Below are 72089 nucleotides of genomic sequence, written 5' to 3' on the forward strand. Positions count from 1 at the left end.
ATCTATTAGTTAAGGTTAGATTTAGGAAGATTAGGAAAAGATTTGTCAAAAATGAAATTTTTTTAATCGGGTCCGATGGGGCTCGATGCCCGTCCGATGGTTGGGTCCGATGGGGGCATGGCTGGAGGTTGAAGATGACAACTCGATGAGCCGATGGGCCCGATGGGCTAATATAGGGGGTCTGATGGCCCGGTCCGATGGGCCCGATGGGTCTGATGTCTTGGGCCCGATGGGTCTGATTTACGTTTAAGGGAAAAGATGGAAAGAGAGGAGTTGATGTAATTGGGGAGGATATTTTGGGAAAAACAATAAAATTGTCATATATTAAAAATATTGGTAAGTATAATCTTAGAAAAAAAAAATTTAAGGTAATGTAAGCTTTAAAAATTCAAATTTTCCTTTTTAAAACTAGTACATGAATTAATTTTTTTTATCAAAATAAAAATTAATAAATGAATAAATGAGCACATTCTTGAGCTACCATTTTGAAAACACAAGGTACAAAACATTTCATTTATTATTATTGTTATTAGGTAAATAGCGGCATAAATATTCAAAATTTTAAGTTTGTAAACGTCATAAATTTAATATTTATTTTTAGCGGTATAAGTACTCAATGTTTGTAAAAATGTAATTTTCCTCTAGTTTTATCAGTAAAAATTTCATTTTGAATTTATTAAATGAACATTTAGAAATAAAAGACCCAATGATCAAGAATTTAGACCTTATATGTAGTCTGTTTAAGATAATAACAAAATTTGTATTGACGAAATTAAAAAAAAATTACAATTTTTGGATACTTATGTCGCTAAAAATAAACATTCAATTTATGTCGCTTAAAAACTTAAACCGCTATTTATCCTTATTATTATTATTTAAAATGAAATTAATTAATGTTTCAAAACATGCAAACACACCAGTCCTTCCTCCAATACTTATTTTTTATATGGTGATCAATTCATACTGATATAAAAATGGGTAAACACAGCTCCCTTCATTCACTATAAATGATGATACGATAATCATAATATAAATAGGTACACAGGAAATTATCACAATAATAATAATAAAAAAAAATTAATTGTAACAAATTTATAAACATCAAAATATCAAGTCAGCACTTTACATGACGAAAACCGAAGCCAAAACGACAACGGCCATAGATCCAACCACAGTGAACGAAGCTGAAACGGCGCCGTTTTGAGCTGGAGAAGGAGCATCGGCAGGAGAATCAGAGATCGATGATGGAGATGTAGCATCGGTGGAAGGAGTGAGAGCAGTGGCCGGTGTTGTGGCGGTCACCGCCGGAGCAGGAGAAATCTTTCTCGGAGCTTGTAGGGACGGTGAAGGTGCCGGTGACTGTGCAAAGGTGGAGACAACTAGCATTGCGGCTATTGCTGCTACCAAAACAAAGCTTACACGAGCCATTTTTAGAGAGAACAATTAAGAGTCTTTTGGGGACTGATTGGTGTGATAATAGGGAAAGTAGAAAAGAGAAGAATGGGATTGTTTTGATTTATGGGAAAGAAGAATGGGTTTGAGGCTATTTATAGAAGAGAGTGAGGGACTTAAGAGTCAAAATAGAAAAGGTTGAGATGTGACCGTTGGATTTGTTTAGTAACGTTTGCTTTGATGATGTGGCGAAACTCTAACGGTGTAGATGTATTTTTGGTTAGCAGTCAATTACTTGGACCTGACCTATTATTACCATTACGAAGACGAGTAACCGACTCGGTATGGAAAGGCAAGTCACGCGGTTAAGGGCATTAAGCCATTAAGCCGTTTCAAGTTTCAGCAATATAACCTACACCTGGCCGAAGGCAGGTCTGTTTGTACTCGATTAATGTTTAATTTTATATTTATAGAAGGCTAAATAGTATTTTTGGCCTCTCAACTTTGACATATATCATTCCATATCATGTTCTCTAAACTTTTAAGATCGTTAAAAATATCCTTTAACTGTTGAGATTGTTAGATTTAAAGACTTTTTTCCAATTTTAGTAAAAAAGTCTAACATGGATGAAAATTCAGAGAGCATGATTTAGTACATGTCAAAGTTAGATACATATAATTTGGTGGATATCAAAGTCTAGGGAGCATGGTTTAGTAGATAAACAATAACTAAAATAGTAAAATTGAATAAAATTAGACAAAAAGTCTTTAAATCTAACAATCTCAATAGTTCAGGGGCATTTTTAACGACCTTAAAAGTTCAAGGGCATTAGTTAGTATATGTCAAAATTTAGGGAGTAAAAACCCTAATTAGCCTTTATAAAATGATTTTTTTTATTTTTACATTAACAATTTTTTTTTCATTTATATGAAAATATATGGAACAATTGATCTTTGGGCGCCTATTCTTAACAATAGTTTATGTGGTTAGAGTATTTCTAATGGTAGAAGGATGCTAAAAATTTACATATTATTTAAAAATATAATATTTTATTTTATTTCTCTTTTATATTATTTTTAGCACTCTTACTTTTAAAAACATTCTTTAAAAATGCTATAATTTCACACATTATTATTTAATATACATATTTTAATTTTTTAGCTAAGATAACTTTTTAGCTTCAATATTTTATTAAAAAATAATAAATAGCATCAATGTTATGAATTTACTCTTCTCGATATAGCATCTTAATATTTTGCCATATAATATCTCCACTTTATCAAGCATCCTCTAAAATTTTATTATTGGAGATGCTCTTATAGATGTTCCAATAAGTCACCTAATCCTAAGTACCAATAATGAAGAAATTAAGTTTCACATTTATAAATATTCTAATCAAGTCAATACTAAGAACAATATGATTTCCCATCTAATGTAACTAGTCAATCAATGTATTTTCTTGATTCCATCTAAATTCATGAGGCACACAAAATAGTTGCAAAAAATACCATAAAAGGCCACAAAAATAGCTAAGTATATAGCTAAAATAATACTTAACTGTTGACCGAGGTTTTCGGCAACTAATATAATAATATATAAGAAAGCTGTAGAAAGAATAAAGCACGAAATTTTTACGTGGTTGGAGCGTTAATGAGCCTTAGTCCACGAGTCTTTAGCATTTATGAGGATATTTATTACAATGAATGTTCTTGGTAGCTTTTCTCTCTTTGGTTCTTATGAAAACCTAGAAATCTCGACCCCTGCCTTAATGTGTTTGGGGGGTATTTATAGTGTTTTTGTGGGGTGATCCCTAGAACCGAGCTACATGTCTTTTTGTATTTTTCAGTAGAGGCACACATTCTCAACGAGTGTAACATAGGAAATGCATGGTCTATACCCTAGGTTTTTTAGGGGTTAGGTGGATGTAATCCATTATCTATTCTTGACTGATGTGATTCCTCATAAAGTAGTCGTCACTAGGCTTATTAATCATAGCATAATAGCTGCAGCAGGGGGTTACGCCGTCAGATTTTAATACTTATGGCAGTTCTAATACGTCTTCTCCCATGCGACATTAAATGCGAGGTGACTGTTCAGATGGGGTTTGATACCTCCCGGAGGTGCTTTGTTATAGCTTTGCCCTCCGGGAGTGTGTAGATCCCTCGTGCCTTCTCCGGGAGGCATGTTTCTTGTTGATCCTCTTGATAAAAAAGACTTAGTTGAATCATCTCAAAACCCTACTCCTCAAATCCACGTGTCACAGTCGTGTTGGTCCACGTATTTTGGACAAAATTAAGGGCAACATTAACTTTTCGGGTGTTCTAAATAACCTTTTAGGTGGCGTTTGATTACTAAGTGAAAATGGAATAGGAATGTGAATGGAAATAGGTTTAAGAATGAAATGAAATGGAATTTTATTCTTTTGTTTTGTAAAGACTATAGAATCAACAACGGAATAAGAATTATCATATTTGGTATTATATTGAATGGAATAATTTCTTTATTATTTTGACTAAATTACTCTTTACTCTTCAAAAATTATATTTGATTTATTAATTACCGTTATTTTATAAATTGAACAAATAAATAATATTTTTAGCAAAAAAAATATATTTATCATGTGATGGAAATGTACACATTCTTAAACCTAATTAATAAAAAATAAAATAATAAAATTACATATAAATATTAAATAATTAATATCAGTACAAATTCCATTCACTTAATGTAATCATCACACATATATTACATATTTGTATAATTATAATTATATTGTTTTAATATAATTTCATAACTTTAACATTAGTAATATGGTGATAACATCTAAAAGGATGAGAAGTGGAGAAGAATTGATTGGGTAAAATAGACTTTTTTAGTGTAGAATTAGCTTTCAAGTGATTTTATAGTGGAAAAGTAAATTCTTAGTTTAGGTGAATTGTAATTCCTTCCGAATAGACTTTCAAGTTCTAATAAAGAAACCAAACACTTAATTGAGCTCTCTTAAGGAATACCAAGTCTATTGCAATGCCCATTCATGTGAACCAAACGCCACCTAGTGAATAAAGTTGGGGTGTGGTTATAAAAATAATATTTAATTAGGATAAATTTATGGGTAAATACCATTTTGGACCCTCTGTTTTATAAAAGTTACCAATTGGACCCTGTGTTTTGTTAAATGACAAAATGGACCCTGTATTTTCTAAAATAGTACAAATAGGACCCTGAATTGATTTTTTTGTCAAAATAAAGTTTAATTATAATCCGATCTAAAAGTGCTATGACAAAATTGTTTACATTTTTTGTATCTGTTCGTATTAAGTATTGTCTTCAAGTTGGTTGTATTAAAAAAAAAGTTGTCAAAAACTAAACTCAGGGTCCTATTTTTACTATTTAGAAAATACAGGGTCCATTTTATCATTTAATAAAACACAGGGCCCAATCTGTAACTTTTGCAAAACACAGGGTCTAAAATGGTATTTACCCTAAATTTATTATATAATTTGTTTGTTGGGGTGTATATATAATTTCCCAAAAAAATAAGGCGTTTTATGATGATAATTAGAAAAGTGAGGGCGTTAATTGCAAACAAAGCGCCCTTCGTTTCATCCTACGGTTCATATTCGGCCACGTGTAGGTTATATTGTCAAAAAAACTGGAAACGGCTCAATGGCCAATAGCCTTAACCGCGTGACTTGTCTTTCCAGACCGAGTCGGTTACTCGTCTTTGTATAGGTTAATTTAACTGTAAAGCTAAATAAATCTAGACCGTTTATTTTCGCCAGATCATTCGAAAAGGAAACGTATCAAAAATCAAACGGTCGGATCTCAACTTTTAGCTATTTTTACACATAAGTCCCTCACTCTTTTCTATAAATAGCCTCAAACCCATTCTCTAACTCATAACTCAAAACAGCTCAATTCTTCTCTTTTCTACTATCAGAGCGAAGCAAACTGTCCCCAAAAGACTATCAGTTTCTCTCTCTAAACTCTCACTTTTCTCTCTCTAAAAATGGCTCGTGTAAGCTTTGCTTTGGTAGCAGTAATGGCCGCAATGCTAGTGGTCTCAACCTTTGCTCAGTCCCCAGCACCTTCACCTTCCCTACAATCACCGAGGAAGATTTCTCCTGCTCCGGCTCAATCTCCGAAATCCGCCGCCCCTGCTCCGGCAGCAACCTCAACAACTCCAGAGACTGCTCCCACTCCATCATCGATCTCTGATTCTCCATCCGGTTCTCCTTCTGCGATCTCCGATTCTCCTACTGAGGCTCCCTCTCCAGCTCAAAACGGTGCCGTTTCGGCTTCTTTCACTGTCGTTGGATCCATGGCCGTTGTCGTTTTTGCCTCAGTTTTCGTCATGTAGAGAGTTCACTGGATTTATTAGTTGATGTTTATAGATTTATTACCATTGATTTTTTTTATATATATTTATATTATTACTATATTTATATGTATCCATTTATTTGATTCACGATATATATTATCTATATTTATTTTTATTTAATGAAGGAGGCAGTATTTCCATTTTTGTTTATATGGTTTTGTATGTTTTTTTAGTAAATAAACTTTACTAGCACCAATGAAACATAACGAATTTAGGCTTTAAAAAATTCAATCACGCATTTTAAAAAGATATTCAATTGCATGTAAATTTATTATGATAGATTAAACATTTGAAAAAAAAAGTCTTCTTTATGAATTGTGTTTAAAATATATCTTAGAGGTTTAATGTTATTTTATTGTTTTTATGTAAGTTTTTACAAATGTGAAATTTTTTAAGATCTCCTTTTATTCAGTAAAAAATATCAAATAAAATAGCAAATGGTTTTTATTTAGTCATAAATAAAAAGATTACGAATAAATGTCGCATATATATTTGACCTTCCAAATCAAATAGCGAAATATGCTTTTTATTCTTTCCAAAAAAAAAACTTTAATTAAAAAAATCAAGTAATTATTTTTTCTAATAATGAGTTTTATAGCTTTTGTAGGGCCTTTTACCAAGAAATTATATATATATTTTCATTTCAAAATTTCAAATTTAAATATTTCAAAGAATCAGTTACATAAAAAAAGGAGCTCAAATTTAAATTAACGATTCATTTATTTTCAGGAGAATAAATTCATGAGTTACAAGGTTATTAAAAAAAAATCACGAGTTGCATGTTACTCTCCAGTTTTTAGAACCGTCATGCACTATATTTATTTTAAAAAAATAATATATATCAATGATAGCCTTTCTGACAACTAAATCGAAATTTCTTCGTTTCAATTTCAAACTTAGTTAACAACTTTGTGTTTAGCCTAGAAAATTTAATTTCTTAAAAAAGTTAATTATTTTTTTTTCTTAAAAAAAAAAAACTTAATTATTAGTATGTGGCAAATGATTAAAAAACCCACCTTTCAAAAGCAAGTTTATTTATTTATTTATTTATTTTTGAGGTAGTTTTTTTTTATTTATTTATTTTGTTGAAACAAAATCGAATACTAAAAAATATTGAATGTTGACCCTGATTTATTTATTTCATTTTTAAGAAGAAAATTAGCACATTAATTGGGCCCACACATATAAAATAAATATAATAAACAAATTAAAAGACAAAAACAAAAGTAATAACGTGTTCCTTATTCTTCCAAAAAAGTGGTCCCCACCAATACTACCCGTTGTTCCAAAACAAAACCTTCTTTTTCTTTCCCATTATCGACCGTTAGGCATATATTAATTAAATAAATCCAACGCTTCAGATCAACCAAAGCATTCTATGTCTTCAACGTGGACGGCTGAGATGAATTCGACATCTGTACCTTAGTGGAGGAGTACAAATCATACTCTTAAAACAGGAAACGATGATAGATCGTCTCTTTTATCGAACTCCATCATCATTACCGTCATTAAAATCATGCCACGTGTTAATCAAAGATTAATATCAACCGATCGATCAATCTTGAGATTCGTGTCCCGAAGTTATAGGTAATCTTAACAAATTTACGCGTAAATTTAAAAAAGGATAGTAAATTTTTAAACTCGCTGAGTTGACCTCGAGTCAACTCACTCACTCCCTACCACTACTCCCCCTATAAATACTGCTTCCACCTAACTTTTGTTATTTTATTCTTGAAACAGAAACTATCGCCTTCTCAACTCTCTCTCTCTCTCTATCACGAGATTTTCTCACTCTTTCTCTCTCTAAAATGTCTCAGTCAACCGCAATCTTCGCTACTTTCATGGTAGCCACTTTGTTCTTCAGCTTATCGATTGCTCAGTCTCCGGCCATATCTCCAGCAGCATCACCGACCAAATCTCCACCGGCGGCCACTCCTCCACCGGCTCTTGCACCGGCCGCTATTCCTCCATCTCCGGTAGCTAAACCACCGAAATCTTCACCTCCTCCTGCCATCGCACCTTCTCCGTCTGCAATCGTACCTTCACCTGCTGCGATCGCTCCTACTCCTTCCACCGTCGACTCTCCTCCGTCTCCTCCTCCCTCTTCGAGCGATTCACCGGCATCCTCTCCGGCGGAAGGTCCCTCGTCGATCTCTTCTCCTCCAACTGAAGCACCTGCTCCGTCTAAAAATGGCGCTGTTCTCAACAGACTTGCTTTCTCCGGATCGGTTGCAGTCGCTCTCTGCGCCGCCACCGTTTTGTCCATGTAGGCTTGTGGATCTGATTTGATCGGATCTTTCTTTCTATTTTTAGCGCTTGATTATGATATCGTTTTTTTTTTGTTTTTTTCTAGGATGATTATAATGTCGTTTAGTTTTTTTATTTTAGTCGTTTTTATTTTTTGACGATGAAACATTGTGTTTTAGTCAATTTATCATAAATTATTTTAACTCTTGTGTTTCCTATTTTTCTTAATTATTATTATTTAATTTTATATCTGCTTTGTGCCTTATTATGAGAAGTACTTTACCAATTAGATTATTTAAACAAAATGTTTCATATTGACATTCAATTTATTTGTGGGACTTTTTTATTCTTACACTCAAATTATTTTTTTTTTTACAATTTTATTAAATTCTAAAATTACAACAAAAAATCTTATAGAAACCTTTATTGTAAATACTTTATTTTTTAATTAGTGAAATTTGATATTATTCATAATTTCATAAATGATCACCAAAATATTAGGAATAATGGATTTTGAATTTAAAAATAAGTAACCAAATTTAGGATCATATATTCAAACACTAATAAACAGGATAATAATCCGTAATCTGTTGTTGATATTTTTTTTGTGGGTTTTAATTAAATTTATTTTCTTTATAATAAAGTTAGTTGACTCAGTATTGACTTTGGTATTGTAAATATGAAGTAGCCTTTTGTTGGTCCTCGTTTATTTTTTCTAAAGCAAAGGCGAAAGCTTTTTCAAAAGCATAATTAATGGCGTTGCATTCTTTTTTTTTTTTTTTTTTTGGAATCAAAATATTTCGTTAATATTTCTATAAAAAATATTTAGTTAGTATTTGATATTTACTTGTTGACGGGGCATTTTTTTTTTTTAAAAAAAATTCAGATAGATAATTGATTTAATTTACAAAATTAAAATTCGGAAAATAGCCTACAAAAAAGTATAGCCCATGTCATTTTAAGTAATATTAAATGAAAATTCACATTTGTCTTGAAATTATTGCTCAAAACAAGTTTTTGTGGAATGTCTGTCTTTTAAAATGGTTAGATTTTATTAGCAAATGCTAATTGAATCAAGTTATGAGCATGTGATAATGAGCTAAATATTATTAATCAACCAAGGCATATTACCTAAATTTTTTGTTTTAAAAAATCAACGAGCCATAACAAAAAGCAGGCGTGTTCATTGGATCACGTCTAATAGATTTGGACCCATCCGATCTAATCCAATTATTTATTATATATTGGATTTTTCCATCCAATCAAATTGAATTGAGTCATCCGATCTGATCCAATGGATGTATTGGATTGGATCGGTTCCATCCATTGGATGCTTTAATTGGTTTTTTATTGGATTGGATTGGATCCATCCAATGGATCCCATGGATGAATCCAATCTATTTTAGCCACTATTTAAGTTGATTTCATTAAAAAGAAAAAAATATATGAAAAAACATAATTTAAAACCCAATAATCTAAGATAAATAATAAAATAATATATAAAATATTAAATAAAATAATTAAATATATAAAATTATAAATATTAAATATGATTGGATGGACATTGGATAATATTGGATTGGATCGGTTCGGCTATCCATTGGATTGGATGTCTCATCCAACATCCGATCCGATCTAATTGAATTTTTACAATTTGTATCCGATCCGATCCAATTATGATTGGATATCCGATTCTATTGGATCGGTTGGAATTTGATCGGTCGGTTGGAATTAAATTGGATGACTTTTTGCACACCCCTAACAAAAAGTGGCCATTGTAACATGTCCACGATCAAAGGTTCCAACTTTCCCTTTGCTTGGGATGGGAGGATTTTATTAATAACGAAAATTACAAACTAATCTCTAATCTATTTGAAGTAACTTTTCAACTTAATACTTTTATGGCAACTCCACAGGACCATATGTTAGGTTTATTCATTTTCTTCCAAAGGCACCTATGGTCCTAGGAAAATTTACTAAATACTAATAGTATGCAACTAAAAGTAATTAAGACCCGTTTAGCATAATTTTTGAAAAACTTAAAGTAAGCGCAGAACAGTTAAAAAATAGCTTATTGAAAAATTTATGAAAATACTACAACTAAAAACTAAAAGTAGTACAACTTTACTTTTTTTAAAAAAATATTAACCTAAATTTCTTATAAACTACAATTTTTTATTTTGTTTTATAAAATATTTTATATTTATATTTTTATTATTAACAAACAATATCAACTTTCCTATAAACTACAATTTTTTTTTTACAAAATGATAAAAATATAATTTAAAAATATTAAAAATTATACTATAGAAAAAATAATTAAAATATATAGAAAATAAATTTTTTATATAAGATATTTTTTTATATATATATTTTTGATTATAATGAATAAGATTAAAATATGATCATTATTATAATAGAATCTTAATAAATCGCAACACTTTAAAATTTATAATTTATCAAATACTCAACTTGGGTTTTTTTCATAGTTCTGCTACAATTATTTTTTCCTACATCACAGATGTGCCAAACTGGCCCTAAGGGGTTTTAATTACATTTTTTGATTTTCATGGCTACTCATGAGAATTTGGTGTAAATACTATTTTATATTATGTATTTTTCAAAAATTATTAATTGGATCATCTGTTTTATTAAAGGACAAAATGTAGTGTGTATTTTCAAAATGTACCGTGTATCTTAATAGCTCAATTTTTTATATATTTTTTTTTAATATAACCAACTTAAAGATAATTTTCCTAACACAAGCAGATACAGTTTACGTAACCAGTTTTATCATAACACATTTAGATCAAGTTATTATTAAGTTTTATTTTGATATTTAGTACTATTTTGAAAAATACAAAGTTTAATTTATCATTTACCAAAATAAAAATTCTAAGCAGTAACTTTTGCAAAATATAGAGTTCAAAATGATATTTACCCAATATAAAATAAGAATTTATATATAATTATTTATTTTTCTTAGAGAACAAAATGTCCTTATCATGAGAAAATCCGCAAGAGGAAAAAGAGTGCCTGATTTTATCATTAATTAAAATAATTTTATCTATAAAAAAGAAGTAATACAATCAGGATAACCAGACTTTCAAACATAATGATCAATTTCATTAAAGAGTGTACAACACTATTAGAATCATCACATATGTAATTGTTAGTTAATATCCATATATATGTTTTATATTTTAAAATAGATTATAATTACCATATCTGTGTAATAACATAAAATATAATATTTTATACTAATCAATTATTTAAAAATAATAATAATGCTAGCGTTTTATTATCCACTTCTATTTGAGACCTTATTTTGATGTCATGTAGAGTTTATTGACCTGTTTGTGACAATATAAACAACCACAAAATTAATTGTATTCTCACAAATTATATAATTCTTCAACTAATTTGACCTTTATTTTAAAAATCAGTATCACATCATATCACATTAAAATAAAAACAGGAAATGAATTGTAATTTTATAAATTTTGATATTAAGATTTAAAGATTATAATAATTTAAAGAGACATAGAATGAGCTGTGTAAAATATTACTCTATGAAATGCCAAGCAACCATAGCTGTGATGTGGTTGAATAAACTTAATAAATAAAATTGTGTATGGCAACTCAAATGAAGCATATTTTTATTGAAAAGGAATCCAAATAATTATGAAAATATATTATACAACAACTCATCTTATCATCATTTGATTCATATTTTATATTAAGTCCAAGTAATTCCATCCCTTTTGGTTTCTGTCTTCCACGTTTCCATAAATATTTCAATCTGTATTGCCATTGCCAACCTCACAATCTTTCCCAATGGATAAAAAAATGTAATTATTTATAAAAATTGGTCCCTTTTAATTATAAATGTAATCAACATAGAAATTAAAATAGAATATATGACAGTGGGTATTGCTGATTCTTAATGCCTCATTTATTCATATGTCACAACATTTTTATGCCCTTCATCATTATTGTACAGAAGTGCTAGTAGTAGTCCTTATATTTTTTTATTAGAGTTTTTAAAGTTTTAAGCAACCTACTCCTATCCATGTTAAATATTAAATGAAATATATATTATTTAATTTTTATCTTTTTTTTTTGTTTATATGTAATATACAAAATTTAATTATTGTCTATTTATAATTTCATATGCTTATTTACCCAACTAGAAATGTTATGTAAAATTTGTTGGTTATAATATCATTTTGAAAAGTTTTGAGTTCAAATTTCACGCCTCAAATACCTAAAATTAAAAAAGAAAAATAAAAAATGAAAAATATCAAGTAACGCAAAAAGTTTTGAATATGTTATGTAATTACAAACAATTACAAAAGAGACCCTATTTTGTAAATTATAGTGTTAAGATGTTTTTTTTAAGAACTTTGAATTATAGTTTCTATTTCTCCAATTATGAGAAAATCCATTTTTTCTGTTCGTTAAGTTTATTGTTTATAAAATTTTAGTCGATAGTACTTTTTTTACGCATTTATAAAACAAAACGATCATATTTATAACTATTGAAAATGAAGGTGCAAGTGGTCAGTTGGTAACTGATAACTTTTTTTTTTTTTTTTTGAATAAAGTTGGTAACTGATATTAAGAAAAGGTAGGACTGGAAAGATGGTGGTCAACATTGTGTATTTCAATTATATTAGACTAGACTAATCTTTTCAAGTGATTTGAGAAAACTATAATATAATTTGTTTGTTTGTTTTTTTTTTCCAAGCACAGTTAATGAAACAAACGAATTTGACAAAATATGCGCCAATTACTATCCATAAACGAAAATGTGTGAGTCAAGACTCAAGACTGAAAGAGGCAATGGTACAACAGATTACATTACACCAGTCAAAAGCTGTATTAATTTAGAAAGCAAAAACTTTGAAAAGAGATTAATAGAGCACGAAAATCAAAGAAATTAGAAACTGAATCAATAAATATTCACCGCTCAATACGCAATTCTTAAATTCTTTTGACTGATTTTTGGGTCATAAAGCTACATCAAGCTCAATGAATGTGCTGTAAATATGGAATGGTTTTTTTTTTTTTTTGACAGGAGACACACAAGAGCATTATGCTATAACAAAAAAAATATTGCGAATTGGTACCGCACGAACAAAAAAAGATATATAAATTTAAGTACGAGACGATAAGTTCGAAAAACAAAAAAAAATTTTTTTTAGAAACTAAGAGCATGTTTGGTATTGTTTTCTGTTTTTTGTTTTAAAAAATTGTTTTTAGAAATGAGAACAAAAAATAGTTTTTGAAGTTTTTAAAACACAAGTCACGTTTGGTTAGTGATTTTTAAAAACAATATGGACCAAAAGTGAATTGGTTTTTAAAACAGAAAACAACATTTTGTTGTTTTCAAAATTCTTAGTGCATGTTTGTCATCATAACTAAAAAACTGTTTTTTGTTTTTAAAAACAGAAAATTATTTTTAATAACAATTTGGCTTGTTTGGCCTTGTTTTTTAAAAACAGTTTTTAGAAAACAAAGTTACAAAAAACAAGAATTTTGAAAACAACAAAATGTTGTTTTTTGTTTTAAAAACCAATTCACTTTTGGTCAATATTGTTTTTAAAAATCACTAGCCAAACGTGACTTGTGTTTAAAAACTTCAAAAACTATTTTTTGTTCTCATTTCTAAAAACAATTTTTTAAAACAAAAAACAGAAAACAATACCAAACATGCTCTTATTTTTTGTAACTTTGTTTTCTGAAAACTGTTTTTAAAAAGTAAGGCCAAACAAGCCAAATTATTTTTAAAAACAATTTTCTGTTTTTAAAAACAAAAAATAGATTTTTAGTTATGATGCCAAACATGCAATAAGTAATTTTTTTAATAATTTTTAAAAATACCACGTATTTTTAGAACAAAGGATCAATAATATTTTTATTTTTCTAGGATCCAAACACCCTCAGGACCGGCGTAATTAGAGCTATGTTAAAGGAAGACCTGTGCTTGGGGTCCACCAAGTCTAAGGTCCCCAAAAAAAATCTCTTTTCAAAAATATACATATTATTTTTACTAATTTTAAAAATGACATATCCCAATTTTTTTGGCCTGTCCCACTAAAATTCAAGACCGCCCTGACATGACCTTAGTTTTTTATTTTAAAATTTTTTACAACACATACTGAGATTTCTAACTATTTTTCATTTTTATTGTGGGACGGAATTTTTTAAAAAAATATTGTGTACTGTGTTATTCTACGGTTGTCTTTTAGTTGTTCCTAGGGGTGTTCGTAAAATAGCCGATCCAATCTAATCTGCATGATCCAATCCAATCCAATCAAATCTGCAAAGTGCGAATATCCGCACTTGTGTAGATAGGATGTTGATTGACATGTAAAAGTAACCGATCCAATCCAATCCACACTTATTTATAAAAATATTAAAAAATTATAAAATTTTAATGTAAAGAAAAGAGTAATTTAAAACTCTAATACATGTAATACAATTATATTGTAAAACTTAATATATCAAATATATTATTTATTCTTATTTATGTATGTATTTTTCTACGTACAATTTAATATAAAAGTAAATATTTTATATACATATAATTTTTTTTTCTTTGAATTTGTTATTTGTTATTTATTTTAATGTGTTGTTGGAGACATAAAATAACTATAATTTGTTTTATTTTGTTGCTAGTTATATGAAAAAAATATTTTTTCATAAATATTAAATAATTTAATATTAAAAAGTAACCAATCCAAAATAACTGATCCAATCCGCACTTTTGCGGATTGGATTGGATATGAGCTATTGTGCTGATTGGATTGGATCCAAAAAAATGAAATCTGCACTTAGTGCGGATCGGATGCACTATGACAAAATAGTGCGGATTGAATTGGATGAATACCCCTAGTTGTTCCAGTGTTGTTTTTAATTGTTCTGTTTTGTTGTTTTACAGTTATTTTATAAAAAGATTATTTTTATAAAAATTTATGTGTGGCAACAAAATTATAAATTTTTGTCCAAAATTCAATATTTTTGTAAAAATTCCTTTATTTTATCCTAGTTTCTTTAAGACTATGTTTTGGCCTTTCTTTGAAATATAATTTTCTTTTGTATTTTAACTGCGAGTCTCTGTTTATGATCAAAACATATATGCAGATAAATTTAAAGACATTTTACATGTTTGTTTTATTTATTTATTTATTTATTTTTTTTTGCTGAAAAACATGTTTGAATTAAGGTTCAAGCAAATGCTTCCACAAAATTTGGCTGAAAATTTAGTCGTTAAATATGGTACACCTAATGTTAAACAAAACAAGAAAATGATGAGATAAAAGCAAATATAATCTTCCTCGTTCTTCTCATGAAATTGTCTCAATTATAAAACTTGCCTTTAATTCTTCTTCGACGTGTCGTGTAGACCAAACTATATATCAAACATATTCTCCAAAAATCTTCTTTGATTTTTTCTTTTTTGAAAATAGAAATCTTCTTTGATCTTATCAAAAACAGATTTTTAAAATTCTCATTTAGTTACGTACAATAAATCTAGTTTATACACGTATACACATACTTTAATTAATTTATTTCTTTTGATCATATTCCATAAACAATAGCCATGAAATTATGTGAAGAATATTTGTGTATATAGAATTTATGATGATATGTTGGCTGATGACTTCAAATATTTATGCTATGTGAGAATATAATGAGAAAGGAAAACGTCTTAAATTACACCCGCCTTTCACGTTATTTTTTATTTATTTATTTTTTTTATTATTATTGTTATTATTAAGTTTTTTTTTTTATTTATTTATTTATTTTTTTTTTGTAATTGGAGAACTTTGATTAGATCAATAATAACTACACTTTTATTCACATAATTACACGTTTTTCTTCACTTTATAGTTCTAAAATAAAATTCAATACCCCACAAAAGAAAAAATATTAATAATAAAAATATTATAAGTTTTGGTGTTTGTGTTATGTTATTATCACTAAAAGAATACGTGCCAAAAAGTATTAAAATATAATTAAATGTGATTTTTTTATAAGTAATTTTTTGTTGTGACTGGAAGTAATATTTAGTAAATAATAATAATAAAAAATTATATTGTCAGTAAAAAATTGTGAAAGGATAAATTTTTCGGTGCATATAGGGAGTATGTATTTTAATATATTTAAATAGAAAAATGAAAAGAAAAAAGAAAAAAAAATGTGCATATATAATAATTATGTGAGTAGAGAAAAAATGAAGCAAAAAGGACGAAGATCAAACTAAAAAAAGTCACATATTTATTCAGAGTGCAAATACAGTAGAATCTCTATTCAAGAATACTCTATTCAAGAATAACCTCTAATTTGTTATAAAAAAATGAAGTCCCCAGTTATAAATAAGAATAACCTCTATATTGTAATTAGTTATACATTTTTTAAGTCTCGTATTAATAAAATATACCTCTATATAAGAATAATTACATCTGAAAAAAAAATATATACATATGTTTTATAAATTTACTTATGTAGAATTAATAATTTTTTTTCAAATTATAATACATGTATAAATATTATATGTACTCCAAAATAATTTTAATATAATATAGTATAAAGAATTGTTTATTGGTATTTTTGTTACATTGATATTTTTTGATATTTTAATTTTTCTTTCAAGTGTAACTCTATTTAGTTATAACCTCTCAATTAGAATATTATTTTCTTAGTCCCAAGTGTATTCTTAGATAGAGGTTCTATTATATATGAACTGTTTTTAGTATGAGCTACACTTATTGAAATGAATAAACTTACATTTTTTTTCAATGAAGAATGACAAATTATATCAGTAAATTTTTAATTAGTATCACAATTTACATATAAAATAAATTAATATACCAAAATAAAAAAAGAAAAAAAAATAAGAAAGAAAGTGATGAGACTTTGGATTAGTGGCCTTTTGATTCATTCTTAGGTTTGAGAAGAGGATGAGGCTCGATCAGAGTTTCTAACTTTTCCAAGTCCTCCTTCAATTCATCCACCTAACATTATTCAGATAAATAATTAACTAGATTATTATTTCCATAAAAAAAATATAATTATTATTTAAAAACTAGAATTCTATTTAGGAAACTTACAAAAATACTGGAATTTATGTTACTTTTTACAAAAATACTGTCACACGGAAAAGTTTTTAAAAATACTGTATTTTTATAAAACACTAGTAGAACTCAGAACAGAACAATTCAAAACAACAGTAGAACAACTAAAAAATACCAGCAGAACACCAGTGAAAACTTAACACAGTATACTGCAGTATGAAACTTATAAAAATATACAGTAAAAAAGTAAAAATACCGCATGATAGTATTTTTGTAAAAAAATAATAAAAGTTAGTATACCATGTAAATTTTCTTTCTATTTTAACCATCGAGGAGAAAGACTCCAACTTTGGGCACAGACGGACCGGGCCAGTGCCCGTACCACCATACAAATAGGGCCCAAAATGTGGAAAAATACTATATATTTACACAAATTTCCCCAAATGTTTTGAAAATTATCACTTTTCATATATTTTTTTTTTCTTTTATTGTATAGGACTCACTCTCGTAACTTAGGTGATAAGCAGACTCTTCAATAACAATATTTTGGCTGAGGTCTTAACTTATTTAGGGATAAGTTAGAAATTTCTTTTTTTTTTATTTTTTATAAATTAATTAAAAATATCTTCATATTATATTTCATTTAAATGATTCTATACTTTTATCTTTCATTTAAATCAAGCACATAATTTAGTAAAGAATATAATGAGAACAGGTACATCTTAAAGAATATAAATATAAAAATAAAAATAAAAATTATAATAACTAAAATAAAATAGGTATACAATATAATTTCATCACTTCTTTTATTGTATATACAGTAGAAAAATAAAACTTATTATATGTATAAATTGAATAATGCACAGTTTAACAGTTTAACACAAACACTATCATGTATATATGAGTACCTTGTGAATGAATTGTTTGGTGAGATGAGCTTCTTGAGCAGCTTTATGAGATAGTCGTTCTACAAGCATAGCAGTTTTCTTGAGTGTCCCATTTTCTGGAAGCTCATCTCCCACCTCAGATGACATTTTCTCAGCCACCAAAGCCACCTTTTCTACCATCTCTGCCACATTTTCAACCTCTTCCACAACCATCTCTGCCCTTCCTATACATACATACATATAATAATTTCATTTCAATATATATATATATATATATATATTTATATAAACTCTTAATCACAAACTATATATTTTTTATTTACCTTCTAAGGCTCGTAATTTTACCCATTTATCGTATGAGAAAGGAAGAAATGTTACCAAAGACCCCAAAAACCATCTCCCCCTGCATCCAACAAAAACAAAATAATTAATAATGTTTATTAATAATAATAATAATTATATAATTATAGTTTATATATATATATATATGATTATAGTGATATAGAAATTTGGTACCAATAAGGGAAAAATGAATAACTCTGGGAATTAGAAGCTGCTGGGATTGGTGCCTTAATTACTGGATGAACCTTTATCTCCTTATTCCTATTCTTATTAAACCTATCACATAATTAATATCAATTTTAATTAGAATATATACATATACAAAATTTAATTTTATGTCTTTATAATATATTATTAATTAAGAAGTGTATAATACGTACATTGTACCAAACGTTGTCCAATCTCTATTAGTAGAGCTGAACAGCTTCAATCCTTGGTAAGAATAGCCATACCGACCGATCATCCTTTCTGGGGATTTTCTCTGCATCCAAACACTACTACTACTACTACTACCATGAAAAAATTCAAGAATAATTCTTCTTAATTTGTAATAATTCCCAGAACCCATTTTCCAAAAATATATATTTATCACAAATTATATGTGATATTCTAGTATTTCACATTTTTTGTGTTGATTTTAAACATGATATATATATATATATATATGTATGTATATGTGGCCTAATTTTTGATAAGTGTTAGAAATGTTATTAATTATTAACGTATGGGAATGCTTTTGAGGAAAACATTAAGAAAGAAAGAAAGAAAGGAAAAAAAAACGTTAACGTTAGAGATGAAGGAACATATGCATATATGTAATGTTATAATAAGCACGCTAAGCAAATGACGTTGGTGCCTTTTTATTGCTTTTACTCCATCACTTCCACGCTAAGTTCATCTTATATATTCATAACAAATGTGTTTGTTTTTTTTTTTTTTTTTTTTTTTTTTTTTTTAATTTCTATATAAATTATATATGAGTTGTAATTGCTTGCAAGTTTTAGTTAGGTTCTTCATGGATCTTTCTTTTTTTGTTTTGGAGGTTATTGTTGATTACTTATTTAATTTTTGAGGTAGGCTTGATTATTGGATTCATTAATTTTAAGTTTAATTATGTTATTTAAATAATTAATTAAAAGGAAAAGGAAAAATGCTATTTTGGTTTATTATTAAAATACATGGAAGAGCTCTAATAGATTTGAATAGCCTCCTCCCTCTCTCTTGTTTTATCGGCTATCTACCATCTCTCCCATTCAAAAATTCATGCACACACAGTCTAAATTGGAGATTTTTTCGGCAAGCCTGAGATAATGGCATAGACAATAAACTTGAGGACAAGATATTACCGAATGAGAAGACTATTGTATTGATCTTCTTGATTGATGCCAAAGTTTTTCTCATTCCCACATCAACGTCTTCTTCTGTGAGGGGTTCAAGAGCAGTCGTCTGGGAGCGGTTCGGTTCGGCTCAATGACATCCTCCGTTTCAGATTTTTATTTTCATTTATTAATTTACTATTATTAGTTTAATTTCAATTAATGTTTTTATGGGGTTAGAATTATAAAGAGTTCATTCCTTAATTAATTTTAATGTTGTGATCGTATTTATGTGTTGAAACTAATTTAATTTTTCCATCAATCTTGTCTTTTGACATGGTTCTTTAGTTTTGTCTTTTGACATGGTTTTTTAGTCTTTTTTCTTTTAGTTTTTCCTAGTTCGAGTCTTGTCTTTTGGCATGGGTTGTGTAGCCCAGAATCATCATAGTGCTATGGTAGAAGCATTCAAGAAGGGGAAGATTGGATGTGTTCAACCCGAAATTGCTGAGATAATAGGCATTAAAGAAGCATTAAGTTGGATTGCAACTCATTCGTGGGGTAGAGTCATGTTGAAAATAGATAGCTTGGTGTGTGTCCAAGCGATCCAGAGCAGTATTTTATGCCTTCACAATTTGTGTTTTGTAAAACGATCTGTAAATAAGTTGGGTCATTGCTTGGCAAGAGACTCTTGTTCCTCTACAGATCGTGTGCTTCAGTTGGAGGACTATTCCTTTGAAGTGCGTTCTATTATTTTGAACGAATTTATTAATTAATAGATCTTATGATTTTTATTAAAAAAAAAAAAATACATGAACACACTCACTTGTGCTATTTTTGCTAAAAGAAAGAAGGGGATTACTTGTTTGTGTTTTTTTTTTTTTTAAAAAAAAACTAATGGTACTCTTTTTAGGAGTGTTTATCCAATTTAATCCGTACTATTTTGTTTATAGTGCAGTATAAATTTCATATTTTGGATCAAATTTAATCCGAATAATATCTCAAATCCAATTCAATTCAATCTGCAAAAGTACAGATTAAATTGGTTATTTTGTATTGGTTACTTTTTAATATTAAATTATTTAATATGAATAAAAAAATATTTTTTTTTCCAAAAATCAAGCAAATTATTAATATTTTATGTCTCTAATAGTAAATTAAAATAAATAATATAACAAATAACAAATTCAATGTATATATAAAGAAATGTTTAATTTTTTAAAAAATTATATGTAGAAAACAAATGATATATAAGAATGAAATATAGATTTGATCTATAAAATTTTAAAATATAATTGATTGGTAAATGTATTAGAGTTTTAAATTATTATTTTTTTTTACATTAAAATATTAATTGTATTTATAATTTTTTTTTATAAGAATGTGTGGATTAGATTGGATCGTTTACTTTTACATGTCAATCCGCACAAGTATAAATTTTAAATTTTCCAATCCAATTCAATCCGTACAAGTACAATATCTGTACTTTATAGATTAAATTAGATTGAATCGTACGAATTAATTTGGATCGATTATTTTATAAATACTCCTAACCCTTTCTTTTGTTTTAATTTGCTAACAGAATTATAAAGACAAAAACAAGTTTACCAAAATCTTATACGATACATGACTGATATAATTTAAGGTAAATAATATTTTGGACCATGTACTTTGCAAAAGTTACTGATTGGACCCTATGTTTTGTTAAATGACAAAATGAACCATGTATTTTCCAAAATGGTAAAAATAGAACCTTGAGCTTAATTTTTGACATTTTTTTTTAATATAACCAACTTGAAGACAATTTCTAATACGAACAGATACAGAAAATGTAAACAGTTTTTTTTTTTTTTTTTTTTTTTTGTGATGAATCAGAAACTTATTACTCCAAAATGTAAACAGTTTTGTCGTAACACTTTTAGATTGGGTTATAATTAAATTTTATTTTGACAAAAAATAGATTCATGGTCCTATTTGTATCATTTTAAAAAATATAGGGTTTATTTTATCATTTAGCAAAATCGAAGGTCCGATTGGTAACTTTTGCAAAATATATAGTCCAAAATAGTATTTATCCTATAATTTAACTTGTACTTCTCTTTTATTTCTTTGATGACACTACTAAATTTATTTGGCTACAAAAAAGAAGTACTTTTGCTAGCTAATTTTGTGGGAACACATTTTTTCCTAGTGAAAAGAGACATACAGTACTTGATACTGATAAAAAGTTAATTAGTTACTAAAAATATTTTTATATTAAATACTAAATACAACAATATATACAAATTTATTTGTAAATATATTATTGTAATTAAGATGCTAAATACAATGACTAAGCATAACCTCATCAACACCAAACATTATTAACCTCACCTTCCCTTCCCTCACCACCAAGACACCATTCCATTGATTTATTTCATGTTTTTCTTTTTTAAAAAAGGTTGTTAATACTTAATGCTATAAAATCCAATACAAAAATGACTTATAATTTTTTTTACTAAGCATAAATTTATAGATTTTGAGCACTTTTGTGGATGATATTTAATCATACTTTTCCATCTATGCATAATTTCCTATTCTATTATTAAGTTGTTTTTTTATTCCTTGAAAAGTTAAGTTTGTTTGTTGAGTAATAAATATTGTTATATTTAGGGTAAATGGCGGCAAAACCCCCAATACTTTCGTTTTAGTTTCATTAAACCCTCAAAACCCAAATTTCTGCGGGTAAACCCCCAAAACCAGGAAACTGTTAGCAATTTACCATTTCTGTCCAAATTTAGCTGTTAAGTGTCATGTTGGCTTGTCCACATGGACACAATATAGGGGTGTTCACAAAGTATCCGATCCAATCCAATCCGCACGATCCAATCCAATCCAATCCGCAAAATGCGGATATCCGCACTTGTGCGGATTGGATTGGATTGAAAAATCTAAAATCCGCACTTGTGCGGATTGGATGTTGTTTGACCTCAAAAAGTAACTGATTCAATCCAATCTACACTTAATTATATATATTTTTAAAAAATTATAATATATAATATATATTAATTAAAAAAAGACACAAACTTCTAATTTATTAATCTTTTTTAGTAATATATTGAGTTGGTGCATTTTATTTATTTTGTAATAAAAAATACAAGAAAAATAATTCTTATTCACATAGATATATACACATAAAGTTTAAATATATATATATACTAGCTTATTTATTTTAGTAATTAGATACATGAATATTTTAGTGTAAATCTAAAGATAAGTATATATATATTGATATATATATATTGGTTTAATTTATATATAAATAGAGATGGAAATAGTTATTATTGGAGATTAAGAAACAATAGTCTTTTTTTAATTTTTTTTTTCTATTAAATATTAAATAATTTATTATTAAAAAAAAACCGATCCAATCCGCACTATTGCGGATTGGATTGGATTGGATTTAAACTCTTATGCGGATCGGATTGGATCCAAAATATGAAATCCACACTTAGTGCGGATTGGATGTTGTTTGACCAAAAAAGTGCGAATTGGATCGGATGAACACCCCTAACACAATATACACGTAGCACCATTTGATTGGTCCACGTAAAAAATTATTTAAAAAAAATTAAAAAATTAAAATAAAATTAATTTAAAATTAAAAAAATATATATAAATAAAAAAAATAATTTCTTTTTCTTTTTCTTTTTCTTTTTCTTTTTCTTTTTCTTTTTCTTTTCTTTTTCTTTTCCTCTGAAACTTCTCTCGATCTATCTCTCTCGTTCTATCTCTCTCTCTCTCTCTCTCTCTCTCAATCTCCTCTCTCTGTCTCTCTCAAGGTCGTGCAAGTTGGGCGTGGTGTTCGGCTGGTGTTGAAGCTTTGGTGGTGGTGGGTGTTTCGTAGGTGTTGAAGCTTCGGCTGGTGTTGAAGCTTCGTGGTGGTGGTGATGGTTAACAGTGCTCGGATGGGTTCTCGAATGGGGGTGGCGATGGAGTTGTTGGGTTCGTGCTGGTGCGAGTTCGTGGTTGCTGAAGCTTAGTCGAATGGGGGTTACGGCGAAGGTTGGGACTCGACTGGGGCAGTGGTTCCGCGTTGCTCGGACCAGTCGCGTGTTCACCGGCGTCGTCCAAAGGAGAAGAGAATAGAAGAGAAGGTGACGGGTTGTTTCACACCAGAACGAGATCTGAGATCTCGATCTCGCTTCTTGCCCCTTCGATTAGGTTTTTTGTGGATCTAATTTAGGTTTTTTGAATTGATTTTTTTTTTTTTTGGATCTGATTTATTTTTTGTTGCTGGGATTTATTTTTTGTGTTTGAGTTGGGGTGGAGTTGGTGATAGTTGTGGTTGTTTGGATAAAAATAACAGGTTAAGGTGGTGGTGGATGCTGGTGGTGTCGTGGTGGGCATCTGTGGTGGATTATGGTGGTGGTGGTGATGATACTTTTGAAGAGGAGTGATGGTGGTGGTGAGATAGAGAAAGAGATGGAGTTACAGAGAGAAAAACAGAAAAAGAAAGAAAAGAAAAAAAAAAAGAAAAAGAAAGAAAGAACAAAAAGAAAAATTATTATTTTTTATTTATATAGATATTTTTAATTTTAAATTAATTTTTTAATTTCTTTTTAAATAATTTTTTACGTGGACCAATAAAATAGTGTCACGTGTATATTGTGTCCACGTGGACAAGCCAACATGGCACTTAACAACTAAATTTGGACGGAAAGGGTAAATTGCTAACAGTTTCCTAGTTTTGGGGGTTTACCCGCAGAAATTTGGGTTTTAGGGTTTAATGAAACTAAAACGAAAGTATTGAGGATTTTGCCGCCATTTAACCTTATATTTATAAAGAAATTTAGCTGCATCCCACATTTTTTTAAACTAACAGCAGTAGGAGTGGGTCAGGTCTTAGAATCTAAAATGTAAAATTTCTCTTACATTTGGCCCAAGTTCTCTCTTTGTAAATACGGCCCAAGACTAAGATTTGGCCCACGTCTAAGTTTCACTTAACCAAGCGCACGGCCCACTCTCCTTTACCATATGGGCCTCAATCACTTCAGCAAAACAAAATATTTTGAAATATAAACCTAAGGTGTTTTGCCAACAAAAAAAAATAAAAAATAAAGGAGTTAAGTGTATAAAAATTAAAATATAAGAGGGTTTTGCTGCAAATTTCTCTTGTTTATATTTCAAAATATTTTGTTTAATACTGTAATCTGAATTTAGCTCTAATTAATTCATAAGAAATCTAACAGTAGAATCCAAGAGTAGCGAAAGCGTACTGGAGTCCATTAAATTGATTGTAAAAAGAGTATGATATTCTAATTTTGCATCAAAGAACCTTTGAAGTATTATTTTCTTGCTGATGGGAGTTCAGGAGTCTGAAAATACAATTACTATTACCTGTTATATTATCAACTGTTAAAACAATTGGTAATATTTATTAACTATTTCTAATTTGGTCTTCATCAAATCAAAAATTATATAATTGGCATCCACATATTAAAATCATGACAATCATGTCCTTAAGTCATAAATTTTATTCCAAAATAGACCACATAAATTTGACTCATTTATATGATGACCCAACACACATTTTTATATATACAATTGTGACCCAAGTAAATAAATTTCTAACAATCTCATTCTGTGTCACATATGTATAAATATGTTAATTTTATTGAGCTCATAATGTGCAATCTCGTCCATTAACTATATCAACATAAGGTTAAAGTAATTTTCGTTGTATCAATCACAAGTAAACCTATCAATGGTTACAGATATCAACATAGCCAAATGACATAGATCAATCATGATAATGTGATATGAAAATTACATGCATGGTGATCTATTCATGTCAATTTTCAATTGGTCCTACTTTACTTTATAGAGATCAAAACTTTAGCTTAAATGTATAAAGTGAAATAAACAGAATAACATAATTTCTGATCAGAAAATTATTTAAATACACAAGTTTCATGAAACAAACAAAAAAAAAAAAATACAAAGGATAAGAAAGACAAACTCTCACTGAATCTAGATATCCTCATACTCTAAAACACCCATATGAGCAGTGTGCTCATGAAAGACCTTGGGTGGCAAACCCTTAGTAAGGGGGTCTGCAATCATAGAGTTTGAACCTAAGTGTTCTATACAAATCTGTCCATTCCGTACCATTTCTTTTACAATAAGAAACTTAATGTCAATATGTTTTGACTTCGTCGAGCTCCTATTGTTATTGGAAAATAATACAATTGGTTTATTGTCACAATACAACTTAAGTGATCTTTCTATTCTATCCACAATGCGCAACCCGATGACAAAGTTCATCAGCCATATAACATGGTTGAATGCCTCATAATATGCAACAAATTCTATTGCCATAATAACAATTTAAGCCCAAACCCAAAAAAGGGCATTGATAGAGGCAGAAGTAATACACACACATATGAATATATGTGTATATATTTACGCAACTCAATGAAATATATATTCAACATGCAAAATAATAAAATGCTTAACCAAATAAATTTATGACAAAGTTAATTTCAAATCGAAAGTGTATAAAAATCTATTTTTATTGCCTTATGTAAATATTTATATTTTGTTAGTGATATTCATAAAAAAAATAATAAAAAAGAAGAGAGAAAGTTCTTTGAAACTAATTTTGGGGAGTACCACCCCTTTAAAACAATTTAGTGTTTAATTTATTCTGTTCATGTGTTGTGTGGAAAGTAGTAGTGGCAAGAGAAATAGGTCATTATCAATATTAATATTGTTAGTTAATCTTTGGGGGAGTTAATTGAGCTTGTAAGTAATCCTAGATGAATTAAGGTGTTTAGGATATTGTGAGCCAAAGATACTACCTTTTATACTACCCTAACTTAAGCCAACATTACAAGCTATATAAAGTCATATTGATATCAGGTGCAGTGTTAATAGCCCATTTTGGGGAGTACCTTTTATCCTACCCTAACTTAAGCCAACATTACGAGCTATGTCATAGTGTTTCAATTTTAAATGCATTATTTTAGCTAAAGGCTAATTAATAATTTTTCTTCCTGAACTTTAACATGTACTAAATCATGTTCCCTGAACTTTTTTGGCCGTTAAAAATTCCCCTTAAACTATTAAGATTGTTAGATTTAAGGACTTTTATCTAATTTTAGTAAAAAAATTCTAACATGGATAAAAGTTCAGGGGGCATGATTTAGTACATATCAAAGTTTGAAGGGCATGATTTGGTAGATATCAAAGTCTGGGGAGTATAGTTTAGTACATAAACAATCATTGAAATAGTAAAATTGAATGAAATTAGAAAAAAGACCTTAAATCTAACAATCTCAATAGTTCAGGGGGAATTTTTAACGGCAAAAAAAGTTCAGGAGGCATGATTTGGTATGGGAAATTTGATTTTCTATACCTAAAAATTTTTTTTTTTTTTAAACCAATACATTTTAAACTACAAAAAATATGCCACTTTTTTCAAAACCCCAAAAATACCCCCCTCATAACTCGAACACTTTCTCTCTCCTCCCTCAAACTCTCTGCATCTATCTCTCTCACCACCATTCGACCGCCCCCACCCCCTTCGACCACCATCTCCGACCCAGCATTCGACCGCACCACCACCTTCGACCACCATCTCCGACCACCTCCGACCCAAACGCACCACCACGGCTCACCTCCACCACCTCCTCACTTGACCGCCCCCACCCCCTCTCTCTTCCTCTCTCTCACCGTGACCGCCCCACTTGACCGCCCCCACCCCCAAACGTCGGACCCCATCAGACCATGGGTCCGACCATCGGACCATGTGCATTTTTTTTTGTTCGGTCCGAGAGAGAGAGACAAAGTAGATAGAGGGGGGTATTTTTGAGGTTTTGAAAAAAGTGTCATATTTTTTGTAGTGCAAAATGTATTGGTTTAAAAAAAATAACATTTTTAAGTATAGAAAATCAAATTTCCCTTTGGTATATGTCAAAGTTCGGGGGAAAAAATTGCTAATTAGCCTTAACTAAATTGTCATTGTTCATTCAAGTGAGCTTCATATTTATTAATTGTTGTTGCTTGGTCATCACACTACAATAAAAGGCGAAATTCGCGACTGTCCCAAAAACGCTTTTTTTTGGGGCCCGTCGCTAAAAAATTTAAGTGTTAAAAACTGTCGCCTATAATTTATTATAGGCAACAGTTTAACACTCGTATAAAGATGCATCTTAGAATTTGTTTTTCTTGGAACAGAGTTAGTAAAATTGACATCATAGTGATTATAAATAGAAATGAAAATATGTGTTGGCTAAGCTGAAAGATCCATAAAAAAAAAAAAAATACAAAGAGCACTAGAGATTTATAGCCACATATATATTACTAATTAATATATAATTTTTTCTATTTTGTTTTGCAGGGTAAGAGCAATCTGTACTCAAATGACGAGATGAATCTTCCGCGTGATCAGTGGATTAAATACGTCCGAGAACAGGCAGGGCGACAAGGGCTATTATGATAATTAGTGTTTATTTAATGTTTATACTTTACACTATAACCAACTACAATCATATAACTAAAGATTAATTAATATTTATACTTTATGTTTGATATGTTTGAGTACGTAGCTTGTATATATTTTAATTTTTGTTCATTTTCAATTTATGTTTATACTTTATTTTAACTAATTAGTGATAATGTATAAATTAGTAAAAATTAATTAATGCAGGAGAAAAAAGTAGAAATTTTTTATTTTTTTCCCTTTTTTTGCAACTTAATGACGGGCAAAAACCGTCGTTGAAAAATACAAAATTTAAAATTAATCTGAAAATTTTACAATAAACGACGGTTTAAAACCGTGCTTATACCACTATAGGTGACAGTTTAAAACTGTGGCCTATAGTATAGGCCACGACTTTAAACTGTAGTCTATACTATAGGCTACAATTACGGTTTTAAACTGTCGCCAATAGTGTTCACTATAGGCAACGGTTTTAAACTGTAGCCTATACTATTTGCCCGACAGTTTTCGACCGTCGTCTATTCTACCCAGTATCCGCAACGCTCGTATAGGCGACGATTTTATGGACTGTCGGGAATTCTTTGGCCGTCAGTGTAAAATCGACGGGAATTCTAGGTTTTTTAGTAGTGTCAATAACAGTTTATTAAGCTAGATTTGGTATTGAAAAGGCTAGATCTAATAGTTTGTACTTGAATGATAAAAAAATATATATTTCTAGATTGTTCTTAGTGAGTAGAATAGTAATATTTTACTACATTGCATAACTTTGAGAATTGGTGCTTGAATTGTTTTCTTAGATCTGATTTAATGTAAGAATATATTTAATTAGATGACAGAACTTACCATGAATTTCGGAAAAATCTAATGAACATATTGGAAATTCTAGTTAACTTTGTGTGTTTTGCTGAAATGATGTTGGAACAATTTGGACAGTTTTAGACAAATGAGGATTTAACTATTCAAGTCTACTCTTTTATTGATACTTTTTCTTGGAATTAATTTTCTATCAATTGTAACCATATTCTAATCATATTTCCATATCTACCATTTTATTTTAGTTTCATTATTCAAACAAATTAATTTTCTTAAAATTTTAAGTTGTTAAATAGTTGGTTTAACATAAAATTTGATATACAATCTTTGTGGAGACGATCTTACTAATTATCATTATATTACTTGGGTGACTATGTATACTTGCGTATAATAATTTTCACAACAATTTACCTGGAAAGTGCTTCTTCGGGTTATTGTTGATAAAAACCCATGTCACAACATTGTTCCTTGTTAGATTTGAGGAATTGAGATCCAAAGAAGTTCTCGAAAACCTAAACCCTAGCCTTCATATCCCCCAGGTTGACTATATGTCAACTTGGGCGCCTAGTAGGGTCCCGAGGAGCCAGTTTCTTCCAAACTCGTCTCTAAATTGTGAAACTTGGCTGGGACATATCTCTCATGTATCCTAGTACAATGGCTAAGAAAATTCCACGTAGGAAGTTGTTACGTATTGAAACTGATGCGAGTTGCACTCAGGGTGTCAATCTGGGCGTCCAGTATTTGTACTGGGCTCAGGTTGAGCTAGGGGTTTACGTCGGTCGGTTTGGTCGGTTTATGTTACATTTTATTTAATCCAATGTAAAGATCGAGTTACAAAAATCTAAGTGCGACCCGCCCAATTAAGAAAAAAAATATTCAAGCCACCCAATGAATTGGTTTGTTTAGTCGGGTTAACTCGTCCAAAACGAGCACTAATGTTTATTTTTTTTCACATTCAATTGTTATATTTTAATTATTGTGATAATGAGATAAACATAAAAATTAAATTTAAAGTTCAAATCATCTGTCAGAAAAAATATAATAGTTTGAACTTTCTATTTTTATAAATATGTATATAAATTATATAATATATAGATTATATATAATAAAAACACACACATATATATATATACAGTAGAACCTCTATTTAAGAATACTCTATTCAAGAATAACCTCTAATTTGTTATAAAAAAATCAAGTCCCGATTTGGGCTAGTTATAAATAAGAATAACCTCTAAATTGTAATTAGTTATACATTTTCTAAGTCTCATATTCATAAAATATACCTCTATATAAGAATATTTAAATCTTAATAAAATATATACATATATTTTGAGAATTTATTTACGTAGAATTAATAATTTTATTTCAAATTATAATACATGTATAAACATTACATTACTCAAAAATAATTCTATTATAATATAGTATTAATGATTGTTTATTGTTATTATTGTTACATTGATATTTTTTAGTATTTTGATTTTTTTTTCTAGAGTAACTCTGTTTAGTTATAACCTCTTAATTAGAATATAATTTACTTAGTCCTAAGTGTATTCTTGAATAGAGGTTCTATTGTATATAAAAAACTCTCTTAATCGGGTTGGTCGGGTTAGTTCAGGTTGATTAGGCAGGTTGATATTATTGTTAACCCGCTCAATATAAAGATTGGGAGGGTTATATTTTCGTCGAGTTTTTTTATTTGCATTTTTCGTCGGATTATCTTGGTTTGGTTTGGACTGTTAAAATAACGATTACTCATAATCATTAAAGCCAAGATCTAGTATTTATTTAGAGCATCAAATACAATAAAACACATACCTCCCATACCATCCATATGAGCCATTATCCTTCAATGTCTTCCATGAGAATCACCACCAATCCTTGAGCCAAAAACTAGAGAGAGCACTTGTGGAGCTAACCCCTTTTTCTTTTACCATACAAACTCTTATCACCTCTTACCACACATAACACACATATATACACACATGTTATTACCCTTATAACCCTAAGGGGTTATTAACTAATAGGGCTTTTGAGGTCTTTTATGGTATACTATAATTTAATGGGCCAACTATAGTATTAAGGGTGCTCTCATGTGCCTCTAACATATAATTAAGTTGCTAACCATCCCATTATGGTTATGAGTAACATTAGGCACATAGTTAATGATTGTGTATTATGGAATTAAGCCTATGATTGTATTAGTCCATTATAATAATTCTAACATTCTCCCACTTAGACAATACAATCGCGCCACCATAATAATGTCTATCGCACATAAGGTAACCAATTAAGACGTACATAATATCATATCGACAGGATACATGTATTATGCATAAATTAACCTTGAAGACATTTATGCATTAACAATCATTAACAATCAAACTAAACATGCATGAGGTACGACAAAATTAAGATTATGCGCATTCATCTCGTTTTGTACCTGTCACTTCCTTGAACAACAACATATATGTATAAGCATACATATGTAACAACAATAAGAAGTGACTTCAGTATCATAATGCATGTTCTAAAACACAAGCCATAAGCAATCCGTACAAACTACTAGCATGTTCAATACATAAATAACAAACTCCCACTAAGCTTAACAAGCTAGGCTTCCAACAATCCCATTCGAGCAACATGCTCCAAAAATACACATATGGGTAAGCCTTTCGTTAGTGGGTCTGCTAACATGCTAGTGCTAGGCGTGTATTCAATGGAAATAAGAGACTCTGTAACTTTCTCTTTAACAAAATAGTACTTTATGTCAATATGCTTTGAGCGAGAAGTACTTCTAGTGTTCTTAGAGAAAGCCACTGCTGCAGAATTATCACAATATAATTTCAGCGGCCTCGTGATAAAGGCTACAACATCTAGTGCTGAAATGAAATTCTGCAACCATATTGCCTGACAAGTAGCCTCATAACACGCCATATACTATGCCTCTATCGCGGATAAAGCTGTGAGTGTCTGCTTGACACTTTTCCACGATACAGCTCCTCCAGCCATCATATGAATGTAGCCTGAAGTGGACCCTTTTATCGTCCACGCATCCCGCATGATCAGCGTCACTGAACTCAACTATATCCAGAGTGTCAGCTCGCTAATAGGTCAACATATTATCCTTGGTACCCTGAAGATACCGCATGACCTTCTTAGCCGCTTTCCAATGGCTAAGTCCGGGATCACTCAAGTACCTACCCAACACGCTAACAACAACATCAATATCAGGGCGTGTGCATACTTGAACATACATAAGGCTACCTAATAGTGACGCATAAGGAACAACTTTTATTTCATCTCTCTCTTTATCATTTTTGGACATTGGGCCTTTGAGAACTTGTCACCCTTCACTATCGGTGCCTTCCTAGAAGAACATGAATGCATGTTGAATCTTTTCAAGATCCGATCAATGTAAGTTTTCTGAGACAAACGAAGAATACCATTGGCCTTATCTTGAAGAATTTGAATCCAAAGCACATAAGAAGCATTGCCAAGGTCTTTCATGTCAAAATGGTCAAACAGAGTTGTTTTGTCTCAGCCAACAGATCAGAATTATTAGATGCAAGCAGGATGTCATCAATATGTAGTACCAAGATAATGGAACTGCTCTCACTGACCTTCGTGTATATACATTGATCCACCACATTCTCCAACTGAAAATCATATCAATTTTGAGATACCATTGTCTTGATGCTTGTTTAAGCCCATATATCTACTTCTTGAGTTTGCAAACCATGTGTTCATCGCCAGACTTCTTAAAACCTACAGGTTGAGTCATGTACATCCTCAGATAGATCACCATTCAAGAAGGCAGTCATTACATCCATTTGTTTGAGTTCTAGATCAAAATAGGCAATTATAGCCATAATGATTCGCAACGAATCTTTGGTGGAAACAGGCGAAAAAGTTTCTTTGAAATCAATGTCCTCTCTCTGACTATAGCCTTTAGCCACAAGTCGAGCCTTGCACCTCTCTACTTGCCCATTTGAGTCACGTTTGATCTTATACACCCATTTGCACCCGATGGGTCTACAACCTTTGGGTAGTTCAACCAACTCCCAAACTTTATTTTGTGACATAGAACTCAATTCTTCTTTCATTGCATCCACCCACAATGGAGATTTAGGACTATTCACTGCTTCTTGGTAAATGACTGGCTCAGAATCATCTCCCACATTAAACTCATGTTCCTGCATATAGACAAGATAGTCATCAGGAATAGCAGGCCTACAGACTCTTTGTGATCTTCTCACCACAACCTCATCGCCCCCCCCAAATCAAGATTTTCATCTTGTACTGGATCTTAAGGTTCACCATGAGCTTCTATTGGAACTTGTTCAATCACAGGGTCATTAGTACGATTAGAAGCGGAAGCGGAAGTAACAGGTACAAGGACATAGACACACTCTTCCCTGAATACAATTTCCTCACCCTTGATTTGAACCAAATTCATCCTCAAAATAGACAGCTCGGTTTGATTCCATCACCCTGGTTGTGTGAGAGGGACAATAGAACTTAGAACCTCTTGAACCAATAGTGTAGCCTACAAAACTCCCACTGATTGTATTCGGATCCAGCTTTTAGATTTAGGGTTATAAGGCCTTACCTCAGCTTTGCATCCCTAAACGTGAAAAATAACGCAAAATCGATTTCTTGCCAGACCACAACTCGTATGGCGTCTTTGGAACCGACTTGCTAGGCACTTATTCAAGATATAAGCAGCAGTCCTTAATGCCTCACCCCATAAAAACTCTGGTAAGCTAGAATGAATTAACATACAACGTACCATATCAAGAAGTGTGTGATTTCTTCTTTCAGCAATTTCATTTTGTTGGGGTGTACCTGGCATTATATATATCTTGCATCAATGCCACGTTCGTGCAAGTATCTGGCAAACGGCCTGGGGTTCCTTCTAGTTTCATCATAACGCCCATAATACTCTTCACCTCTATCAGAATTGACAACTTTAATCTTCTTTCCCTTTTGAAGCTCAACATTCGTCTTGAAAATCTTAAGGCATTTAAAGATTCAGACTTCTCACGAATGAGCTCAATATGACCATATCGGGAAAAATCATCAATGAAGGTAATGAAGTATTTATAGCCGCCCATAGCAGGTGGGACAAAGGACCCACAAAAGTCAGTATGAATAAGCTCCAATACATCTGTGCACTTATTTGACTTACTCTTTCTAACCTTATCAGTTAACTTTCCCTTTTATACAATCAACACAGGCAGTGAATTCAGAGAAATCGAGATCTTGAAGTACACCATCTTTCACCAATCTCTCCATTCTATCTCTAAAAACATGGCCCAAACGTTTATGCTAAAGCATGGATGATTTCAATTCTAATCTTGCACGTTTGGAACCAACAACAACATTAAGAGAAGAAGAAGAAGGACAAGAGGGAGAAGTAACAGGAACAACATCAAGCAAATCAAGCTTATATAAGTTTCCACACAAAGTTCCATTTCCAATCAACATAGAGTCACGATACAAAGTCAGTTTTCCAGTTCCAAAATGAAGACTATAACCTAGTATATCCAAAATAGATACAGAGATCAAATTCCTCCTAATAGAGGGTAAATAAGCAACATCTTGCAACTCCAAAAAATACCCAGTATTCAGCTGCAGATTAACAGTCCCAAAAATTCAACTCTGACTTTAGTATCGTCTCCCATGTACACATACTCCTCCAACCTACTCGGCCTTCTTCGACTTGTCACTGCCTTTCTTCTCTAAGTGAGCTTTGAGCTTTCGGCAATTAGCTTTTTTATGCCCTAAGCATTGATAAAAGTTGCACTTCCCTTTGAAAAAACTTATTTTTATGACCAGTTGAAGAAGAGCTTGCTTGTCCATTTCCCTTAGGATTGGTGGCTTTCTTCTTATGAAACCTTTGGTCACTAGAGTTGTTGGAAGTGGACTCTCTCTTCTGAGAATTTCTTGGGTTCGTTACCATGGACATGCTTCTTGCTTTTCCCTTATCAAGTCCTCATCTTCCTTAGCAAGAATGGCAGTCATCTCCTCAACGGTCCATTGCTCCTTTTGAGCATTATAGCTTGATCTGATCGAATCAAATTGAGAGGGAATGGTTTCCATCACAAACCACACCATGTAATCCTCACCAAGATCCAATCCCATGTCCTTGAGCTTTTGGTAACAACCCATCAGTTTGTCAATGTGACATCTAATGTCAACTGAATCAGCATAATTAGTCTGATGGAACAAAGTCATACATTCATTTTTCTCACTCTTTGAGAATTTTTTGTACTTCTCCTTGATCGCATTGAGAAAATCTTTTGCAATCTCAGTTTGGGGAATACTACCATGAATGGACTCATCCATGTGATATCTCATAAGCATCAGACAACAACGATTGGAATGCTCCCAATCCTCATAGGACTTTCTATCCTTTTCAGTGGTATCATTATTAGGTTTCGGAGGTGCATAAGTTCTCAAGGCCAAATCCACTCTCATAAGAGTCAAATTCATCACGAGAGATTTTACCCACTACTTGTGGTTAGTTCCGTTCAGCGTCAACATGGCAGAGGTTCTTGGATTGCTTAAAGCTAATGAGGAACAAGAGCAATAACCATTAAATGCATGTTATAACATAATCATGCCATTTGTGCTCTCTTCTCATAAATAAATGATCGCAAAATAACACATGATCATTATGCATGCTAGAGTTCTCACACAACTTAACAAGATGGAACTCATAAACAGGTAAGAAAAATCTATTAAATATTACAATCAAATGCATCAATTTACTATCGAAAGGATAGATAAATTGTGATTCATAATATTTAATAATTTTCTTCACCATATTACGCATCTTTAATAAGCAACCATCATCGATAGGATAATTAATTACTCATAAAGATCTCAATGTTATTTAGAGGAAAATACAATACTTAAATAAATTAATATTTAAGTGTTCCTCATCACCAATCAATTTCCCATGCTTAATCTTACGATAGGCAAGAAAATAAGCATTAATTGTTGAAATAAATCACAAAATTTATGCCACAATACTAAAATTATCAACCAAATATGAATAAAATTCATGCAATTAGTATTGTACATGCCAAGAAATAATAGAGAATTAAAAAATATGAGAAATTGTGGAAAATGGCCCAAAATGGGCCACGCACGCGCCCTGAGATTTTTTTTTTTTTTAATAAACACGTGTCCGTACGACATGTCGTTTGACGGAAACGACGTGTCGTTTGGACAAACGACGTGCGCACGGGGTAGACGGCAAACGACCGTCGTTCGCGAGGCTGGCCCAGGTCAGAGAAACGACATGTCGTTTGTGCGAGATCAGATCCCCCATCATGCGACATGTCGTTTTTTAGCGTTCCCAATGGCTGACAAACGACGCGTCGTTTTTCTCCGTCCCTGTCGCCCAGAAAACGCCCGTGGGTCTGAAGCTTGGGTCGCGTGACCCGGTTCGTGACCCATCCGAAATCTGACCATATCTTCCACCACCGGCCACCAAATTCGACGCCGTTTGAGGCGTTTTGTCACATTTTTAATTCTCTATCATTTTCTAATACCCATTTAATTCAAAAAACACAAAATAATAGATAAAATATTTTGAATCCGAGATGGGTTTTCCTCCATTAATGAACTTTATAAAAACTTGATATTTTACTATAAAATCATATAGCAACAGTCCAAATATTAAGAAAAAAACCCATTCTTCAACATTTAATCTCATATTATCTCTCCCAATACATTAATCCGAAAAAAAAAAAAATTCAGATTTGAAAATGGGTTTATGGGAAAAAGTTTGAGCCCTAAAATCAATAACTTTGGCTCTTGATACCAATTGTTAAAATAACGATTACTCATAATCATTAAAGCCAAGATCTAGTATTTATTTAGAGCATCAAATACAATAAAACACATACCTCCCATACCATCCATATGAGCCATTATCCTTCAATGTCTTCCATGAGAATCACCACCAATCCTTGAGCCAAAAACTAGAGAGAGCACTTGTGGAGCTAACCCCTTTTTCTTTTACCATACAAACTCTTATCACCTCTTACCACACATAACACACATATATACACACATGTTATTACCCTTATAACCCTAAGGGGTTATTAACTAATAGGGCTTTTGAGGTCTTTTATGGTATACTATAATTTAATGGGCCAACTATAGTATTAAGGGTGCTCTCATGTGCCTCTAACATATAATTAAGTTGCTAACCATCCCATTATGGTTATGAGTAACATTAGGCACATAGTTAATGATTGTGTATTATGGAATTAAGCCTATGGTTGATTAGGCGGGTTGATATTATTTTTAACCCGCTCAATATAAAGATTGGGAGGGTTATATTTTCGTCGAGTTTTTCGATTTGCATTTTTCGTCGGATTATCTTGGTTTGGTTTGGACGGGTTGTTCGGGTTGGGCGGTTTACAAAAATTTATATACAGCCCTAGGTTGATACATGTGATGTCCAAGTGACATTCTTAGCTTCACGGTTCATCGTTTTAGGGTCATTGCGACCTGTTTGTTGAAGGATAGAACTCAGAAATGACTTTGTCGGATCTTGGTGCTTACCTGAGTTCCCCAGTGTGCAAGTAATAACATTGCCATATCCTGGGATGCTAGGTCCCGAGCTTATTTTCTTCATACCACGTGTCAAAAATCAAGCCAACTTTTTGGGTAAACACTATGCCTTCCTTTGCCAGTGTGACGCTTTAATGAGAAAAAAATGATCTTGAAAGTTTGTTAGTGTTGTGATGGAAACACCAAATTATTGATGATAAAGGAGTTCTTGGATGGGCTTTGGATTTCCAACTTCGATATCGTGAAGCTAATATAGAATCTGTTCGTGAGGTTCGTTTGATAGGAGGCTTGAGTTCGGGGTTTAAGGTGTTTCCTTGGGTTGCTCTGGCCCTTAGTCATGTGAAGTTGAAGTACTGTGATGTGGGAATTTGTGAGATAGTTTCCAAGATTGGGTGTGGAGTGGTTGTGTGTGATGTGCACAGGGACGGACCTATAGCCCCCATTAACAAAAATATTATCTTTTAAAAAATTAAATGTAATTTTTTAAATTTGATAATTATAGATCAAAATCGTAGAAAAAACCTCCATAAAATTAAATAAATGTAGTAAGAATGATTATAATATAGATATAAATATTTTTGAATGATAAATAAGCTCCCACAAAGTAAAATTCTGAGTCCGTCAGTGGATGTGAATGGTAATTGTCTTGCTTCTAATGTTGTTCGGATTCATTCTTTGGTTGCGCACCCTATGGCCGAGGTTATAGAAATTCTCCAAGGGCTGTTAATGTGTTCAAGATTGGGTTATCACCATGTAGAAGTTGAGTTGGATTTTAGTCTTGTCATCTTGGCTCTCTCTAACAAAACCTTGTTATTTTTTATTATCTTTCTTTATGTTCTAGAATTAGTTATCAGTTTATCTCAATGTAATATCGAGCTGCCAATTCTATTGTCCATAATTTGACTAAAGTGGCTCTTACTATGTAGAGGCAGAGCCAAGAGTGGATGTTAGTGGGAGACCAAATTATATTAAAATTTAATTAATAAATATATTTATAAATATAGATAAGAATATTGCTATGAAACAGTTATAAACACTTGGCGTTTGGTTGAGAGGAATGAAAATATAGGAATAGGAATGGAAATGGGAATAAGAATAGGAATGGAATGGAATAAAATTTAAAATGCATAAAAAAAATTGATAAAAAAATAATTAATTTTTTTTTCTTGTTACATTAGAATGGTCATTCCTTCCTTTTTAAAATGGAATAGCCATTCCACCAAAATGGTGGAAAGAGCATTCCATTGGAATGCTATTCCAATACTTTAAAATGCAACCAAACAAAGGAATGGAATGAAAATTATTTCCTTTCCATTCCATTCCATTTCATTACCTCCAACCAAACGCCACCTATAGTATTTAGTATTAGGATGAAGTATTGTCTTATAATTGGTTAACGACTTTTTATAAAATTTATTAAAGTAAAACAAGTGAGACTCGATATTGAGTTGTACTTATAGTTATATTATGCCTTACAAGGATTCTAAACACTATAGATACCCTTTAATATTTTTCTATAAATAAAATAGATATCAATATAATCAATTTATTTACTAAAATGATGGTTAGTTTGGTTTGAACAAAAGAAGTTACCTAATAATTTATTGGTTAGGTGTTTACATATTATTTTTTAAAGGAATTTAAAAAAAAAAATTAGTTTGTATTTTTTCAGAAAACAATTCTACTGTATATTATTTTATTTTTTTCTAAGATAATTACTTATATTATTACTTGGTATAAATGAAAAGTAATCAATCACACTTACCAACTAAAAAGGAAATTAATTTTTAAAAAAATGTAATGCATCAACTATATTACACATAATATTTATTGAAAAATTATTTTATATACTATTTTTAACTTTTTATTTTAAAAATTTACGGTTTTGGTTACTCTCGTAGTTTTTTCGTGGTTTTTATATGGGTTAATATGTAGATTTTGATTACGATTTAAATTAATCTAGTAATTACTATAAGAATTTTTATGTAAATTTACGTAAAAAAAATATATATATAAAAATATTATTTTAAAATATAAAAATAAAAAAGACAAGGGGGCCACTAAGTACTCGTTGTACATACAAATATAACTACTTATATATATTAAGCAAAAAAGACACTATATATGTGTTTTGGGGGTGGGGGCCTAGGGCCACCCTAGGCTTGTATATGCCTCCCCTCTCTGGTTCTATAGTTTGGTGGCCTAGAATTCCTTGTTGCTTTTAAACTCTTGCTCCTTATGAGAATTCAATCACTTAAAAAAATAGTAATTTTTTTTTAAAAAAAAAATAGTAATTAAAAAAAAATTATGAAAATATGGTTACTTTAGAGCAAACAAAATCAAATCTTTCTCCCTTAGATACTAGCCAGTATGAGCATAAAATATTATTACTCTAATTAGTGTTGAAAAAAAAGACATGAAATTATTGGGATGTATATAGAGTGAGTCAATTCATTAGCTGTTTCTTTATATATATTTGACTCAACCACTAATAAATTTTTTTAAAAAAATCTTAGTCCATTTCTAACACGTCATATTAAAATGACACGTTACTTACCAACGTATAATTTTACAAAACATTAATTATTAATAAATGAATGATATATTATATTTTTGGAAAGTTAAGATAAGATGACATCATTTTATTTAATTATACATTAGCACATCAATTTTATATTTAAAATCTCTTAATAATTTACTTTAATCACCCAAATGTAAATAGTTGCATTTTGAAAATATAAATATATGAATTTTGTGTTTTAAAAATTACAATTACAAATGATAATAGAAAAATTACAATTGATATAGAAAAACAACTCAAACTCAAACTCTACCAGTATTATATTATTATTATTAGAAAAGCTTAAGAATGACCCAACAAGTAGATCTACCGATAATTTTTTTTTTAATATTTTAGCTTAATTCTAATATTTTCCAATCATATTTATTTTATTTTATACATATGTAAAATAAATTATTCAAATTTTAAATCCTCTAATATAACTTTTAAAAATTTATATAATATGTTGAATAATTATAATATGAGATTTTACTTTTAAATTAATTGGTAATGAGTGAAGTAGTACGCTAAAAATATGATTCTGATAATATGTGAAAAAATATAAAATTTCATTTTAAAACTAATTAGTAATAAATAAAGTAGTTTATATTTTTATATATAGTTTAATATTTTTACATTTAATTTAATTCGTCTTAGAGAATCTTTTCAATATTTTTAAAATTTGACAAGTAGAAATGACTTTTATTATTAAGGGTATTACTTCATATACTATTTTTTATTTTTTTAAAAAAAAAATCAAATTTAAAGTTTGATTTCCAAATTGGTTTCTCCAATTGGTTTTTATGTGGGTTGTCATACGATTTTTAATTACAATTTAAGTTAGTTACCATAGGAATTTGAGTAATTTGCAGTATAAATACCTAAGTTTAACTCCTAATTGCAAATAAATACCTAAATTTAATTTTCGGCAGTAATAATTTTTAAGTTATAATTTTAGAACTTCTGTAGGAACCTGGTTAAATAAATTGTCATGTGGCAATTCCTAATTAGTCAAAGTCATTAAATTTTTATTATTTAAAAAAATTAATTCAAATATACCAATAAGAAAATGACACGTGGATATAATGGTTTAACATTGAACGGTTATGTATCTACAGAGTTCCAAAAATATAACTTAGTATTATTACTGCTAAAAATTAAACTTAAGTATTTATTTGCAACTATGGTATTTATGCCGCAAATTACTCTAAAAATTTTTATATAGAATTTCGTAAAAATATATATAAAAAAAACTGTTTAGAAGTGTAAAAAAAAACCTAATTACTATTATATTGCCACAAAAAAATATTGGGAAATTCTACAATGCACCCCTTAAAATAGATACATTGATGCACCCTTATCTGTTTTAACACACGAAATAATTTTTTAGTCAAAATTTTTCTCATGGTCATGTACGTTATAGTTATTTAAGACATCTTGCAAAATTTTAAGAAATTTGAAAAAGTCTAACACGCCGAAAACTACGTTCAAACAGTGTATTGTATGCGTGACTATTATATTAAGCGTGTAAAATAGGTTGTTTGAACATTGTTTTCTATATTGTAAATTATTCGGAATTTCTTAAAATTTTGTAGATTATCTTAAATAGTTATAATGTACATGAATATGAAAAAAAATTAGACTAAAAAATCTTTTTAGATACCGAAACAAATCAAGAGTATATGAGTACATCCTTATTAAGAAGGTGCAGGGTAGAATCACCCAAAAAAATATTATTATTATTATATGAAAATAATAAATAAGTAGGAGAGAGGGCAGTCATGAGCCGCCAAGAGCTAACAAGAATAGACAAGTCAACAACCAACGGTGAAAAAGTCAAAAGAAAGGCTTAACATACTCCATTTCTGCTCAGCATTCAAAGATCACCTCTTGAAGAAATCCCCTTCATCCAATCTCAACCCATTTCCCTTTATTGGGTTTCACGTCCTTTTCTTGCTCAACAACCAGGTAATACCTCTTTCATATCTTTCTCTCTCTTGGGGTTTCCATGGTTTCTGTTTCTGTAAATTGATATTGAATTAGGTTATACTGCAAAACATGGCTTCCCTTAATAGAAAATTGCATGCTGCTGGTGCTGGTGATGAGCCACCACTTAATCTGACCCAATTATGTAAACCCTCTTGTGATAGAAAAGAACCAGAATTTTGCTTTCCTGGGTGTTCGATTATATGTCCCAAAGAGTGTAAGCTTCTGTATATACCTCCACCAAGTGATCCAGTCTCCTCACACCATTCACACAAAGCTTTAATCTTTTTGTCTGTTACAATAGCTCTTGTTGCAGCCAGTTTTCTAGTTGTTTGTGGCTATGTCTTTTACATGAGGTTTAATCGTAGAAGGAATGAGTCTGAGCAACAACAGGATGAAACCCATCTTGAGTTTTTTGATGAAGATCATGGACCTGTAGTTGACCATCCCATCTGGTACATCAGGACTGTTGGTTTACTTCCTTCCATCATCGGTTCCATCACGGTTTTGAAGTATAAAAAAGAAGAAGGCCTTGTTGAAGGTAGTGATTGTTCGGTTTGTTTGAGTGAGTTTCAAGAAGATGAAACTCTTAGACTTTTACCCAAGTGTAGTCATGCTTTTCATGTCCCTTGTATTGATACTTGGCTTAGATCACACACGAATTGCCCTTTGTGTCGTGCTCCGATTGTAACAAGTTCGGCTGCCAGGACGCCTTCCCCAGAGCCGAGTGATGTTGATTCTAGTCCTGTGGAAGAAACCCGAATCGATATTTCTGTCGATAATGAAGAATTCAGTGGTGAAAATGAGGATGAGATTGGTGAGTTGAGGACAGGAACAGGGGAGGAAAGAAAGAGAGATGAGTATTCTGATGATGAAGTGGATAGAGTACAACCAAGTAGAAGATCTGTTTCTTTGGATTCTTTTTCAGCTTCCAAGATTAATCTCTCTCTTTTGAAAGTCCTTGTTGAGGAAACAGATGAGAATTCTGATAAACAATTTGAAGTGGTTAACAATAGATTGGATTCAGTAGATAGTGAAAAGAGAGCTGGTGAGAATCAGAAGTTGCAGAGACTTAAAAGTAGTAGTTCTTCAAATGGAAGATCACTTCAAAGTGGAGCTATGTCAATGAAGAGATCAGTTTCATGCAGTGGAAAGTTTGTACTGTGCAGGCAAGTGTGAAGCAGTGATGCAATTCTTCATTTGAGAAGCATTTGATACATTTTTCTTCAATTTTGCCTGAAATCAAAATTAAGAAAATTCTCAATAACCAACCTGAGAGCTGAAAGTTTTCAGAATTTAGATACCAAAATCTGCAATAATGTTGTGTTTGTTTAGTGAAAGGGTCATTAGTTAGTAAACTCAGGCTATCCCAAAAATGGGATTTCAGATGATAGTGATACCGGATTTACCATATTGTTCTATGAAGAAAGTAAAGCAATTGTAAGTGAAATTTTTTCTTCTGCTGAACTGAACTAAAATTTATTGGTATAAGTCTGTTGTATCTGACCCAAAATGGTTCAAATGTTTGTGAACAATATGTGTGCTTGCAAGTGTATATATATAAAAGCTTTTTGTCATATACTTTTCCCCATATTACAATCTTTTATCTGTTCTATCAAATCACATTTTTATTTCCATTCAACTTCGTATTGTTGCAGAATGAACACCCTGCAAAATTATGAACATAAATGGAGGGGTATTAGAAAGCTTTTGTTAAACCTAGATATGTTGCTTATAATAATGAGGATAGCTACTGTGGAATATTAGATTTTAAACTCTGTTAAACATAATTGGAGTTTTTATAGGATGCATTGAAATTAAATGATGTTTTAGGAGGCTGCAAAAGGGGAAGAACTAATTAATTCAATTTCTCACATATTCTATCTAACTTGTTAATTTAAATTGTGGGCTATAGACACTGTTGAAATTGTGGTAAAAAGATAATCATTAAGGGCTCGTTTAGTACGTTGTATTAGGTCGAATTGTATTGTACTGTATATTGATTTGAATTATATATCATATTTTTATATAATACTATGTTAAATTTTAATTTATACTAAAATATTATATATTTACGTGTCCATAAAAATCAATACTATGTATAGTTTTACATAAAAATATTGCATAAAATATAATTCAATATAATATTATACAATACAATACAATGTAATACGGTCTACCAAATGAACCCTAGAAGGCATGACTATACAAGCTACTTCTTTTTAGAAATAATCAGTAGCTTTCTAGGCTTCTAAAGTTGGTGAGACAAAGCCATGGGAAATGAGCACCATACAAAGTATGTCATTGCCTTGGTTTTCATGTATTTTTATTTTCCAAATTAGAAAGAAAAAGCAAAAAATCCTACAGGATGATATATTATAATATATACATAGATATTATTGAGAATATTTCCTATTATGTCTACAAATTGTAGTATATTAATTATAATTTCAAAATCAATATAAATACAAACTTTTTTTTTAACAGATACAACTTGGATTATGGACACAATAATTTACTTTTTCACCTTCTTTCATAATAATAATAATATTAATCTACACAACATTTTGCAGCTGATTTTCCCCTTTTTGTGTTTCAATTGACAACCTTAAACATTTAAATATCTATAGTTACTAATCTCTGTGTATTTTGCTAGTCCCTGTGTACATTCCCATGGTTGTCCCAAAAGTCTTGGGGATTTTCTTTATATTACAAAAACAAATTCCAACCAAAATCGAAGCCAACGGGGCTTTGATTTTGGCGGCAAAATAACTAAAAATGACTGCAATTATTTATTAACATTATTTAGCTTAACAAGAAATGTCAGTGCTAGTGGAAAGAAGACTTACATAGCAACAGTAAAGTAACTTTTCTGCTAGAGCCATGGTAAAAACCATTTTTGAGAGATGCTTCTCGGCAACCTGCATTTATTGAAAAAAGAAAAGAAAAATGAAAAAGATCACTAACAACCAACATGATTCAACTATGTTTAATTTTAGGGAGAATGAAACGTTGCTTGGTTGTTCTTCATAGTAGAAAACATATCACAAGATTTGTACATCACTTTTCGGAAATTAAAAAAAGGCCTAGTGCTGAAACCTGGAAAATTTTAAAAGGCACTGACAAACCTGAATATTCAGACAAACAAGCTTTGGAGTGTCCATGAAAAACACACACGTTCGATAATCTTCTGTTTTGGATCTATAGCTACTTTGTCACCCAAGTAACTTTCAACCATGTTCTTCTCATCCTCATATGAATCCCAAAGAGCTGTCAATTATCTTAACCTCCATTGTGGTTAGTTGTTTCCACAGCAACCTACAAAGAATAGATATAGCTCTTATACTTGTCTTACTAAAAAAGAACAGTTCTAGTTCTAGTATGTCATATAAACAGCTAACACTTACATCATTTGAATAAGGTGAGAACGGCTTGGCTTCCAAGGTGGAAATTAGAGGGCTTGATTGCATTATGTGGCGCCACCACTCCACAACCAAGTGCCAACATAATTTCATTAAAATCTGCATGCAGATTTTTTCGCGAAAAACACCAAATAATGCAGAGGCACAAAAAGGCAGAGTCACCTTTTATCGAAAGGCAGTGAGAAGGGTTTTATATGACCAAAGGAATCTCGTATGTTGCCTTGAACGAGCAAATTTTAAGGTACTCGCCGTTAACTGAATAATACCTGAATAAGCCAAAGATAGTATTAAATCTTGTATTTCTGTTAGAAAATAAAATATAGACACACAACAGAGTTAAGATGGCCTACTCTACAGAGCCCAATTTCAGGACTACACACTACTACGACAGTGGGGTTCCGGTGCAAACCCCCACCAATGTCATCAAAAATGTTAGGATAAGTTATGTAATGTGAAAAAATCCAATGTTCTTATGATTTTTCATGAAAAATCATCTACAGTAGACATGCTTTATCGCAAATCAAACAAATGATTTCGCAAGATCTTTATGTCAAATGTCAATATGGAGACAAATAGTCACATCACATCAAATCATCACAGTTGAATCAAACATCACCAATTGCATGAAATACAGAAAGAGAACACAAAAAATGGGGAAATTCTTTATGTACCTTCAATTCATGAACTTTAGGCTTATCAGTTGTCTCAGCTTGTAACAAATATCCTCTCTGTTTCATTGTTCCATGCTCGCCCTCTTTCAAGCATAGAATCAAACACAAAGCGAGCCTCCTGCAGCTTGTTATTTTTGTATAATATACAGAGCAACCAGTGACGGTTAAATGAGTGAGGGATATAATGAAAGGCAATCATCTCTTGATATATCTTGAAGGCACTATCATCTAAATTACTAGCACAGAAACAGTTCAGCAAACATTCGTAAGAAAGCTTGCTCGGGAAAACACCCCTCTTGCGCATTGCATAGGAAAGTGTCAAGGCATCGACTGGTCTCCCAGCTTTACACAGTCCTCTCAACAAAGTGTTGTATGCAATTTTATCCGGGTCACAACCATCTGCTTTCATCTTGTTGAAAACTCCAACTGCACAATCGATATCGTTTGATTGAACATGTCCACTCATGAGAATAGTGTAAGTAACTTGGTTGGGACATAAACCCTCTGTTTGCATTAATTCAAATTTATCATATGCCTCTTGCATCTTCTGCCCCCAACAAAACCCAGAAATTATACCGTTATATAGGTACAAATTTGGCATGAACCTTGTACTTTCTATTGTCTCAATCAGCTTGATAGCAAAGCTTTTGATTTCTTTCGGAGTTCTGACAGGAACTTGTAGATAGTTTTCATTTGGAAGCAGATTACTCTGATGGAGCAAACGAAACAACATTTGCCAAGCTTGTAGGGACTGTCTACTTAGAATGTGCTGCTTATTCTGAATAACAGGAATATTTCTACAAACACCACTGACCAGTGCAATATAGGTGACAAGATCAAACTCTATCCGACTGTAATTCATCAAGTCAACTAATCTAAAGGCGAATTCGAATTTACCCTTCTTCAAGGAATGAGTTATTAGAGAGGTGTATAACACAACATTTGGCAAAACACCATCTCTCAGCATTCTAGCAAGGTAAATGCATCCTTTATCAGTCATGTTTCTCTTCACTAATCCACTTATAAGGGCAGTGTAAGAAAGCATACTTGGCTGTATCGAATTCTCCATCATTTTCTCAAACAACTGTCGGGCTTCAATAACTCTTTCATTGTTCAGGTATGCCATAATCATTGTTGTATAAACGACCTCATCAGGATCCACACCAGCCTCTAGCATCCTCTTAAACATATTTTCTGCTTCTACAACACATTTCTCTCTACCTAGACAAGCTATAATTGAGTCATATATAGCAACACCAGGTCTCATCCCCATATCCTCCATGTGATCCAGAACACCAAGGGCTGATTCTACATCACCTTGTTTACAAAGTTCATTTATCATAATCAAATATGTTGTTAGGTCTGCCATAATGCCCTGCTCTTCCATAATGGCCATTAAGGATTCAACATTCTCAAAAAGTCCCTCACTGCAAAGAGACTTGATCAAGGAGTTGAAAGTAAAAAGCAAAGGTCTGCAGCCAAGATTTGCCATTCTATCCAAGCAATTCAATGCAGCATCTGTTTTACTATCCATACACAAGGCACATATATACACACTAAATGCCACAGAAGCTACATTTAAGTCTCGTTTTACAATTTCCCCAAGCAAGACTTCAATTTCTTGCTCTAGGTCACCAGGAGGAAACATATCATTGGAAGCTGAGAGCGTAGAAAGGTCAATCCCGCAACCATTCTTTCCAATTGCCTGCAAAATCATAAGAGCAAGTCGAAGCTCATGTCCCTTGGGATAGTTTTTCAAAAGGGTAAAATAAAGCACATGATCAGGAACAATGCCATTTTTAAGCATGTTCTTGTACAATTCATCTATTTCCGTAAATCGTTTCTCCCTGTTAAGTGCATTGATCAACACTGTGTAGCAGTGCACGCTTGGAATTAAACTGCAACTGATCATGGTGTCCAAAAGCATCAATGCAGAGTCACATTTACCTTCTTTACAGTATTCACTAATCATAATGCCATAACTAATCACATCAGGCTGCATTCCCCAATCTACCATCTGTTTGCTTATGACCCATCCTTTGTCAAACAAACCCAACTTCACAAATCCATGAATCAACGTATTACACGTGCGATTATCAGGAACACAACCGGTCTTCAGCATTCGCAGAAAAACCCGCATTGCCATCTTCATTTTTTTACTCTGGCAATATTCATGAATTAAAGAAGTATACATTGTCTTATCTATGTACACGTCGTGAGACTCCATTTCACCAAATAACAACTCAGCCTCAACGACCCGCCCTCTCTTACAAAAACCATAAAACAATGACTTGTACATGTGAACTGTAGGTAAATATCCAATTCTCTCACGCATTATATCAAACACTTGAAGAGCTTCATCCATATAGCCTCTAATGCATAATCTATCAATCAACCGACTACACCAAAAACCCAGGAATACTTTAGCATTACTAATCCAAACGAAAAAATCAAAAGCATCTAAAATCATTTCACGTTCATACAATTCCTTAAGAAGGCTGTTACAAGTAGCTTTACAAGGAACAGAATTCTTCACAAGAAGTTTATCCAAATGGAAGCTTGCCTCTTCTAATTTCCCCAATTTACAAAAGCAAATAATCATATGAGTCAAAATCAACGAGTCAGGATCAATACCTCTAACACACACATTGTCACGATAAAGAGCCTCAGCCAGTTGATGCTGACCCGAATCAACCAATTTCTTAATCAATGCACCATAGGTACCCAAATCAAGGTCCAACCCACGTTCAATACCGAAATTGACAACCGAAATCGCATCCGAAACCGAAGAAGAATGATTGACAAGTCTCTGCATCACTTGCTGAGCTGAGCACAACAAGCCCCGGCGAATGAGCTGTTCAGCCAAGGTGAGACAGAGAGATTTATGATCATTGGCAATAGTTGAGAATGAAGTATCTGAGGTTTCCATTGGGAGAGCCCAAGAAGTTAGAGGCCGTCTGCTTTTGCAGAAGAGGTACAAAGAATTGAGAGCTTTCTTCTTCATGTTCAGACCAACACTACAGAGTAAATATCACGAAAAGACATAGCCAAGCGAACCCAGTTGAAAAAGCTGGGAAATTTGGCTGACCCAGAAGAGAGAAAACGAAAAGATTACAAACCCAGAAAACAATTCTCATTGCTGACAAAACAATCTCCATTAACAGCTGGGAACTAAAGAATAAGCCATTTGAAACGAAACCAAACCCCCGTATTAAAACAGCCCAGAAAACCAGAGAAGAAAATGGATAAGGGAAAAGTGTGTTGCGATTGAAAAATCCAATACTTGAATTGAGTCGCATACCAAATGGGCAAGTGCAACAGGGGGTCGTAGGAAGAGCCGCAGGGTTTTAGTTTGATAGAGTAACAAAGAAAGAACTTCTTAAACCCTGTCTTAGGTTACTTGGCCAAAAACCAAAAAAAAAAAAAAAAAAAAAAAAAAAAAAACAAGAAAAAAACAAAAACCTTTTTTTTCTTAGGTTAAAAGTGATTTTTATTTATTTTTTTTCTTTTCTAAAATGGATTTTCTTTTATTTTTATTTCTAAAACCGGATTGTTATTTGTTTAATTTTGACCCTACAGAACCAATAATAGAAGAAGAAGTGTCTTCAGCGACATAAATCCACTAAACATCAATTTAGTGGAAAGCCCAACACATTCATGCTTGATGATCTTCCCCCAAATCAATGGAGATCTCACTTTCAACAATTCAGAGCATGGACCCTTCTAGAAGCACAGAAACCAAGGGCAGATACGAGATATTTTGCTACAATTAGTATCAAGATTCACTGGGATCTTACAAGATTGGTGGCAAAGCCTTGGAGAATATACGACAAGGTTACTATCTATATTTTAGTTAAATTTGAGTTAAAATAGCTAAAATATTAAAATAAAGAACTATTTTTATTAGGCTATTTAAGATTTTTGCCCCCAAATTATGATATATACATTATTATGTCTCTAAACTTTTCAGCATGTTACAAATGATTCATAAGCTATTCACAGTATTGTAAGTTGATCTTTCTATTAAATTTTGTCACACGTGGCAAACAACAGGGTCGTCTTAAACATTTTGGAGGTTGTGTTCTAATTTTAAAATTTGGGCCCCTACAAAAGAAATGCAATTTATTACCATTAGGGTCAGCCCTTACAAACAAAATGATGACATGACTACTTAGCAAATTCCACATCAGAGCCACATGTATAATTTAACATTAAAAAAATTAAAAATTAGGTATTTTCAAAAAATTATTAAACTAAAAATCAATTAATGGTTAAAAAAATTACGTAAAACTAAATTAAAAAATTTTAAATTATTTTTTTCTTATTAATTGCACATATGACGTTAACATGGCACTGATGTGGTAATTGACTAAACAGTCATGTCATCATTAATACTTAAACCACTTAAAAATCTCCATCTCTTTTTCATTTATTTGATTTATTTTCTTAATTCTTACTTTAATATATTAAGTGTCTAAAAATTTCGATAAACAGCAACAAAATATATAATTCAGATAGTTTTTTCGCTAATATACTTTTATTAAATTATGTTTAGTTTTAACTTTTATATATCTAAATAATTGTTAATATATATTTTATTAAAAATTTTAAAATGACTGTAAAAGGTTTAAATTGATTTTTAAATAAATATAAAAATTAAATGATCTAGACCAATCACAAAGTGACACGTGGACAATGACCTGACACTTAACGACTAGGTACTCACGAAAGTTCTAAAATTTTAACAGAAGATATTTTTACTGCAAATTTTGTTTACTTAGGTATCAATCTATAACTGAAAGTTAAACTTAAGTATTTTCACCGTAAATTATTTTTTAATATATATAGATAGATATATTTGTTTTATAGTGTACAATAGAAAAAAATGTGGGTAGTTTTAGTAAAGAATAATTAGCAATTTTATCTTTTGAACTTTTTATACTACCAAGTTGTGTTCTCTAAGTTATACGGTTTGTTAATAATACCTATCGAAATAGGGTAAATAGCGGCATAAGTACCCAAAGTTTTATGTTTGTAAGCTGCATAAACCTAATGTTTATTTTTAGCGGCATAAGTACTCAATGTTTGTAAAACTGTAATTTTCTTCCAGTTTCGTCAGTACAGACTCTGTTTTGAATTTATTAAAAGAATATTTGGAAGTAACCAATACTGCATATTTCTATCTAGATCCAATGATCAAGAATTAGGCCTTTTATGTGCCCTATTTAAGACAATAATAGAGTGTGCAGTGATAAAATTAGAAAAAAATTACAATTTTACAAACATTGGGTACTTATACCGCTTACAAACATAAAACTTTAAGTACTTATGCTGCTATATACCCATTGAAATATAACTTTTACATTAACATGGTCATTTCATCACACACACTATATTTTTTTTTTTTTTGTAAAATGAGTGATACAAAGGGTAGTATTTGACAAATAAATGCAAATTATATAATTTTTACTCTTTTTACATCAATGAATAATAGAACAAAAGATTTTTTTTTTATAAGAATTAATATTTTTAGTTTTATTATTTAATCACTAAGGTATAAAAGGTGAAAAGTATATAATTTTACATCTATTTGTCAACTATTATTTATTGTGTCACTCATTTCACAAAAAAAATTAAATAGAATGTGATGGATAAATCATGTTAATGTAAAAATTATATTTTGAGGGACATTACTAACAAGTCGTATAACTTAGAGGACACAACTTAGTAGTGTAAAAAATTGGGCAAAAATACTAATTATTCTTGAATTATTTACACCACATACTGAAAATTTTAACTTTTTTTTATTTTTTTTTACTGTGGGGTAGAATTTTTTTTCAAAAATACAGTGTAAGTTTTATACTGTATACTGTGTTAAGTTTTTACTATTGTTATACGGTTATTTTTTAGTTGTTCCCCTATTGTTTTTATTTATTCCGTTTAGTGTTTCACTGTTGTTTTATAAAAACACAATATTTTTGAAAAAAATTCCGTGTAATAGTATTTTTGTAAAGTTAACCAAAATTCTAATATTTTTGTAGTTTCCCTTATTCTTAATAAAAGTGAATATTACATAAGACACTATTTTTGAAAAAAAAAATTACATTTTTACGTTTAAAGATTTTTTTTTTTTTTTTAAAATTTTTATATTTTTACAGTTTTCCATAGAAATAACACGAAAACAACAAGAAAACTACATATAAGTAACTTGAAAATAACATCAAAACAACAACAAAAAATAACATACAAATAACAAAAAATTAATAACAAATTAACAAGAGTACAACATAAAAATACTGTATTTTCTGTAAATAAAATAAAAAAAATCGTAAAAATACTTAAAATTCTATAAAACAATATTTTTGTAATTTTCTTGTTGTTTTGGTGTATTTATGAAATAATCCCTAATAAAAGTGTACGAATGTTGTGTTTTTCAACTTAGCCCAATATGAGAGGCCCAATAATAATAGCAGACCCAAAATTACAGATCCAGAGTTCTCTCTCCATGTCCATGGCATCACCCACACTCTCTCTCCTCTCCTCTCCGTTACTCTCACTCTGTCTATCGGCCTTTTTGGATTTCTTCTATAACGATTATCAGAGATCGGAGAGGAGGAATTTCGTTCACGACCTCGGGTTCATTACCAGGTACGGTTTTGAGGCTGCTCATGAGGATTGGTTCTTCAGAGATTTCATTTTTCCCTTTTCATAATTCTTTTGGTTTCTCAACTTCGGTTACTGTTTTTTTTTTTCCTATCATGGTTACTTTGATCAGTGTTATGCAATTAAAACAATCTGTGTTTTGTTCTTTATATGCTCAGAGTGGAGATGAGACTTTCAGAAATCTATTTTGAAATGTAGTTCAGAAGAAGAGCTTTAGTTTGTGGTTTTGAAATATGCTGTTATACTGATTTGATTTCTTTTATGCTGTAATCATATTCTAAATACTTAAACTGAACTAACTATGTTAGGGGGATTTTATACCTTTTGTTAATCTGAAATTAATTTCACATTCTAACCAGTAGTATCATCCTGGAACTGTGCTAGAAGGATCTAAGTAAACTCAAATCACTACTCTTGTTCAAAGCTAATAATGTGATGATAAGTAATAGAGTATATGAAGAAATGTTTTGAATACAAATTTTTTTTCCACGGGAACTTATTAGTTATCATCAAATTACCAATGTGAATATCCCACCACTTTTACTCTATCTGTTTTTCTAATTTATTTTTCTTGTTTGCCCTTCATTCTTTCTCTAAGAATTGTTTATTTTTTTTTTCTTATGTGACATTTGTAAGGAGAATTCTAAGAGAAGTTAGATTTAGTGTGATAATATGCCAGATATTTCATGATACATGTACTTTTTAGAAATTGGTTGGGTCGAAACGAGAATGGGATAAGCATTAGGGGTCGGAGTAAGGTTGGAGTTGGGGTAGGAGTAAATATCAGATTCAGATATGATGTGATATTATTTAATACTATTCAGTGTCGAACTTAATACGATCCAATCCAATACATTACAATATGACATCCCAAGCCCTAAATGTTTTAAATAAAAATGGTGGTAGTTAACTACTAACTAGTATATTTTAGGCATGTGATCATCTGGGCAAGAGTCAATAGGTGGAAACTTTGTATTTGTTCTTTAAAGTTTCAGCCTTTCAGGTCTAAGTATAACACAATATATTTTTCTGTTATTTCATTGAAAAGTTCAGAGATAATAATCTGAAGTTAATTAAGGGGTTTATATATCTGTGATTTAATTGAGATGTTTAGTGTGTAATTTTTTATTTTGGAGCTGAGACCTCGTCAAAACTGACTCAGGATTCGACACTGATTTCGTAAACAACCTCTATTGAACTTACTGGGAGTAAAACTTTTTCTTGGCTGATCAACTTCATTTCTTAAATGTGAGTTTTTGTTTTTATTTTTTGTCATACATATATATTTAAATTACGTCAGGTTTTATAAAAGGTGAAACAAAATAACGTTATTGAAGTTTAATTTGCAGATGGCAGAGTTGGTGGCTGAGAAGCATGCCAATTATATTGTATCAGTTGAAAAGGTTTGTTCCATCCCATATTATGCCCTCATGTTCAAAAAATGTTTGTATATCTAAAGGTATGTGAAATTTGCTGAAATCAGAAAAAAGGGTCATTTGAATCTGTGGTGATTGAGCATTTGAGAATGAATGGAGCATATTGGGGCCTCACCACTCTTGACTTATTGGAAAAGCTTCATGTTGTAGACGTTGATCAGATTGTTTCATGGCTCATAAGCTGTCAACACGAGTCAGGTTTGTAAAAAGAAGGTGACAAGGAATGAATTAAGATGGATAACTTCAAATTGTTCTGGCAATGGCGAAAGTAGTCACTAATTAGCTTTTCTTTGTCTTATTATTTTTATTTATTTTCATGCAGGTGGTTTTGGTGGTAACATTGGGCATGATCCACATGTAATGTATACTCTAAGTGCTGTGCAAGTTTTAGCCCTCTTTGACAAGCTTGATGTTCTAGACATCGGAAAGGTGTCAAATTGTATCCTTTTCCCAATTGATCGTGTTCAAATTACTTTTACACAAGTTTGAAAAGAACTCTTCATTAACCTTATTTGTACTATTATGTGTTTTATGTATTATTTATATTTGGCACAATTTTTGTAATTGTTAAACTATTTATTCAGTAATTTTGTAGAGTTAGTGCTTGAAGTTTTTTTTTTTTTTTTTTTTGGTAATAATAGTAATGTATCTCATTTCAAATTATTTATTGTATTGTTGGTTATGCATTTTGGAGGTAGTGTAGCTTTGCTAGCTTAAATAAGGATAGGTGATTGCTTGGCTTATGAGATTTTATATCTTAACAAAGTTAGTAATTCTTTGTAATAACTATTTAACGGATAGCTCAATCAGATTTTATTGCATTACTTAGCTATTATCAGATGTTGCTGGGCTGCAAAATGAAGATGGATCATTTTCCGGGGATGAATGGGGTGAAGTTGATACAAGGTAGTCTTGTCTCTCATTTTCTTTTTTTGCATCTCTTGTACTTTGTTGAAGTTAGTATTCATTGTTTTTCTTTTTCTTTTTTTGTCTTTCAAATTGTATTAGATTCTCCTATATTGCAATATGTTGTCTCGCATTGCTGCATCAGTTGAATAAAATTAATGTTGAGAAGGCTGTGAAGTATATCGTTAGTTGCAAAAACCTGGATGGTGGATTTGGATGTACACCTGGTGGAGAGTCTCATGCTGGGCAAAGTAAGTTTGTTGCAATATATGAGTTTTTTAAGTTTTAATTGTGGATGTGATTTACTTCTATTCGTAGCATGTTTAATTTAGGACCTGTTTGGCACAGCTTTTGGAAAAGCTAAAAGCTGCTTTTTGAAAAAACTGTGATAAAAATGTGTTTGGCAAACAGTCAAAAAACAGCTTTTTGAAGAATTTTTGGAGAAGCTACAGCTAAAAGCTGAAGCTTTTCCAACCCAACTTTTAGAAAAAATTGTTTTGATTAAAAGACTATAAGATTTTTTTTTTTACTAAAACCATATTTACTTCTTTATTACATATTAAAAAAATAAAAAAAATTAAAATAAACTAATTATAATAAAATAAATAATTATTAAATCTTTTATTTTTTTTAAAATAATCTATATTTTATTTTAATATTAACAAACAACATCAATCTAGAATTTTTTTCATATACTTGAGTTTCTAATTTTTTTTTACATTTGATAAAACATAATAAACAAATACTATAACTTATTTTTATCAAATGCATGTAAATTTATATTTGAAAAAAATTAAAAATATATAAAAAATAAAATATTATATAAAATAAGTTTTTACATATTTGTGATTATAATAAACTAGATTATAACATTATCATTATCATAATAATAGATCTTAACAACTCACAGTATTTTAAAATTTATAATTTACCACACTCAGCTCAGTTTTTTTCCACAGTTTTGCTACAGCTGCTTTTTCTCACAGTACAGCTACAGCTGCTTTTTCCCACAGCATAGCTGTGCCAAAATGGCCCTTAGTCCAGTCAAGAATAACGATAGTGTTTTGTCACCACCATCACTGCAGTTTTCTGTTGTGTGGGAGCTCTTGCTATTACGGGGTCTCTGCATCATATCGACAAAGACCTTCTAGGGTGGTGGTTGTGTGAGCGGCAAGTCAAATCTGGAGGTCTTAATGGGCGTCCAGAGAAACTTCCAGATGTATGTAGAATTCTTATTTAAAAAGAAATGGCATATATTTAGAGCCCTGCTTCTTGGACCTCTCCACTAATCTTGAATCATTTGAGCTAATCTGCTATTGAATTCGTTTTTCTTAACCAGGTCTGCTATTCGTGGTGGGTTCTTTCTAGCCTGATCATGATTGACAGAGTACATTGGATCAATAAGGAAAAACTTGTGAAGTTCATCTTGGACTGCCAGGTAAACTTATAACTAAGCGAAGTACTCTTATCTTCCAGATCACCTTCGAGATTTTTGGTTGACTTTTGTAATCTCAGGACGTTGAAAATGGAGGAATTTCAGATAGACCAGATGATGCAGTTGATGTTTACCACACATACTTTGGTGTAGCTGGTAAAATTACTTGAGTTCTTCCATTGTCTTTTGAATTTGAATGCCACTCTCTTACTAAGAAAATTAAGTCTTTAAGGATCTAATTGCATTTTGAAAGCATCTATAATGCCAAATTTTGGATTTAATTATTTGTCCTCTATTATAAATTTATAATAAATTCTCTACATATTAGTAATATTTCATAGTTTAGGATAGTTGAGTAATCATTTCTAATAGTAGGAATTTAGGAAACAGTGGAGTTATCTCTGTTGCTTGTGCCCAGAATTGGATTGGGTGCTAATTAAATGATCTTTATGTTCCATTTTATTTTTATGACTTTGAAATTGGTTGATACAATGCAGGACTGTCACTTCTTGAATATCCAGGATTGAAAGCCATAGATCCAGCCTATGCTTTGCCAGTTGATGTTGTAAATAGAATTTTCTTGGGCAAATAATGATCTTCAAGAACAACTTAGACTCTAATTATAACTGAACTCATTGTTTTTTGTTTTACAGGAAATAAAGAAAAAACATACTTTTATGTTACAAAGTATAAAATATTTTGTCAAGGATGATGTTGTAGACATTGTTTTCAATCAAAAGCAAAGTCATGGTCAATGTGAATTTTATTTGAGTGTGAATGTGCAAAGAGTGTGTCAGGAAAATGCTCCATTAACATTGAATTCAAAAGTATATATATTTGAAAGAATAATTAGATTTTTGTCCTCTAAACGCATGACGCTACTAGATTTTAAAATTTCCTTCTAACTTTTTAATTTATAAAAATTTCCTTCTAACTTTTTAATTTATAAAAATTTCCTTCTAACTTTTTAATTTATAAAAATTTAGTCATTTCATTATTCAAATGTTGATGTGGCATTGTTAATTAGTGTGGTTTTGGTGGTGGTGGTGATAATGATAGTGACTCTAGTAATGGTAAAGAAGAAGATTAAAAGTATTTATATTAATGCATTATTTTATTAAATTGGTATGAAATTTTTATACCATTTCACTTCAAGGATATACTAAATTATCCACTAAATTGCACGCTATTAACGATGTTAAATTTTTAGTCTACATCAAATTAGGACACATTAATTTTTCTATTTTAACCCTTCTTTTAATTTATTTTCTTAAAAATAATCTTACATTTTAGTCGTTGATCTAAATTTATTACAAAATAATCATTCATTTAACATAATTTGAAAATACAGAATAATAATAATAAAAATACTAATTTTAAATGAAGAAAACATAAAACTAAAAAGAACAAGGTAAAAGAAAAATACAACAATAAACAAAATAATGATTCAATGTTCAAATTGGTCACTTGAGAATTCTAACCTCGACGATTGAGTATCAAAATATTAGTTTATATAGACTTGAGGTATCTTAAGAACCTTGATATTGTTGTTGGTGAGTTCTTTTTTGCATAACTTTGTTTACTCATTTTAAAAAGATTCTTGTGTAATAGGATTTAACTATAGAATTCAAATCCTTCAATAAGATTCTTTCTCTTCTTAATATTCTCCTTAAAGCCAATTTTGCTTCTAAATTTTTACAATTTTGTGCTCTACTTGAGTCGAACATTTCAACGAGTTGCTCATTTTCTTCTCTAATAGTTTAAACAATAGTAGAAATTTTTTCATCATCTTTCCTTATAGATTTTGCTTTCTTTATCCTAATGAGTAGTTGAAATAAATTACATTCACCATCACCATCTATATGTTTAGTGAAAATAATAAAATTCCAAAAGACAAATCAATAATGATACACTTGTTCACTATGTCCTTTGAGATGCATTAATTGATCACATGAGAGAACGCCATATAAAATTAAATTGTGTAATTGTGATTTTATTTAAGGTTTTTTCTAAGATTATGTGTAATGTTTAATTGATTTAATAAATATTTTATTTTACTATATTATTTTACTAATAGTCATGATATTATTTAATTTATTGACAATTTATATAATTATATCATAAATTTGTTAATATTAGTTATTAATATAAATAATATAAAATGTAAGATTTTTTAAGCAAAATATTTTTATTTGGTGTAAATTACTGGAGAAAGTGAACTAAAATTAATAAATTATATACCAACTTACTGAAAAAGATACACTATAATGGTGTAACTGTTGGAGATTATGTAAGAGGAATAAGAAAAAGAACAATACGTGTCGTGAAATAAAGAAAAGAAAGAAAAAAAAAAGTAAAAGAGAAAAGGAAAAAAAAAATAAAAGAAAAAGAAAAAGAAAAGAATTTTTATTTTTATTTATTTAGAATAATTTTTAAATATTTAAGTAATTAAAGTTACAGTTACTCAAAAAGAAAATATGACACATGTACATAGTGACAATCCATATAGTATTTAATGTTGAAAAACTAACAATAATTAAATATGCAAACCAAATTAAAACTTTACATATTTTATCTCAATTAAAAAAAGAAATTATCAAGAGGATTGGCATTCTGGAGTCATTGTTAATTATATTACGATTTGAATTGCCTTCTTCCTCTCTCTTGTTTTATCGGCTATCTACCATCTCCCCTATTCAAGAATTCATGCACACAATTTAAATTTGAGAGTTTTTTTGTAAGCTGAGGCAATGGTATAGAAAATAAACTTGAGGACAAGATATTACCAAAGGAGAAGACTATTGTATTGACCTTCTTGATTGATGCCAAAGTTTTTCTCATTCTCACATCAACGTCTTCTTCTGTGAGGGGTTCAAGAGTAGTTGTCTGAGAGTGGTTCGATTCGGCTCAACGATGTCCTCAGTTTCAGATTTTTTGTTTTCCATTTATTAATTTAATTCCAATTAATGTTTTTATGGGGTTAGAATTATAACGAGTTCATTCCTTAATTAATTTTAATGATGTGATCGTGTTTATGTGTTGAAACTAATTTAGTTTTCCATTAGTGTTGTCTTTTGACATGGTTCTATAGTCTTGTCTTTTGACATGGTTCTTTAGTCTTGTCTTTTGACATGGTTCTTTAGTCTTGTCTTTTGACATGGTTCTTTAGTCTTGTCTTTTGACATGGTTTTTTTAGCTTTTTCCTTTTCATTTTTTCTAGTTCGAGTCTTGTCTTTTGGCATGGGTTGTGTAGCTCAGAATCATCATAGTGTTATGGTAGAAGAATTCAAGAAGGGGAAGATTGGATGTGTTCAACCCGAAATTGCTGAGATAATAGGCATTAAAGAAGCATTGAGTTGGATTGCAATTCATTCGTGCGATAGAGTCATGTTGGAAACAGATAGCTTGGTGAGTGCCTAAGCAATTCAGAGCGGTATTTTATGCCTTCACAATTTGTGTTTTGTAAAACGATCTGCAAATAAGTTGACTCATTGCTTGGCAAGAGACTCTTGTTTCTTTACAGGTCGTGTGCTTTGGAGGACTGTTCCTCTGAAGTGCGTTCTATTGTTTTGAACGAATTTATTAATTAATAGATCTTATGATTTTTATTCAAAAAAAAAAAAAGAAATTATCACATATAACATTTTTTGACTTTTTTTTTTCTTTTTAACTTTATAGTTTGAATTGCTCTAGTAGTTTATTTGTATGTTGCTATAAGAATTTTAGTTGCGATTTATGTTACCCCAATAATTGCTACGTGAGTTATGAATTTCAGTAAAAATACAAAAAATAAAAAAAAACTATTTTAAAGTCGAATGTAAAAATGAGCAAAAAACCTAAAAAAAAAAAGAGAGGTAAAGCTTAGTTGTGCTGATTTTTGTTCCAATTTTAGTTCTTTATTTACATTGCATATTGATGCTAATCATGCGTTTTGCCTAATCAATATTAATTAGACTTACGATAAGAGGTGTGCTTTTGCAATAATATTGGGCTAGGGAGATGATGATCATCTACAAACTACAAACTACAATCACAACCAACTAATGCATCAACTTTACAAAACCAATATTGATCAATTTTATTTTTTTGTTTTCTCTTTCAATAAAATCATTGGTTATTGTTCTCTGCAATACTGTTAACAACTTTCAAAATAAACTAAAGTGTTAGACAAGTTTGAAACTTTAATGATTATGAATATATTTATTGCAGCAAGCAAAGAATTTATTTACTTTTTCTTTTTGTCTTTTGGTTCACTAGATCTTATAAATATATACCATACCATAACTTCACAAGGCATAAGAAATCAAACATATAGTACTATTAATTTGTGTGAACTTTTGTTATTATTTAAGTTGGTTGCCCGGCAATTCCTTGATTCATTTGGTGAGTATATCTAATTATTTGGTCAAATTATTTTAGTATTCTTACTTAAATTATTTTAGTATTCTTACTTAAATTATTTTAGTATTCTTACTTAAAACATATAACTAATATTTTTGATTAATTTGGCAGTTGTCTTTATTAGATTGAAATGGAGACTACTCAACACTACTTTTGTCCCCAAAAACATGTTTTGTTGGTAAAGGATAGTGAGATTGGTAATAACCAAATTACTTGTCAAATATGCGAGTCTTGTGTAAATACTATGTTCACAAGTCTTGTGTAATTAAGAAAATTAATCACCCTTTTCATCCTCGTCACCCTCTATCTCTTACCCCAAAAAATGATCTTTGCGATTCTTGTGGCCAATACTCTCGAAAGAGTTTGATGTTCAGTTGTGATGAATGTAGATTTGATTTGGATGTGGATTGTGCCTTGATGTCAAACTCCATAATAACATGTCCAGAAAGTCAAAATTGCATCCAACATTCTACTCATCCCCACTTATTACTACTTGTTGACACAACCGATGCTACTTATAAAAACATTCATGTTACATGCTTTGCATGTCAATCTAAAGATTCACCATCAGATGGTCGAGTTTATTATGGTTGTATTAGATGTAAGTATTTTCTTCATAAACAATGCATTGACCAACTCCCACAACAAATCCAAACATCCCTCCATCCTAATCACGGTTGTCTCTCTCTTCGTTTTAAAAGATACTTAGAGGGTAAATGTTTTTTTTGTAAAAGAGAAAACCCCAGAGCCTTTTATTTCCAATGTCCTCAATGTGATTTTCAATTGTGTATGGATTGCAAAGTTATCAGAGTCTTAAATTATAAATATCACGATCATCCTCTTTCCTTTGTCAAGAACATGTCCTCTGCATTTGAAATTGAAGAATGCAATGTTTACGACACTTGTTTTAAGACATCAGTCATGTCCAGTTCTAAAGAATTTCAAAAAACTGAGTCCTTCAAATTTTGGTGTTCTGATTGTGATTTTGAGCTTCATTTATTATGTGGTCCACTACCTTCTACTATAAAGCATGAAGGTCATGTGCACTCCTTACTTCTTGTTGATTCCTTCATTGAAGATTATTTTGGTGAATATTATTGCGATATCTGTGAAACTGAAAGAAATCCACGAATTCGCGTGTGTACTGTTGTGGCGAGTGCAAATATATTGCTCACGTGCATTGCGTGATTTCTGAGGTACGCAATAGTATATATATTTTTTTAATCATTTCCATATTAGGTGAAAGATACTTACAATGTTTATATTTGTTTTATTTTATTTGAATTCTTTTTTGCTTTCATATTCAAATTTTAAATGAATAAATAATTGAAGAATTTATATCTAATACTTTTAATTGAGTCTAATTTACAACTATGTCTTTGCCTTTTTTTTTTTTACTTTTTTTTTTTTTCAGGTTTGCTTAACATTTCCAAACTTTCATTGCCTCTCTCTCTCTCTCTCTCTCTCTCTCTCTCTCTCTCTCTCTCTCTCTCTCTCTCTCTCTCTCTCTCTCTCTCTCTCTCTCTCTCTCTCTCTCTTTTCTTTTTCTCACTTTTTGTTAAATTTAAAAATAATTTTTGGTCACGTCGTTACTCGGTTAATTTTAAAAAAATATATAATTGTGATCTACTCGTTAATGTGAACATTTCAAGATTTAAGAAACATTTTATTTTCGCTATTTCCAGGAAATAAACGACCATTTAGTTATTAATTTAGTGATAAGTTACTCTTTTATAACTTGTTTAAATCTTAATCAACATCCATTTTCTAATTTTGTTAATTAAATTGTTTATTATTATACAATAACTAATTATCTTTCAAAATAACAAAAATAAAAATTTTATATATTAAAATTTGAGTCCTACTCCAGCTCTCCCCCAAGGAGATTTTTCCACTATGAATCAGTAATTACAAGCTCCAATTACAGTACAATGCACTCAAGAACAATCCCAGTCATAATTGACTCTACAACACTCAAACCAGAGCAAACTTAGTCAACTATGAACTTGATCTTCTTGCAGCATTCAACTTCAACTCTCTCTGTTTTTCTCTCAATTTCTTGCATTGAATACAATGAATATCCCTTTTATAGTGTTAGTAGCTGACATGTCTAACACTTAACAACTTATGACAAGTCGGTTATTAACCAACTAACCGACTTCCTAAAACAGGAGAGATCTCAATTGAAAATAACAGCTAGACCAACTAAAATTGGAGATAAAACCGGTTAAGTTTAGAATGGATTATCTACCACAAATTCCACCTTAATCCATCTAAACTGAACCTTAATAAACTTACTACACTTGGGGGAGTGATCCTGTTGAATTAGTCAGGACCTATGTTTAGTAAATCCAAACAATGTTGGAATTTACTCACTGGTAACACCTTGGTTCCTGCATCAGCAGGGTTTTCATCACTTGGTACTTTCGCGAGAGAAACTTCACCATCTTCTATCTTTTCTCTTATCCAAAATCTTTGAATGTCGATGAGCTTAGATCTCTCATGGTACACAGGATTCTTGCTTAGATGAATCGAAGATTGACTGTCTGAAAACACAATGACTTTTCCCTTTATCATCTGTAGTTCTCCTAGAATTCCTTTGATCCAAACAACTTCCTTGAATGCCTCGGTTGTTGCCATGAACTCTGCTTCTGTAGTGGAGAGAGCTACAACAGGTTTCAATTGAGACTTCCAACTTATGCAACATGAGTTTAACTGAAAACAGTAACTCGTTAGAGATTTTCTTGTATCTCTATTTGATGCATAATCAACATCGACAAAACCTTCAAGTTCCACCTTGATCCCTGCCTTCTCAAACTTCAGACCATAGTGAGTAGTTGTTTTCAGTGTTGGGTTTTATGCCCTAAATAAAACTCATTTCAATATAATCAGATTTACTTATTAATATAGATCAGAAATAACATTTAATGTTGCATGGTTCACATGATTTATTTCATGATTATATGTACATAATGTATAAATTCATCTGAAACCCTTTTCACATACTTGATCCTGCTTATTGTGCCGTCAACACATTGGAAAGTAAACATGACTATGTGAATAAAGTTTCCTAGATTTATCAGACATAGGGTTTTACTGATATGATAATCTACAACAGAGTTTACTTGCATTTGGAGAAGTGCTATGTTCTTTCCAGAGCATTGGTTAAAGTAAAGCTCAGGTTGGATGCATGGAGTATGCATCGGAAGGGACCGATATTGAACTTTGACTTAGATTTATTAAACTTACCGTAATATCTATTCAAGTCAATATCGTCAAGTTGATCCTAGATCAAATGTTCTTAATCCTGTTATGATTAGGCTCAATCTTGAAAGGCTATTCGTGTTCTTTGATTTGTTAGTTAAGCCTACTTTTAGGTCAGGGTGATACGTACATTTTGGGAACACGGTAGTGTAATTGAGTGGGAGCACTATCATAAACATGGAATCTATAGCTTCTATCTGGCGAATAGTAAGCAAAGGATGATCTCCTTCGAGCTTGACCAAACGAACATAAATGGTGGAGTACTCATTTCACATAAGCTGAAATATCATTTATACGGGGTCAAGTGTTTTAAGGAATAAATACATTGTAGGGTGTAACGGTAATTTAATCCCTTTACAGTGTAGATCATTCATATAGAGGATCAGTGATCAAATTAGGATTATAACAATGGATAACTAATGATGTGTCTATATGGTGGAACATATAGAGCATTCTATATAATTGAGAGTGCGATTCTAAGTTCTATGCGTGGATTCAACGAAGAATTAATAAGTTAGTGAATTTTAGTAATAAATTCTTGATCTACTTATTGGAAGCTCGGTTATATAGACCCATGGTCCCCGCACTAGTTGAGATAATATTGCTTGTAAGACTCATATAATTGGTTTTGATTAATCAATTATAATTCTCAAATTAGACTATGTCTATTTGTGAATTTTTCACTAAGTAAGGGCAAAATTGTAAAGAAAGAGTTTTAGGGGCATATTTGTTAATTATGATACTTTGTATGGTTCAATTAATAAATATGATAAATGACAATATTATTTAATAATTATTTATAGTTATTAAATAGTTAGAATTGGCATTTAAATGGTTGAATTTGAAAATTGGCGTTTTTGAGAAAATCAGATGCAGAAAAAATAAAACTGCAAAATTGCAAAAAGTGAGGCCCAAATCCACCTTGCATGGCCGGCCACTTTTGTAGGGTTTTCCCTATGATATTTTCATTATTTTAATGCCAAATAATTCAAACCTAACCCTAGTGGAATGCTATAAATAGATAGTGAAGGCTTCAGGAAATTTACACTAAATTTCTACACTTTTCTTCTGACACTTCTGATTCAGAAAAAACTGAGCCTTCTCTCTCCCTATCTTTGGCCGAACCCACTCTCTCTCTCTTCCTCATTGAGATTTCGAAATTCTCAGTGTATGAGTAGTGCCCACACACAGCAAGTGATACCTCAATCATAGTGAGGAAGATCGTGAAGAAAGACTTTCAGCAAGAAGGAGGTTTCAGCGTCAAAGATTCAGAGAAAGAGATCCAGGTTTAGATATTGATAATGCTCTGCTACAGAAAGGAATCAAGGGCTAGATATCTGAACGGAAGGAGTCATTATATTCCGCTGCACCCAATGTAAGGTTTCCTAAACTTTATATGTGTTTATTTCATCGTTTTAGAAAGTTCATATTTAGGGTGTTAATAAACATACTTGTGAGTAGATCTAAGATCCTGGTAAAATAAATTCCAACATTCAGATATCTCAGTAACCATTTGACTCCTTTCCAATGTTCTTCACTAGGGTTAGACATGTATCTACTAAGTGTACTAACAGCATATGCTATGTCAGGTCTAGTACTAATCATAGCATACATCACACTTCCAATTGCTTCAGCATATGGTATTTCTTCCATTTATTTCCTTTCTTTGTCATCCTTGGGAGATTGACTTGCTAAGAACACAAAGTGTCCAACAAGAGGAGCTTTTGCATCTTTAGAATCAGTCATCTTAAATTTCCTTAAGACAGATTCAATGTACTTTCCTTGAGTCAATGTCATTTTGTTGTTTTCCTGTCTCTCTGTATTTCAATCCCCAAAATCTTCTTAGCTACTCCTAAGTCTTTCATCTCAAATTCACTATTGAGAACATACTTGAGCTTGTTAATCTGATTTTGATCCTTTCCCATGGTTAACATATCATCAACATACACTATTAGGAATGTAGCAGCTTGTGTCTTTAGATTTGTGAAATAGAGGCAAGTGTCATATTTTGACCTTGAGTAACCAACCTTAGTCAATACAGAGTCGAATTTCTTGTACCATTCTCGAGGTGAGTGCTTTAAACCATATAGGGATCTTTTCAATAAGCACACAAGTTCACCATCCTTGAATTCCACCTTGAATCCATCAGGCTCCTTCATGTAAATAGTTTCTTCAAGCCTTCCATTTAGGAATGCAGTCTTCACATCCATTTGTTCGATATTCCAATCAAACTGTACTGCAAGTGCCAACATCATTCTGATGGTTTTCATTTTAACTACTGGGGAAAATAATTCTGAGTAATCAACACCTTCAACTTGAGTAAAACCTTGTGCCACCAACTTTGCTTTGTATAAAATAGGTTCATCATCAGCAATCCTTCTTTATGTCTGAAAATCCATTTAGAACTGATTACCTTCTGTCCTTCTAGTTTAAGAACAACAACCCAGGTCTTGTTTTTCTTTAATGACTGCATTTTTGAATTCATTGCAGTATTCCACTTCTTGGCTTGTTTAATGTTGATAGCTTCAAGGTATGTCTTTGGCACTTTATCTTGAGACTCCATTGTCATAGAGAGTGCATAGGCAATAATGTCAGCTTCAGCATACTTAGCAGGGGGTCTGATTTCTCTCCTAGCTCAATCTCGAGCCAATTGGTAACCATCTAAAGTCTCAACTCCATCATCTGGATCTGCTTCAGATTTTTCTGAGTTCTCTGCTGTTATTTCTTGGTCAGGAACTGTTCTTTCCAGCTCGATTTGAGTACTGATTTGTTCATTTCCTTGCTTACCTGAAAAATCAGAAACCACACCTTCCTCATTTCTATTTAATGGAAAATCATTTTCATTAAAAATCACATCTCTACTAGTTACAATTTTATTGGTTTCTAGAGAATAGAGTCTATAGCCTTTTACTCCATTAGGATAGCCTAGAAATATACATTTAATTGATGTTTTCTCAAGTTTGTCTTGCACATTGTGTGCATAAGCTGCACAACCAAATATCTTCAAGTGTGACAAAGATGGTGGCTTACCAAACCACAGTTCTTCAGGAGTTTTCAACTCTATTTTTCTGTTTGGACTTCTATTAATTAGATAACAGGCAGTATGCAATGCTTCTCCCCAAAAATGTTTCTTTAACCCAGATTCTAATAGTAAACATCTAACTTTATTAAGCAATGTCCTATTCATTCGTTCAGCTATGCCATTCTGTTGTGGTGTTTTAATTACAGTTTTATGTCTTTGAATTCCAAATTTTAAACACAGATCAATGAACTCATCATTGACAAACTTTAATCCATTATCAGTTCTCAATACTTTGATCTTAGAATTAGTTTGGTTTTCTACAAGAGTTTTCCAATTTTTAAATTCTTCAAGACAATCATTCTTATGTCTTAATAAAAACACCCAAATTTTCCTACTAAAATCATCTACAATGGATAGAAAATATTGTTTACCTCCTTGAGTCTTTACCCTGCTAGCTCCCCATAGATCAGCATGAATGTACTCTAGAACTGATTTTGCTCTGTAATTGCTATTTGAAAACTTGATTCTATGTTGCTTTCCCTGCACACATATTTCACAAAATGGTAGTTTAGCATGAGTATAGTTTAGTAGTAGACCCTTTTTTGATAACTCCACTAAACCTTGTTCACCAATGTGACCCAATCTAGCATGCCACAGTTTAGATTCTGAGTTGCACTTGTCAACAGCAGCAGCTTGTGCTGGTGTGACAGTTTTTCCATCAAGGTAATAAAGACCATGTCTTTTAATTCCTTTTAGCACTAGCAATGACCCTTTAGTGATCTTGATTACTCCTTTGCTTGTCTTGTAATCATATCCTTCATCATCTAAAGTTCCCAAAGAAATTAGATTTCTTTTCAGATCTGGAATATGCCTGACTTTGTGTAATGTATTGAAAGTCCCATCAAAACTTTTAATGACAATAGAACCAATTCCAATTATATTGCATTTGTGATCATTCCCCATTACAACACTACCACCATTTATGGTTGTGTAATCCATGAACTAGTCCCTATTTGGGCTCATATGATATGTACACCCACTGTCCATGATCCAATCTTGATCCTTGAGACAAGAACTGGTGCAAACATCACCATCTATTGAATTTTTAACCTTAGTTTCAGTATTGGTAATTGTAAGAACATCTCTATCAGAATCTTCAATTACTGCATTAGAATCATTGTTGCTATCCTCATCTTCTTTATCCTTTTTCTTCTTTCTTTTGTCTCTTAAGTCCCAACAGTTTCTAATCAAGTGTCCAACTTTGTTACAATGATGACACTTCCTTGTTTCCCTAGGTCTTGATTTCGACCTTGAATTTGACCTTGAGTTTCCTCTGAATCTTGAGTTGCCTCTTCTAGGTACCCTGCCTCGAACCATTAGAGCATCAGTAGTTCTTGATTCTTGTTTAGTAGCTCTTTGCCAATTCAACTCAGCATCCCTTGATCTGAGTGTACTCATAACATCATCTAAAGTTAATGTATCCCTGCTGTACATGATAACTGTTCTCATTTCCTTAAACTGATCAGGCAAAGCATTGAGCAAGATCACTGCTTGATCCTCTTCTTTTATAGTTTCACCCATATTAGTAAGAGCCAACACAATCTTGTTAAGTTCATCAAGATTCTGATCTAATGTAACAGTAGCATTCATTTTAAACCCATAAAACTTTCCTTTCAAGAAAATCTTGGTTGCAGTAGATCGAGCCATGTACAATTGATTGAGTTTACTCCAAATTCCAAGTGTTGTCTTCTCACCAATCACCTGCCTCAGAACATTGTCTGCAAGGTTCATGACAATGGAAGATCTAGCTTGCTTCATAATAGTGTCTGATTCCTTCTTTTTGGATTCATCCATGTCCTTCTTCTTGACATCATTAGAACCAAGATCTTCATCTAATGCTGAGTCTAACTTCTGGTAGATCAATATGGCTAGCATCTTCTCTTTCCACAAACAGAAGTCATCCGTTCCATCGAATCTTTCCAAATCGAACCTTGCTAATGAAGAACCCATTGCAGCAGCTTTTCTGGTTTGTTATCACAAGATTTGAGTTTCAGAAGTTCTTGAATTCTTCTTGGTGCTTTGATACCACTGTTGTAAACCAGCAACACAAACTGAAGACTATCAATGATCAATTAATCGACAAGAATTAAACCAGCAAAACCAAAAATATTAACAAGATAAATAAACAATGGAAGCAAAGAGAAAACACAAAGATTTATCCTGGTTCGGATCTCAAATTTGAGTCCCACTCCAGCTCTCCCCCAAAGAGATTTCTCCACTATGAATCAGTAATTACAAGCTCCAATTACAGTACAATGAACTCAAGAACAATCCCAGTGATAATTGACTCTACAACACTCAAACTAGAGCAAACTTAGTCAACTATGAACTTGATCTTCTTGCAGCATTCGGCTTCAACTCTCTCTGTTTTTTTCTCAATTTCTTGGCTTACATTAAATACAATGAATAGCCCTTTTATAGTGTTAGTAGCTGACATGTCCAACACTTAACAACTTATGACAACCAACTAACCGACTTCCTAAAACAGGAGAGATCTCAACTGAAAATAACAGCTAGACCAACTAAAATTGGAGATAAAACCGGTTAAGTTTAGAATGGATTATCTACCACAAATTCCACCTTAATCCATCTAAACTGAACCTTAATAAACTTACTACACTTGGGGGAGTGATCCTGTTGAATTAGTCAGGACCTATGTTGAGTAAATCCAAACAATGTTGGAATTTACTCACTGGTAACACCTTGGTTCCTGCATCAGCAGGGTTTTCATCACTTGATACTTTCTCGAGATAAACTTCACCATCTTCTATCTTTTCTCTTATCCAAAATCTTCTAATGTCGATGAGCTTAGATCTCTCATGGTACACATGATTCTTGCTTAGATGAATCGAAGATTGACTATCTGAAAACACAATGACTTTTCCCTTTATCATCTGTAGTTCTCCTAGAATTCCTTTGATCCAAACAACTTCCTTGAATGCCTCGGTTGTTGCCATGAACTCTGCTTCTGTAGTGGAGAGAGCTACAACAGGTTGCAATTGAGACTTCCAACTTATGCAACATGAGTTTAACTGAAAACAGTAACTCGTTAGAGATTTTCTTGTATCTCTATTTGATGCATAATCAACATCGACAAAACCTTCAAGTTCCACCTTGATCCCTGCCTTCTCAAACTTCAGACCATAGTGAGTAGTTGTTTTTAGATATCTCAGTAACCATTTGACTCCTTTCCAATGTTCTTCACTAGGGTTAGACATGTATCTACTAAGTGTACTAGCAACATATGCTATGTCAGGTCTAGTACTAATCATAGCATACATCACACTTCCAATTGCTTCAGCATATGGTATTTCTTTAATTTGTTTCCTTTCTTTGTCATCCTTGGGAGATTGACTTGCTGAGAACACAAAGTGTCCAACAAGAGGAACTTTTGCATCTTTAGAATCAGTCAACTTAAATTTCCTTAAGACAGATTCAATGTACTTTCCTTGAGTCAATGTCATTTTGTTGTTTTTCCTGTCTCTTTGTATTTCAATCCCCAAAATCTTCTTAGCTACTCCTAAGTCTTTCATCTCAAATTCACTATTGAGAACATACTTGAGCTTGTTAATCTGATTTTGATCATTTCCCATGATTAACATATCATCACCATACACTATTAGGAATGTAGCAGCTTGTGTCTTTAGATTTGTGAAATAGAGGCAAGTGTCATATTTTGACCTTGAGTAACCAACCTTAGTCAATACAGAGTCGAATTTCTTGTACCATTCTCGAGGTGAGTGCTTTAAACCATATAGGGATCTTTTCAATAAGCACACAAGTTCACCATCCTTGAATTCCACCTTGAATCCATCAGGCTGCTTCATGTAAATAGTTTCTTCAAGCCTTCCATTTAGGAATGCAGTCTTCACATCCATTTGTTCGATATTCCAATCAAACTGTACTGCAAGTGCGAACATCATTCTGATGGTTTTCATTTTAACTACTGGGGAAAATAATTCTGAGTAATCAACACTTTCAACTTGAGTAAAACCTTGTGCCAGCAACCTTGCTTTGTACAAAATAGGTTCATCATCAATCAATCCTTCTTTATGTCTGAAAATCCATTTAGAACCGATTACCTTCTGTCCTTCTAGTTTAAGAACAACAACCCAGGTCTTGTTTTTCTTTAATGACTGCATTTTTGAATTCATTGCAGTATTCCACTTCTTGGCTTGTTTACTGTTGATTGCTTCAAGGTATGTCTTTGGCACTTTATCTTGAGACTCCATTGTCATAGAGAGTGCATAGGCAATAATGTCAGCTTTAGCATACTTAGCAGGGGGTCTGATTTCTCTCCTAGCTCGATCTCGAGCCAATTGGTAACCATCTAAAGTCTCAACTCCATCATCTGGATCTACTTCAGATTCTTCTGAGTTCTCTGTTGTTATTTCTAGGTCAGGAACTGCTCTTTCCAGCTCGATTTGAGTACTGATTTGTAAAATCAGAAACCACACCTTCCTCATTTCTATTAAATGGAAAATCATTTTCATTAAAAATCACATCTCTACTAGTTACAATTTTATTGGTTTCAAGAGAATAGAGTCTATAGCCTTTTACTCCATTAGGATAGCCTAGAAATATACATTTAATTGATCTTTTCTCAAGTTTGTCTTGCACATTGTGTGCATAAGCTGCACAACCAAATATCTTCAAGTGTGACAGAGATGGTGGCTTACCAGACCACAGTTCTTCAGGAGTTTTCAACTCTATTTTTCTGT

At 31.2% G+C, this 72089-nt stretch overlaps 8 protein-coding genes across 13 annotated transcripts in view; 5 read left to right on the plus strand and 3 right to left on the minus strand.

Moving 5' to 3' along the window:
- Positions 1 to 964: 964 nt before the first annotated feature.
- LOC115695650 (classical arabinogalactan protein 1-like) lies at positions 965 to 1528 on the minus strand. The gene has a single exon (XM_030622704.2). It carries the CDS (start codon positions 1426 to 1428, stop codon positions 1123 to 1125), a length of 306 nt encoding a protein of 101 aa, XP_030478564.2. The 5' UTR covers positions 1429 to 1528; the 3' UTR covers positions 965 to 1122.
- Positions 1529 to 5280: 3752 nt separating this feature from the next.
- On the plus strand, positions 5281 to 5924 carry LOC115695434 (classical arabinogalactan protein 1). Its single transcript, XM_061117453.1, has one exon. It carries the CDS (start codon positions 5403 to 5405, stop codon positions 5751 to 5753), a length of 351 nt encoding a protein of 116 aa, XP_060973436.1. The 5' UTR covers positions 5281 to 5402; the 3' UTR covers positions 5754 to 5924.
- Positions 5925 to 7387: 1463 nt separating this feature from the next.
- LOC133038890 (classical arabinogalactan protein 4-like) lies at positions 7388 to 8268 on the plus strand. Its single transcript, XM_061117452.1, has one exon. It carries the CDS (start codon positions 7583 to 7585, stop codon positions 8042 to 8044), a length of 462 nt encoding a protein of 153 aa, XP_060973435.1. The 5' UTR covers positions 7388 to 7582; the 3' UTR covers positions 8045 to 8268.
- Positions 8269 to 16762: 8494 nt separating this feature from the next.
- Positions 16763 to 18984, minus strand: LOC115725598 (uncharacterized). 4 transcript variants are annotated; one of them, XM_061117449.1, is made up of 5 exons: positions 18714 to 18984; positions 18508 to 18594; positions 18315 to 18394; positions 18013 to 18215; positions 16763 to 17044 (listed from the first exon to the last, which is right to left on the minus strand). In XM_061117449.1, exons 1-5 carry the CDS (start codon positions 18899 to 18901, stop codon positions 16952 to 16954), a joined length of 651 nt encoding a protein of 216 aa, XP_060973432.1. In that variant the 5' UTR covers positions 18902 to 18984; the 3' UTR covers positions 16763 to 16951. The 4 variants fall into 4 exon arrangements, with proteins under 4 accessions (XP_060973432.1, XP_060973433.1, XP_030511040.2 ...); XM_061117450.1 differs by having other exon boundaries at positions 18508 to 18609; positions 18786 to 18983; XM_030655180.2 differs by having other exon boundaries at positions 18508 to 18609; positions 18714 to 18982.
- A 22886-nt stretch (positions 18985 to 41870) lies between these two features.
- LOC115725493 (RING-H2 finger protein ATL54) lies at positions 41871 to 43665 on the plus strand. The gene has a single exon (XM_030655035.2). The coding sequence runs from the start codon at positions 42161 to 42163 to the stop codon at positions 43265 to 43267; it is 1107 nt and encodes a 368-aa protein (XP_030510895.2). The 5' UTR covers positions 41871 to 42160; the 3' UTR covers positions 43268 to 43665.
- LOC115725492 (pentatricopeptide repeat-containing protein At5g62370) lies at positions 42113 to 49607 on the minus strand. 2 transcript variants are annotated; one of them, XM_030655032.2, is made up of 5 exons: positions 46182 to 49607; positions 45496 to 45776; positions 45217 to 45406; positions 44938 to 45009; positions 42113 to 43324 (listed from the first exon to the last, which is right to left on the minus strand). In XM_030655032.2, the coding sequence occupies exon 1, from the start codon at positions 49183 to 49185 to the stop codon at positions 46216 to 46218; it is 2970 nt and encodes a 989-aa protein (XP_030510892.2). In that variant the 5' UTR covers positions 49186 to 49607; the 3' UTR covers positions 42113 to 43324; positions 44938 to 45009; positions 45217 to 45406; positions 45496 to 45776; positions 46182 to 46215. The 2 variants fall into 2 exon arrangements, with proteins under 2 accessions (XP_030510892.2, XP_030510894.2); XM_030655034.2 differs by lacking the exon at positions 44938 to 45009 and having other exon boundaries at positions 43195 to 43324.
- A 3068-nt stretch (positions 49608 to 52675) lies between these two features.
- On the plus strand, positions 52676 to 57392 carry LOC115725494 (geranylgeranyl transferase type-2 subunit beta 1). 2 transcript variants are annotated; one of them, XM_061117456.1, is made up of 11 exons: positions 52676 to 52829; positions 54007 to 54092; positions 54182 to 54247; positions 54328 to 54478; positions 54603 to 54719; positions 55120 to 55186; positions 55289 to 55437; positions 56272 to 56405; positions 56526 to 56624; positions 56702 to 56777; positions 57119 to 57392. In XM_061117456.1, exons 3-11 carry the CDS (start codon positions 54194 to 54196, stop codon positions 57211 to 57213), a joined length of 942 nt encoding a protein of 313 aa, XP_060973439.1. In that variant the 5' UTR covers positions 52676 to 52829; positions 54007 to 54092; positions 54182 to 54193; the 3' UTR covers positions 57214 to 57392. The 2 variants fall into 2 exon arrangements, with proteins under 2 accessions (XP_060973439.1, XP_030510896.2); XM_030655036.2 differs by having other exon boundaries at positions 54194 to 54247.
- A 3530-nt stretch (positions 57393 to 60922) lies between these two features.
- Positions 60923 to 72089, plus strand: part of LOC115725495 (uncharacterized) — a 17156-nt gene continuing 5989 nt past the window's right edge. Inside the window, exons 1-2 of the mRNA XM_061117455.1 lie at positions 60923 to 61004; positions 61134 to 62218. Coding sequence (XP_060973438.1) covers positions 61245 to 62210 — 966 coding nt within the window. The 5' untranslated portion in view covers positions 60923 to 61004; positions 61134 to 61244 and the 3' untranslated portion in view covers positions 62211 to 62218. The remainder of the gene's footprint in view (positions 61005 to 61133; positions 62219 to 72089) is intronic.

This window comes from Cannabis sativa, chromosome 6 (genome assembly GCF_029168945.1).
Source record: "Cannabis sativa cultivar Pink pepper isolate KNU-18-1 chromosome 6, ASM2916894v1, whole genome shotgun sequence".
NCBI lineage: Eukaryota > Viridiplantae > Streptophyta > Magnoliopsida > Rosales > Cannabaceae > Cannabis > Cannabis sativa.

Bases quoted from the DNA above. Each gene is read 5' to 3' on its own strand.
- LOC115695650 (XM_030622704.2), bottom strand. From the start codon at position 1,428: ATGGCTCGTGTAAGCTTTGTTTTGGTAGCAGCAATAGCCGCAATGCTA.
- LOC115695434 (XM_061117453.1), top strand. From the start codon at position 5,403: ATGGCTCGTGTAAGCTTTGCTTTGGTAGCAGTAATGGCCGCAATGCTA.
- LOC133038890 (XM_061117452.1), top strand. From the start codon at position 7,583: ATGTCTCAGTCAACCGCAATCTTCGCTACTTTCATGGTAGCCACTTTG.
- LOC115725598 (XM_030655180.2), bottom strand. From the start codon at position 18,901: ATGGGTTCTGGGAATTATTACAAATTAAGAAGAATTATTCTTGAATTT. The intron at 18,395-18,507 runs GTACCAAATTTC...TGTTGGATGCAG, and splicing joins TATTCATTTTTCCCTTATTG to GGGGAGATGGTTTTTGGGGT. The intron at 17,045-18,012 runs GTACTCATATAT...GAATAATGTTAG, and splicing joins CCAAACAATTCATTCACAAG to GTGGATGAATTGAAGGAGGA.
- LOC115725493 (XM_030655035.2), top strand. From the start codon at position 42,161: ATGGCTTCCCTTAATAGAAAATTGCATGCTGCTGGTGCTGGTGATGAG.
- LOC115725492 (XM_030655032.2), bottom strand. From the start codon at position 49,185: ATGAAGAAGAAAGCTCTCAATTCTTTGTACCTCTTCTGCAAAAGCAGA.
- LOC115725494 (XM_061117456.1), top strand. From the start codon at position 54,194: ATGGCAGAGTTGGTGGCTGAGAAGCATGCCAATTATATTGTATCAGTT. The intron at 54,479-54,602 runs GTTTGTAAAAAG...ATTTTCATGCAG, and splicing joins AAGCTGTCAACACGAGTCAG to GTGGTTTTGGTGGTAACATT. The intron at 55,438-56,271 runs GTAAGTTTGTTG...CCATCACTGCAG, and splicing joins AGAGTCTCATGCTGGGCAAA to TTTTCTGTTGTGTGGGAGCT.